This window comes from Conger conger, chromosome 2 (genome assembly GCF_963514075.1).
Source record: "Conger conger chromosome 2, fConCon1.1, whole genome shotgun sequence".
Taxonomy (NCBI): Eukaryota; Metazoa; Chordata; class Actinopteri; order Anguilliformes; family Congridae; genus Conger; species Conger conger.
In genome coordinates, this window is record NC_083761.1 from 18,579,784 (window position 1) to 18,651,872 (window position 72,089).

At 40.4% G+C, this 72,089-nt stretch overlaps 2 protein-coding genes across 3 annotated transcripts; one reads left to right on the plus strand and one right to left on the minus strand.

The window, feature by feature from the left end:
* Positions 1-5,003: 5,003 nt before the first annotated feature.
* si:ch211-221j21.3 (uncharacterized) lies at positions 5,004-15,344 on the minus strand. Of its 2 annotated transcripts, none has more exons than XM_061232417.1 (4): positions 14,941-15,344; positions 14,285-14,425; positions 13,963-14,025; positions 5,004-5,979 (listed from the first exon to the last, which is right to left on the minus strand). In XM_061232417.1, exons 1-4 carry the CDS (start codon positions 15,013-15,015, stop codon positions 5,875-5,877), a joined length of 384 nt encoding a protein of 127 aa, XP_061088401.1. In that variant the 5' UTR covers positions 15,016-15,344; the 3' UTR covers positions 5,004-5,874. The 2 variants fall into 2 exon arrangements, 1 of the variants encoding a protein (XP_061088401.1); XR_009708100.1 differs by lacking the exon at positions 5,004-5,979 and adding an exon at positions 11,385-12,347.
* Positions 15,345-15,424: 80 nt separating this feature from the next.
* On the plus strand, positions 15,425-33,298 carry glrx3 (glutaredoxin 3). The gene is made up of 12 exons (XM_061230380.1): positions 15,425-15,450; positions 16,167-16,343; positions 19,167-19,275; positions 23,242-23,316; positions 24,155-24,356; positions 28,186-28,358; positions 29,467-29,528; positions 29,627-29,684; positions 30,408-30,460; positions 30,976-31,015; positions 31,446-31,538; positions 32,990-33,298. Exons 1-12 carry the CDS (start codon positions 15,425-15,427, stop codon positions 33,038-33,040), a joined length of 1,119 nt encoding a protein of 372 aa, XP_061086364.1. The 3' UTR covers positions 33,041-33,298.
* The last annotated feature ends 38,791 nt before the right edge of the window (positions 33,299-72,089 follow it).

The following is a 72,089-nucleotide window of genomic DNA, read 5'->3' on the forward strand; positions in this document are numbered from 1 at the left end:
TTAACATGTAAAATATCCAGTGGAAATCGAGACCGAAAAGAGTAGGGTTGGGTCAACCCCTCCTCATTTCAACATTTCACACAAGTAATATACTGGGTTCATTGTTTACAAAGTTTGCCTCCGTAATTAAAGGTTTGCGGAAGCTCTGCACCTGCACACGGACCATAATGTTAGCTGATCTGGATGAAAATGGCAAACGCCTGCCTAGCCAAGGGGTAATTCTAAAAGCTTTCAAAGTGTTCAGTTTTCCACACTCAATATTAATCAATTCGACCTTTTCTGTTTCAGTGGTCGGCAACACCTGCTTAACTGTTTTCCCTTGCCATCGTCACTAGAAAACAGAGCAGCTACAGTATAACGCGTAACGGTCGGCTCAAATGCATTTGGCAATCAGAGAAAATCTCTTTCCTTTTCACAGACCCTTTGTACTGCACGCTCTCACCCATCACTGACTGTGGGGAGGACAAACGGAGGACTTCCTCTCTTGAAAAAAGCTTTTCTATGGTGACAGTGCCCCACCTACAGGAATCAGAAAGACGCTCCAACCGACGACCGGACAAAATGCAGCCCGGATCTGATGTAGCTATTATTATTGCAATTAACATTTCAACAAGAGGAATAAGGCCATGAATACATCAATAATATTTATTTATTTTAATCCACATCATAATTATTTTATTTAAGCCTATAGCCTAATTATCAGTATCACAACAATTACGAGAGAAGCGGGGATGTATACCATGTTTGTATTACCACCTTGTGTAAAACAATCTATATATATCCATCTGTCTATCTATCTATCTATCTATCTATCTATCTAATCTGTGTCTGTCTGTGCCATAGTCAAACTTATTGCTGAAAAGTTAGATCATGGCATTCAACTGTTTTACTACTCGTTGAACTCACTCTTCTGGTTTTATTAATATTTTTCATTCCAACCAAATGCTTGAAGTGTAAGTAACCGACAATTCACAACCTTGGTCGTACGATGTCTTACACCCGAAAAAAATGTTGAATTGGTAGTTTTCTTTACCATGCAATAATGGTTGAACTGTGAGTAAATTTCACAAAACAGCGCCAATTAAAGTGCGGATACTCCATGATCAAAAAGGAAATCACGTTTTACGTGTTTCTTTTGATTGGACAAAATTGACATCATCTGGAAGGACACTTTAGGATCTGATGCAACAGTGAAATAAACAGTGAATATGCGCCGTTCTACGAAGCGTCAAGCCCGGAACGGTCCGCAGCTACAAGTGGTATTTCAGCATTGGAAAAAATATATATATTTCGTTGTCATCAATTTATAGGCCAACGACTAAAACCATGAAAGGATACATGTGTGTCTATTCACAATGAGTATAGGTTTTCAAGCTATTTATGTCTCGCCTGAGACGGAAAAGGGGCACTTCGTGCCATGGCTAAGTAGCTTTATTTGTAAGCCAGATAGGGAAGGGATGACAAATACCACACTGGAAACCGCACCCTTGGCATGCCATCAAATGGAAAAAAAAGTTCTTTGATTTGGAATAAGACTATTGTTCAAAATATCCTATTTTTAATGACAGGTATACGATCGCAATTGTGTTTGGCTGTCCTCCATAGTCACGTACCAAAAGCATTTCCCTATTACATATTTAAGTCGCTTTTATTCTTTCTCATGAGTTGAGGCACAGCCATTTTAAAATGTAGTCCTACAATTTGCAAAATGACTAAAACATTTAATGAAAATAATCGAGAATATAAGGAATTTAACATTAATTTGAATTGTGGCGCGCACTTGGAATGGCCTACCTCCGAAATCTAAGAGCAGGGCTTCAGGCCACAGTTCACATATCATGGAGCTAGCAGACATAAAGTGTGTTTTATTTTCTTGGAAAGGGTCCGACTAAATATAACGTGATATGTGCATGAAAATTTTGTTTGGTCATGTAATATCAGCTAGAAATGTTAGAGTTGCAGCCTTTAATTCTAATTAGTATGACAACTAATACTGATGCCATGTACGTCAGTCTATATTCTTACAATATGGTCATGCCATGTGTCTGTCCTCTGGTCATCTTAAATGATGGAAAGTGTATTTGTCTTATGAGAACAAACTTGGTGAAAAGACTTCACCGAAGACTCTCTTACAAACCTCACTACTCCAGTTTGCAAGGAGCTGTGGTACTGCCAGATAATCCACTATAGTTCTGTTCTTAGGGTCACATTGGGGGTTGGTTAGGGGTACGCCTGGGCTGGAGCGTAAGGAGTCTGCAAAGTGTTCAGAGGAAAGCCTCCTCGAAGTGTGCCAAAAACCTGTCGATACATCTCTGAGAGTCAGATCGTTACACCTGAGAGAGGGGTGGAGAGTTCACCAGGTGGCACTGTGGTCAGCCTCTCCCAGCATGGGAGGGTCAGGATGTCTGAAATCAAAGCTGTTAATTGTGACGGTTGATGGTAGCACAACAGCTTTTGCACTCTATCGCCCCCACCCTTGTACACAATGGATAAGAGAACAGAAGCACAGTTAATAGTATAAATGACCGTCCAAAGTCAGGCGGCGTTGAGAGAATGAGCGTCAAGCACCACGGTGAGCGAGTTCGGCTTAAATAAATAAAAGGACCTTCGAGGCCTGGTGTCAGGGACCTCCCTGCAAAAACAAAACACAAGCAATGGACACACACTATGTACTAACTGTACATTGTACACGTCAAATATGTTTATCCACCTATATATCTTTCCCTGTTATCTATCTCCTCCATTATACAGCATTTACTAGTATCGGATTCAGAATTATTTGATACTAAACTAATGTAGTGATATGTATTAATGTATGGGGGTGGATGCAGGCAGGCATACTCCAGTGGTTACTTTGCTTTATGGAGATTAAACAACAACATTCGATATGAGTAACTTGCCACAACCTTCATCTCCATCCCTCCCAATACATTTACACCAGGAGACAATTTAAATGAATGGTTAGCGGTACGTATGGGCAAAAGGGAGAGAGATCGAGAGAGAGAGAGAGAGAGAGGAAGGGGGGAGAGAAATATTACTGCCTTCTTCCCATTTAAAATTGTTAGAGGAGAGTAAAAGCCCACAGAGCAGAGTGTTTCAGCAGTGGAAACTAATTCAGACGTGTGAAGACCCTTTTATTAACACGACGAATGAAAAGAACATTGCTGTGAAAACAACAAAGCAAAAGCTAAAAATAATCAGAACTATTCTTCCTCTGCATAATGGTGGGAGACTGGGGACCTTTTGTGGCAACAAAGTGGTAAAAAAAGGGGGAAACACGTTAAATTAAACAGCGGGCAGAAATTTCACGTCAGAGTGTGTAGCAGCTTTTCTCTTATTCGGAGCCTTGAGACGGGCAGCCTTTCACGGATATCGGTTGTGTGTGTGTGTGTGTGTGCGCGCGTGCGTGCGCGAGCACAGGCGTGTGCGCACACGTACACGCAAATATCAGACTTTGTTGATTAGTGTGGCGGTGCGTGAATGGCCGCTCATAGCTCAGAAAAACAAGCTGAGAACATGATTATCATAAATGAAACACCCTAGTGGTAGCTTGCCCTACTTTCTGCAGCAACACCGAGGGGGGGTTGGAGGAGGGAGAAAAATGCTGTGAACATCATGTGATTACTGTGTGCTGCCATATCGACTGCCTATACGTCGCTGTGGCAATTAATGGATTAGCCATGTCAGTCATCAAAGTCAATTCCCCCAACTTTTTGTGATGTTTATGTCTGACAGTGATATTTATGAGAACACGTATTTACACAAAATCACTTTTCCTTATGAGCGCTGGGAAGTGTATACAAAGACTGTATTGAGGAGAATTCTGTGCATCAGGACAGTAAATCAGAACAATAAAGATGCCAATATGATATTTTTTCGAGCATATTTTGACATTGAAGTTATGATAATTAATGGCAGAAGTTTGTATCATTTCAGATATACTCAGAGGAGACATCAGTGAAAGCAGTTTGCTTCATTACTTGCTTCATCAAAACCGAACGTACAAATCAGCAGTCAAAAAATGGCATATAGCTAATCCCCTGAAAGTCTAAATCGACATATAAAACATAATACACTTAATGTAAGTAAAGGGTGGTATAATTTTAAGTGTAAACAACAGTCTTCATGCAGTGAAATAATGAGGGAGAAACTTCACTAAGATACATTTGCACATACGCTTGCTTGCATATACATATGCTTGCTAGGTACTGTCAAAGGGAAGTGTTTTGGTAATTGGTTTAATAGAGGGTTTGAGGTGATACCAGCTGGGTACGAGCTCCAGAGAGTGATGTTTCCAGCCTTTCTAAAAGTGAAATGATAAATTGCAGTCTGTAGAGTGACATAGAGGTACATAGAGGTTAATGGCCAGATTTTAAAGACTTTTCATTTGAAATGGTTTCATTCTTCAAATCCCGGATTTAGAGGAACTGATCAGAATTCTGCATGTTCTTCCTCCGACTGCTATGAGAATAAAAAATATAAAAAACCCACTACGGACAAGATTATGAATAAAGCATTGATCATTTTGATTCTGTGATATGGAATCAGTCCCGGACATTGGGATATAATTACTATCATCCACACTATCATCCATTTTGCACACTGTTAGTAGATAGCTGCAACAGAGCTTTCCTATCAAGGCAATGGAAACTTCAAGTGGACAGATTCTGAATGAGATTCATTTGTCAGCTGGTGAATCAGATCATAGTTTCTTTCTACTATTATAGCACACAAACCAACATGTTTTATTCTCTCCCCAAGAAAATCTGTTGAACTGATATCAGATTTGACAAAGGACAAGTCCCCGCCAACTCACATTAATTCTAAGTGATTGATTGCTTAGAGGGCACCAAATTCTCTCTGCACAATGCTGGTAGGTGTTTTAAACTATAGCAGTCTTATTTGAACAGCCATATAAAAAGTTCATTTAAAAAATCCCAAACAGCAATTATGTATTCATCATAATTTCATTTTCACTTCTTTCTTTTCACTTCTTTTGAGCAATTCATTATTATTTACAGTATTATTTCAAATAAACCGAAAGTATTACCTTAAAGAACAAAAAGAAAGCAAATCATCTATAGCCTAATTCATAAATTACAACAAGTCAAACATTAAAAGCAAGTATACATAGCATACTCATAAGCAGAATATATATGATACATAGTTGGTATGGTTCTTCAATGATAATGTTTTGGAATGTAAACACATTTGCTGGTATACAATCAACACATACAAATCGATATATGGATTATATAATATTATTTTGTCCAATTTCCTGGCTCCACCAGAGGGTCACAGTGAGCTGTTATAATTTATGTTTATTGTGTGTTTTTTCACTAATTACTGAAGGGCCTTTGGTGTGTTGAGGTAAACAAATGAATACGACATAAAAAGGGAACCTAAATGCCTGAAGAATTAGTGCGATTGATTGTCATAACATTGCAACGTGTGGCTCATTTGCAGTGTCTCTCAAAACAGAGCCATCTGTGATATTACGTGGGATGGAGCGCTCCACGGCGGAAAGCGGCACTGTCTTAATTCCCTTCACCTTTAAGCCCCCAGAGAGACGACGGCGTTCCTCCCGTCTCCAAAATGGATGCGGTTTAACCCTTAAGCGAGACCGCCCCGGCCTCTCTGTAAACATCTCACACCGTATTTACAACCAAGGTGTTCGGATGCAACAAGCGCCGCTGAAGTCAACACCCGTAAGCATTTATAATTCATGACCGAGTCATTATTCTTTACGGTGGCCTGGGGATAAAGTAAAAGGCAAGCATTAACGGGCATCTCCCTCACCGCGCCTGACATGAAGGCATCTTCGGGGGTCTTCCGCTTTCATGTGCGCGGCAACACTTCCCCGCGCCTCCGCCATTAGCATCCGCGGTCGGGTGACTGACAGATCAACGCCGCCGTGGCACTCCCAGTGATGCCGGGGGTCTTCGGGGATGCCTTTGAGCTACCAGACAGCCCAGGGTACTGTCAAGACACGGCAAAGCCGAAAAGGGCCGATTTCGTTTAAGTAAATAACTTTAAAAACATTTGCATCCATCTTGCCCTCCCCCTCCTCCATTAGTGAAAAGAGGGTCTTACTGTGGTTTAGGGTGCCTTGGGTGACAAACGGCCATGTTAGCCAAGGCTGCGGTCCTTGAATTTATATCCTACAATACTAGACTACCCTCCAACCTGTCTAAACCCTGAGGTTTGGCTGAAAATGAGAGCAGACATTTTTATGTTATTGCATCAGGCCAATAACCTCTGCTTTCAGTACATTTTATAATAAAGTTAATAAAGTTGCTTTCAATATTGTGTTTTTTTTTCATTTCATTTTTGTATAGAAACCCATAACATTGAGATTATTTACTATGACTATGTTAATTGGTGTTAAATTGTATGGGTATGTGAATGCACTCAAACACAAACCATACATAAAACATCCACTGTTTAATATCACATGCTCAGAAGTGCCCAAAACTATATTTCCTGTTCCTATGTTCACACTGGCATACAACCAACATATCACCAACTCTACACATGTATACAGCACCAGTTATAAAACATAAGATGTTTCATGGTGTGAAGAGCCGGTTCCCTGACAAGAAACAGTACAAAATCCCTGGAAGTTTAATGTTTAACATGGACCATGGCACGAGAAGAGCATTTGATTATTTCTGGAAATATTATGAGTGCATTGAAACCTGATAACGCCAGTGTTCAAGGAGCACTTTGACACTAAAATGAAGAATTCCACACTAAAACACAGTCAGCAAACAGGCCACTCAAAACATAATGGGCCACTTATTTGACTGAAATTGCCTGTGCTTTTATTTGTATTTTTTAAAGATGACCTCCAAATGTACCAGTTCATAAGTTGCATGTACTTTCAATTCAGGTTCTCAAGTGTTGAAACACTTAAGTCAGCTTTACTAAATATCTTCTTCCACTAACAATACGTTGTATTATTTGACTGCAGAAGCAATGATTCAATAATAAAAGATTTTAAAAAATCAAAAATACTTGTTTAACTTAATTGTATAAACTTTGGAGGTAAATCATCAAAATCACTAAATGAACATCAACATATGACAAAAAATTTTAATAAAATGTTTTTCAACATTTTGCTATCACATTATCACCTCATTTGAACTAATAATTAATCATTATTATGAATTAATAATAAATACTAAGTTATTTCAAGTTAAATGTTCTAGACCTGCACTCTGGTTTCATTTCAACAGGAAGTGACGATGCTAGAGGTGTACTATATCCAACATAAAAATGACATGACACCACAGCTATTTTCTAAAGGGTATCGTATACAAGCCCATTCCATTTCTATTTTGTTCTTATTGCTAAAATTGATTTAAGTCCCCTTGCTCATTGACCGCCTGAAATGTAATTTCTTTACAATGGCTCAGGTTTCAGCAAAATTACTCCTTTACTTTGACTTAATGAATTCACACAGCTTGGTTGACTTCATTTCGGTGATCCATGAACTCACCCCTTCAGTATGGTGAAGATTAACACAAACACCCCTAAGTAATGGACACGTGTTTATTAAGCCCAGGCCAATGACTTCCCAAGAAAGATTATTTGGCAATGAAGGGGAGCAAGAGTAGACTCAGTTTGACAAAGATCATACCTCCATTTGCTTTGAGTAGTACCATTTATGTAACATATTACTTCAATTTAACTTACAAAGGAAAAATAACTCACACAGATTACAGGAACATGTCTATATGTAGTTAAATAATACAATGCTATATGGTAACTTACTTGTTGAAACACTGATTCGATATGAATCTCTCATTATCACTGGAACACTGTAAATTATTTAAAATGTTACCATTCAATTCTCACAAAAGTCACTTAGTTCAAAACTGGAAACATTTTAGATGGGGAGCAAAATTGGACCATTAAAGAGAGCATAAAGTCATGTCTTTGTGCATGATCTTTTGTTCTGTAACTTTGGAGAGTTCTGTTACTGAAGGGGGACTACTTTTGCAGAGGAAATATAAAAAGACTCCACGGGTATAAAGTTCCCATTGGGAACAATGATGAGAGTTTCACCTTGCGGTACATGGGTGTAACTTTAACTGGAATATTGTGGATCAAAGACTCATAAACAAAGTGAGTGGAAATGCTGTAAGAGTATATGCAATCCAGTAAAGGACACATTCATAAAAGAGAAAGGCCAAGGTTTAGGAAGCAGAGGAAACCACTGAATCTTGAAATGATAAAGAAAAAAGTTATTGGAAAAATATGTGCATAAAATCAAATATTCACTTATCAGCTTAAAGGATATCACATGCCAATTCCATCAATTCCATTATATACATTATATATGTGGTGATGCATATGGTTGATCACTATGTGCATGGTGAAGAAATTTTGTTTATTGCTCGAACAAACAATAAATGATGGGCACTTTGACCATGGTACGATTATCGGTGCCAGACGAGGTGGTTCCAGCACCGCAGAAGCAGCTGCTCTCCTATGATTTTTTAGCACTTAGTCTAGAGTTTACAGAAAATGGTGCTAGAGCAGACTTGTTCAAGCTAACAGAAAGGCCACAAATGCTCAAATAGCAGCTTTTTGTTTTTTACAACAGCGGTGTGAAGAAGCAGCGCACAGCACGCTGAACTTTAAAACGGCTACAACAGCGGATGACCGTGCCAGGTTCCACTCCTGTCAGCTAAGAACAGGAAGATGAGGCCCACGGTGAGCATGTGAGCAGTAAAACTGGACGATTGAAGATTGGGAAAATATGGTCTTGACTAATCTCAATTTTTGCTGCAGCATACGGATGGTGTAATTTTTATGGATCAATTCTGCCTTGTATCAATGGTGCATGCTTGTGGTGGTGATGTAATGGTGTGGGGAAGGTTTTCTTGGCACATATTAGGGCCCTTAATGCCAGATGGACATCAATCGAATGCCACAACATACCTAAGCATTGTTGCTGACCATGTGCATCCCTCTACAGCCACGGTTTACCATGTTTCAAATGGATACTTCCACCCGGATAATGTGACATGACACAAAGCACACATCATATCAAACTGCTCCCACAAACATGACAGTGACTTGTTTACTCCAATGGCCTGCAGTCCCAGATCTCAATTAAACAGAGCACCTTTGGGATGAGGTGGAATGGGAGATTCACAGCATGAATGCGTGACAGGAAATTTGCAGGAACTGTGTGATGCCATTGAGTCAGCATGGAAGCGGAATTCCGAAAGAATGTTCCAGCACCTTGATGAATGCTGCAGTGAAGAAATTAGGTTGTTGTTCAGTCAAAAAGGATATCCTATCTGTATAGACTGTCATCTTTGATTTGAAGGTATTTACATCCATATCCCAATTTCTGTATTATAAGGGGGCAAAGTTGGACAATTGGCTGCTCAGCTGTTTTTTTGGATAGCTGTGTCGTTGAATCATTAGTCAATGCACAAGAAAGCCAACAAAAGATCTTGAGTTTGTACTTTGGAGTTGTCTCTCAACATGATACATCAGCTCAAATGCAAATGAAATTCACGATGGAATTTGAGCATTCTTCTTAAAAGTCAGTAATTTCAAGATATAGCTGGATAAACGTGAGCACCTTCCTTCCGTGTGCCCCACCGTGCCCTCTCAGCGAGATCATAACGGCCCGCTTTCCTTCTCAAGAGAACAATGGCAACTTCCACCACACAAAAAAAATGTCCCAATGGACCACTGGGACATGTAACATACAAAAAAATATGTGTGGAAATATATAAAGGGTAAATGAAAACATCAAAATAAGCAGATGTGCACTTGTCATAAAAAACCCTGAGGAAATAAAAAATAAATAAAAAAAAGATACAAAATAATATCCAGAGAATCAAATGGCAGTTGTCAGGGCTGGTCAATATGGAGGCTCAGCACCTCTGTCACAACTGCTGTTCTCATTACTGTCTTTATGAAATATCCTTCCGAAGGACCTCTTAATCTTCAAATATGTTTGAAGACTCCCGCCCCCCACCCCCCCCCCTTTATTAGTTGCTGAGCTTCTCATACTTGTAGCATATTGCAGCAGGTTACAGGACTAAGCTTTATTGTCTTACATTATTGAAAATGTAGACCCTCAGAGCCATTTCCCCAAGGCCTGGCTTTGTCTGAGAATACCTTCTCATTTCTCTGTGTATACCGCGCAGCTCCGTAGGCGCACGGCAGAGCTCGCGCCGGTAATGCGCCTTAAATCCATCCTGGTTGACTTACTACGAACTTCAGCTTTTCGCGATTGCTTCTTTTTTTTCTTTTTTTTGCTACAGTCATTCCTGGAGAAGTTTAAAAAAGCAGAAACTATGACATCTATGATTAAAGGCGGCGTCGAAGGTATTCCAAAGCTGTCATGTCACAGCGGAGTTTTATGAGATCGCCTGAAAAGCGCGGCATTACCGCTACGGGGACGGCGTCTCTAAAAACAAAAAAGGAAAAGGCCTTGGATTTAGTAGGAAATGCTATACCGCCAATGAAACCTCAGACAATTTTTTAAAAATTCATGGTTGTCGAAATGAACCATGTTGCATTCTGTATGAAAAAATAAAACTTGTTTGCTTTTCTTATTAAAAGTTAAGGATTAAGTGCACGGAGTAGATTAAATCTGGACTTGTATGTATGGAAAGGGATGACAAAGAACAATTGAAACCACCAGGTCTGTTTCAACAAAGTATCAAGACTGCGCCTAGGGTAATACAGTGCATTAGAAAACAATGAAGGGTCTATGGCATTTTACCATCACCTTGATTTCTACTCAGTCTTTGGTTGTATATGAAAGCAAATTAATGTTGACAACACATCGGGAAGTTGATGCACAATGCCAATTCGCCTTGAAATTCACCCTCGGATTGCATTTATGATGGCCACCTGCAAGAACTGCACTATGGCCGTTGTGCAATGTTGCGTCTTCTTCAGACACAGCGTAGACTATTCAAACTTTGTATGTGAAAATGAACATAGAGAGAAAACGGTGAATTTCTAATGACCATATTCAAGTAAAATGAAAAACGCATTTTGTTTAAGACCAATTAAACCAAAAACACCCCGCTGTAATGTCTATAACTTTACGTGGTCAATGTTACATACGTCAGTGCATGTTTAAAATGAGGCGTTTTCACTGGAATAAATAGATCCCATCAACGTGCGATGATCCAGGATCACGTTTTAGTTTTTTATGTGATTAGAGGTTAGAGCAGACTCAGCAGTAGAATAATGCGTACAAGGCCTTTATGCACAAAAGGCATCACAAAGTTGATCATTTATCAGACCATAATGAATGGCACAGCGCCACCTAGTGCTAAAAGAGAGAAGGGGGACCTATGGGACAAAGTTACAAAGTAATGGAATCACAGCCACAACAATTTCATTTTACACCAAGGTAGTGTATTCCGTTTTGAGCAATACACAAACCACAATGCATATTTTTTTTATTATTACTCAAATGAGCTTTACAGAAAAGATGAATTCCATTGCATTACAAAGTTGTGTTGAAGTTAGTCCATTACAACCCTCTATATTCTGATTGTTACATTGGAAAATGTCAGAACTGACAAGCGCGGACAGAAATCGGTTGGTCATACACAAACGAGTGCATATTTCAAAATATTTGTTCAAAAAAATAATTCCACTGAGTTATAGGAGAGAATGCACATGACAATGCATGTTAAACATCTGTTAAATAATTCCCTTACACCAAGATTACTCCAGTTGAAATGAAATTGACAGAAATTGCTTAGAAAGGAACCAATTTAGACAGAATAGAAAAACAGCCTGAGAACCAATCCGGATTTTTAAAAATCTATTATTTTTGAATTGTCAAAGAATATCTAACAAAACACCTCATTAGCAAAAACAATCTCTCTAAATTATTTGCATACAAAAACTAGGGAACTTTCCTATAAAACAATGCATACCAAATAGTTTTAGATTCAAAAATGAATTTAAAAAATGATCATAAAAAAGACACACACACACACCTGGACGGAATTCATGGTATATCAAAATGCCACAAAAACATTTTAGGAAGTGATTCAACTACTCTCCAGACAATGTTAAGGAGAAAATACTACTTGTGTGCCATTAATAGGCAAAGTGCGTCAGAAATGATTCTATTGGAATAAGCCTAGTACCTTGGTTAAAAAAAATATAGATTTTCTTTTTGTTAATTATACATGTACATATGTACACATGCAAGGCACAGCAAAACCTGCACTAATCTAAGTGCATAAAATGTTACTCTACCCTCCATTACAGAAAGAAGGTTCAGAATCTTCAGAAATCACTGGTTGAATTGTTCAGCACCGCAGTATATGGTTTATGTGACCCTGAGAGAGATAGAGGGAGGAGAAAAATAAATAAATAAATAAAGACTCATACATTGCAACAATAGTCCTGATTTTAGATTTTCTTTGTAATTGAACCTTGGTAAAGTACTCAAGTGTAGCAAAACTAACTCAATTATAAAGTTTCAAATCAGAGGATATACTGTTAATTATAAAACCGATATTCAGTCCTGGATGTTGAATGGTCAATGCAGCATTCCAGCTGTGCTATAATTAAGCAATAACTCACAACAGGCAGTGTTATATATAACATATAACGTTACAGTCCATGTCCAGGGAGTCATAGGTCTAATGTTTCCAATAATCTTATGTCCACAGTTAGGCTAAGCAGTCCACACATCCGACAGCTTTAAAAAGCTAGCCTGACAGTTGTACAGTCCCACTGAAACGCACTGTTCCAGCCGAATAGAAGACCAGCTAACTTCGGTTAATATTTCCACTGTGCTAGCTGTGCGTGGTGGAAGAATGTTATTGTATTTATTACTAAATTACTGCATGTACTGAGCACTGGTCTTTTCTATTCAAATAGAAAAATGAAGGATGTGCCATTGGTTTGAAAGAAACATTTATGGTGTGCTGGTGTCTCGGTTTGTATTATCCCACATGTAAAGACAGGAGTGGCTTCTCCTCATTTTAATCATAGCCACAAAAACCAGTCAGGTCGTTCTCTGGAGGAATTCTGTGGTACCTTTTCTGACTGAAGACACTTCTACACTCAGCAAACTTGCTCTGGACAGGAATACTGGCAAATAAAATACACTCAAATATACACTCACTGAGCACTTTAGTGAGAACACTATACTAATATTGGGTAGGGCTTCCCTTTGCGCTCAAAACAGCCTCAATTCTTCATGGCATGGACTCCAGAAGAGGTAAAAAAAAAATAAAAAAAAACCTTCCTTTGAGATTCTGTTCTGTTAACACCTACCATCTGTATGCCTCAGCAGAAATAGAGATTCAGACCAGGCTACTTGTTTTCCAGTCTTCAACAGTCCAGTTTTGGTGAGCCTGTGCCCACTGCAGCCTCAGCTTTCTATTCTTGGCTGACAGAAGTGGAACCAGACATGGTCGTCTGCTGTTGCAGTCCAAGGTTCAACGTGTTGTGCATTCCGAGATGCATTTCTGCTCACCACAATTGTACAGAGTGGTTATCTGAGTTACTGTAGCCGTTCTGACAGCTCGAACCAATCTGGGCATTCAACGTTAACCTCTCATGATAAACAAGGCGTTTCCATCCGCAGGACTGCCGCTCAACTGATGTTTTTCTGTTTTTCGCACCAGTAAACTCAGAATGCTTGAGATCAACTGTTACAGAAATAATCAAACCAGCCTCTCGCACCAACAATAATGCCACGGTCAAAATCACTGCGAACACATTTTTTCCCCCCCATTCTGATGGTTGATGTGAACATTAATTGAAACTCCTGACCTATACCTGCACGATTTTATGCATTGCACTGCTGTCACATGATTGGCTGATTAGATAATGGCATAAATTTGTAGGTGTACCTAATAAAGTGAGTGTATATGATTATGAAAGTTCATGTAAAATAGCCTAGGTCATGGAAACTTAATTTAACCTGGAAAAGATACTAACCGATTCTCCTGCCATGCATCGTGGACACATTTGTGGATATACCCCAACTTGAGCAGCAAACACCTGTTGGTGAGAAGAACACGTTTAACAACCAAAGAACAATGTTGGCGGGGTCATTGGAGAAAATAGGCCAGTGCTTTTTATAGGGGCTTAAGGTGCGACAACAATAGACTCTGTACTTGTAAACAGCTCACTCTTATCACATTTTGCTAACCTATAAAAAAATATCAAACTAGGGCATCGTGGATGTAGTTACAAATCACTCAAGCCCATGTTGTAAACTCCAATATGAGCAGAAAGTTTACTGCAGTCGCATAGCTACCATATTCCGATCGTGGTGGTTTGGGAGAGAATTGCACTTTTGGAGGCCGTGCTGTTGATTCTCCCGTGTATCCATAGGGCTCCCCGCCTCCGCGCCACATTCAACCTCACCACAGCTTCCGAAACCGTTGCATAATCTTTTCTGAGAGGGGAAAAAAGATTGCATCAACAGCTGCGTTACTGCAGAATAAGGACCACGGAAAAAAGTCAGGGTTCACCATAGTCATATTGGAGCCTGCAAACCCAAGTAAAGTTACACGTGCATGCTTTAGCGATCAATAGCTAGTTAGCGAGTGTGGTTCATAAACGTTACGAGATTTATTTGAATTCCTTATAAGAGTAACGTTCCAAGAACGTTGCCTGCCAAGGTTGCGATGTACTTAACATTAACCAAGCCATCTGCTACATTCAATCGCTAGTCGTGAAGCGCGAATGTGATATTTGGTTGCCATAAATTAACTCGCCCTTTTAACGCTCGCTTGCACGCAAAGTAGTTATCGAACACTTAATATCCGCTATAGATAGCAGGTAGCTAACGTTAGCCAACTTAACAGTTCTTGGCTAGTAAGTTGCATTAGCGAAAGTAGAAGAAGCCTATGATATTGTTCAAATTGCAATCCTAGGTGACTAGCTACAGTTAACTGCTTCTTTACTTACGGCTTGATGAAAATGCCCACTGTCTTCAAGGTCTTCCTGTGGTCTTTTGTTTCGAACGGAAATTATACAATTCATTTTTAACTACTTTACACTTAAGTTATATTAGCTAACCCGATGTTACCCATCTAGTTAATTAGGCACAATGCCAAGTAAGTTAGCTAGCTAGCTAAATTACTTTGAAAAACCTGTGCCAATTAATGAAAACGATTTAGGCACAATACCAATGAAGCCACTTCTGATATCACAGCCTGCTGTGTCTCCGACTAGTCATGAAATATGTAGCTAGTTGCAATGAAATGCGTGATAACTAAAGTTTCGTGATAACTGCACAGAGCTCTATGCAGAAATGATGTCCGTGAATCTGAAATCTGTGACAGCGTTTCTGTGCTAGTTGCTAGCTAGCTATAAGTTTTTGACAGGAAACACATACTGCTGGCTGTAAGCATATCGACCAATTGGAGTGGAGAACACAAAAATACACCGGATGTATGAAACACATCTTTGTAAGGGGTAATGCTGGTTAAAAAAACTCAAACTAACTCGAACATAACTTATTCTAAGAAAATTTACTTAACAATAAATGCACTACAATTTGGGCAAAGGAACCTGAATAAATCAGAACTTGTTCCAAGAATGCATCTTGTGCCAAGAAGTACCATTAACCTACTGCTGCTCAAAAAAAGCACTGCCTATTTTCCTGGATATTTTAAAACTGTTTTTATATAAAAATACCCAAATAACTTCAACATATCATTGCAATTATAATGTTATACTGCATCTACTTTTCAGAATAATTCATATCCTTCGGTTTGTGATTTTGGACCACCCACTTCAGTTTGGAACACAGGTTGGACTTTCTAGCAGGACCCAAAGCATACCTCAAAATCCACACAGAAATGGTTCTGCAATGGGCATCTCAGGCGCCAGATCTCAATCCCTCCAAATATGTCCCTTATCCTTGTCAAGCATAACAGGACTCCGCAATGTTATCCTTGCCAGAGGTGGATGCACCACGTACTAAACCAGGGATTCCAATAATTATGAAATCTATTTTTTTATTAAATGAATGTTTAATTTTGGTTGGTTCCATTGAAACATTATTTACATATCACAAGAAGAAGTACAGTATTTTTCACGTTTGCATTTTGAGTCCGTCTCCATGATTATATATATTAATTATATATATTTTTATTTTGTAAATATACGTTTATTTTGTAAAGATTTAGGTGCATTGCCAGTGAGTGGTGCCAAAAATTCTTGAGCCCATTATCTATCGATTGTGCAGATAGTAATGTCTTGTTCTGTCTGCGCAGAATCCACTACTCAGGTCTTGCAAGCATGGCGAATTTTGTGGAGGTTTCCTCGTCGCAGCAATTTGAAGACTTACTAAAAAAAGCTGGAAAGTATGTACTTCTTAGTTCGCCATATGTATGTAGGTATCAGAGCGGGTAACTAGATTCACAAGGTCTGTGAAGGCGATTCACATCAGTTATAGCATATGTTTGAATCACATGGAAGCTAGCTAACTAGCTAGCTAGTCAGGTTACCATGTAAATCTTCAAATGAAATCCGAATGACAGCTAGCCGGCTAAGTTATGGGCGAACTGGTTTTCTTTCTAATTCTAAATCAAGCAAATAACAGGTTCCAGTAACTAAGTTATATCAATAAATGTAATATAATTCGTTTACTTAACGATTTTCAAGAATGCGATCGGATCTATGTTAAACCGCTGTTTGCTGATATGAGCTAACGTCGTATTTTGTGCGGTAGCCAGCCATAAACAGTGTTGTAGAAAGGCCTTTCTGAGTTTAGATCCGAGCTTGGAGGAAACTCTTCGCACATAAAGCTCCTTAAGCTCTTTGTTTCCTTAAATTCCGTTGTTATGTGAACCGTGCTGTTGTTCGTATCAGTCATTAGCCAGATGGCTAGCAAGTGGTCTTTGGTAATGGATTTGATCCATTTGTATGCACTCCTGCACTCAATATTTATTGCTTTTCTGTGCTCGGAGTTAACCCTCCTATTATGTTTTGGGCCAGTGTGACCCCATTCAGTGTTTGACATCTCTTAAAAACCAGTTAACCCTTTGTATATTGACACTGTATGATTTTTCTCATTTCTAATTGGTGGAATTAAATAGTAAACATGCAATAAGTATAATTCTATGCAAAGACCCTCTGTAACTGTATTAAGTGTAAGAAAATATTTTCTCAGATTTCTTTGTGAATGATTCTAGTAGCACTTTCCCATACAGTTGCCAAACTTTCCCTTTCTTTTCCTTAGACGTTTCTCACAGACTTTTCATATATTCATGGATAAAAGGCTAATAATTTGGGAGACAATAAAAGGCGAAACGCTGTGTGTCAAAATTTGACAAATGTAAACCGATCATATAATATTTACATAATAGGAGGGTTAAGTAAGTAAGCTAACAACGGCCATTTTGAAGGTTGCTCCCCGAAAATACATTTCATTGTGTTGACAAGTGTATATATTTTCAAACTTGCTATCTGTTATGGAATGGTGTTCCACACTTCTTCCAAGATTGACCAAAGGGTATGCAAGTTGCTGGGAATTTTTGCAAGACATATTACGTCATTGTGTGTATAGCTACATGTGTAGCTAAAATGATAGTTCACAGTTTGAAGTTTGGTAATATTTCAGTGTTACTGTATGTTTTTGATTGGCTTGTAACACAGCTTGTACAGTGACGCTATGTATGTTGTATGTATGTATCTATATATATGAGCAGGTTCATTCTACCGTGTTTATTCACAATGCAAAACGTACATATTTTCATACACTTCTTTCATTGAGTTCATTGGCTCCACATCAGATTGCGTACAGCATCAGACATATTTAAAACCCAAAAAAAGAAATAGCCTAACTTGTTTTCATTAATATACATTACATTACATTATTGGCATTTTGGCAGACGCTCTTATCCAGAGCGACGTACAGTTGATTAGACTAAGCAGGAGACAATCCTCCCCTGGAGCAATGCAGGGTTAAGGGCCTTGCTCAAGGGCCCAACGGCTGTGCGGATCTTATTGTGGCTGCACCGGGAATCAAACCACCGACCTTGTGTGTCCCAGTCATTTACCTTAACCACTACGCTACAGGCCGCCCCTATAATATAAGCATTGTACCGGCTTTACTTGTAATTTATCCAGATATGCACACGAAGACAATAAATATATGTTTTGCTGCCTTGAGATTCTGTGTCCTTGCAGCTGGATCACTCTTATTTAGCTCTGTAAATTTGAGTCCTGTACATTTCCACTTGCTTGATTGTGGCATCTACAGTATTACAAAAAAACCCCAAAATGAATAGATTGAGTTTAGCAATTTAATATCATAAAATGCTTTTTATAGTCAATACAGTTTTAATGTCCCCAAGAACATATTAGCATGACTATTCAATTGTAACCAAGTCTGTTTTCACCTGTTGACATTGAAATTTCAAACTCAATTCAGTTCAACAGCCATTAACTTGAAAACCTTTGTAAACCTTTGGACTTTATATGTTCTTAATTGAAGTATAGAACATATATTTTTTTTACAGTGACAGCACATATTCATAGTTTTCTACGGTCCTACCACCTGAGTGGTAAACCAACCTCATGATGACTCAAAAATACGACATTATCTGTGTTTAGATTTAAAAAAAGTTTTAATTAAATAAATCATTTTCAAATATGACACTGTTTTTCCATGTTTATAAGCAATTTAACATAAGTCATGCCAAATTATTTGATAAAGAATTTTATTGAGTATGTATTTATGTAGTGCGTGCATATATGCATTTATATATTAAATGACATGTCACTGACATTCCTACCAAAGCTGGTGTCAGAAACTATAATAATTAACTATAATATATAATAAATATAATAATTCTTTGTTTGACACATTTGTTTTGTATCTGTACGAAAACTGTAGGCTATAGAATGCAGCCCCCATCGGTTTTATGACCATTATGAAACATCCATGTACAAATTCACATTTCACTTTGTTCCAAATGCCTTTCCCCCCCCATCAACTGCACAACGGGACATTAAAGCTCTATGTGTAACTGATAATTAGAAAAATACTTGCTTGGCACATTTCAGTTTTTCAGGCAAGTATGTTGTAATTAGTCTGAACAAGTCCCCTCTCCTCAGTCTCTTTGGTTACATATCCATTATGTAATGCGGTGTGATGGATGTCTGGACTGCTTTCTCCTCAGGTCACTCTCGGTGGTACATTTCTATGCATCATGGGCCCAACAGTGTGGCCAGATGAACGATGTGATGGCAGAGCTGGCAGTGGACCAACCTCAGGTGACATTCATCAAGGTACGGCCTCTCCCAGTGCGTCTGCGCTGTCAGCTGTTGAGTCATAGAGATGTCCTCAACTCCGTGGGCAGAGTCACCACCGCAAATGGATCTTCTTTTTATGTTTTAGTGAAAACCATGACATTCAAATTTGTCTTAACTTTAAAGAAGCAGGACAAAGTCCCCGTTTCAGAGGCCCGTGTGTATGAGTGTGGTGGCGAGCGTGTACCTGCTTTTCGGGGGGATCTGAAATGGTTACTTCGACATGGCGAAGCACAAGGTTGAACCTGACCTTCAGCAGTTGGTATTTTTATTTTTTGTCGTTTAAAAGAAACACAGGTCACTGATTGATTGATCTGTATTTTTGTTTCTGCAAGGTCTGCTGTAACCCAGTATTGCAATTTTTCATTTTAATAGATTTTCTCTCCCCCCCCACCCCATCTACCCTTGAAGTCATAGCTGTAGTTGAGACTCATGAAAGGGGCCTCTTTTTCTGGCCCCAGAGGACACTGGCACTACAGGGCCATCGGCTCTTGCTGACCTTTTCGCTCCATCCTCTCATTGTGTCCTGATCAGTTAAGGCACAGGCAGAGAAGGACAATGGGATTGTTAATGGTCATCTACGCGTGTCCGTCAGCCATCCAGCTGATTTGTACAGACAGTCCTGTATTCAGTCAACATTGAACAATTTAACATACATTTGGCTCTCCTGTGTTTTCTAGGTAGGGTTGTTCTTTTCTTTCTTTACTCTCACGTACAATTGGATGTGTTCCGCAATCATTGCTGAACTTTTAATTTAGAAATTCCGAGACAAACTGAAACTCGCCTCTTCAGATTGCAACATAGATCCTCTGACCCCCTTTAGATAACGTTTCTTCTTTCTCTTTCTTTCTTCGGATTTCCTTTGGAATAGTGTCATAGCTGTGTAAAAGTTGTCTGTCGAGTGGTAGTTAGTTTCGATATAAGTTATTGTTTGTTAGGTTAACATTGCAGTTATTGCTTATTAATAGGCTTCTGTGTTTTCTTGGTGATATCACATTTTTCTATTCCTGAGTTACAACGATATTCTCCGCTTCTGAATGTTACTGTTCATAAGAGCACCTGCTAAGTGATTGTAATGATAATAACATAAAATACATTAAAATTGTATTTGTTAGTCCGAGTTAAGAACTGGATTGAATCCAGCCCAATGTGTTAATATAATTCTAGGTGTAGGAACAAGCCTTGAGGTGCTCAGTAGCATGTATAATGGGAGGTTAGTACAGTGTGTTCTGTCACATATTTATTGAAATAATCTTGATAAGCTAGTAAGCTATTTATTGCCATTGCCATAATGGAGATTTTGTGATTTAATGTTACATAAAATTTGGATTACATGGAGCAGTCTAAGCTGTGTTTGTTGTTTTATTTTTACATCAGCACTGTAGATGCACAAAATAGACATACTTAATCAACAGGATTTTCTCCTTGGCGCACAACACACAGTGCCATTTTATATGTTCTGCGTCGTAATGTTTAATTTAGCATTGCTTGTAGTGCGAGTAAAATGAGCTTTTGACGGAAAGGGCAGAATGTGGACGTCACTCTACATCTCTGTTGCTTTAGCGCGACCGTGGAGGCTTGTTGAAGTGCCTGTCAGTTTCCATGTGCAGGTCCATGGATCTTGTCAGAAGCACGAAACCGCCAGATGTGCTCCAGGCAGAAAATAAGCGCTGTTATCACGACATAACTGGGGTCAGTGATTTATGGATTTCAATATCCGGTAGCTAAATATGATTGAAAATTTACTGGGTCAGTAGTGCATCAAAATATTCGTCCTGAGCCTGGGGGTTATTTCATGAAAGTAGCTGTGGAATAAAAACCTGTGAACCTGCTTTGACATTGCGCTCGCTGTTTAGTAGGGCAAATACTCATGCAAAGATCTAAAATTGCTTCTCATAACACTGCTTACCGTTGCTGTTTATATTACCTATTTTTCTTAAAAAAGTGATACACACATACATCCACTGGAAAAGTAATAATACTAGATGACTTAAAATGGCTGTCTGCTCCCTTTAGAAAGTGAGTGCTTTATGTGATTTCAACAATTAGGTTGCCAGGCAGTGAGATTGTAAGGATGCAAAAAAAAAACAAAAAAAAACACTTCAGCATTTCAGGGGGGTAAAGCTCTAATTTAGAGAAATTGAGCTATGTACAGATGGCAGTTAAAACCAAGAACTCTAACTTCAACATGAACAATTATATTGGAGAGGCTTCCGTTGGCATAACCAACCAAGCCAGTCTTTCTTCCAGTATGAATATTTCCAATGCTGTAAGCTCGCCCTTTTCTCTGGCCGCGTTTCCTGTTCGTTTTTCACTTAGGCAACAGAGGCAGATACCTACAGAACCTGTCCGTGCAAGTCTGATGATTTTGAATGTTCATCAGCTTTGTCTGAGCTTAACCCCTTTTGCCATCCATCTTATGAATACCTTTCTTGATACCAAACACAGAATTTCATTTTTGACCTGCTTGACTGTTTCAACTAATATTACATTTCTCAATTTTCTGAAAATTCTTAGCCAGTTCTAAAACTTGACTTATGAAGGACCACGGTGCTGTGTTGATTTTCAGACTAGCCTTTTGTATCCTCATCCTGTTGAAGCTGCAGGCTGTACTGATTTTATAGTATGATGTCCCTTGGCATTGTAATAAGATTGTCTTATTCAGGCTTGCAGTGTGTACATTATGCTACTTTCACTTGACTTGATCTCACTTGCAACAAAAACTCAGTGTTTCATTCAAGTAAAAAAAAAAAAAAAGGAAAAAAAGAATAGTTTTATTGATTATATCAGCCGTATTCTCTTGGCCAGGTTCAGAATAATAATAGTTATTCTGTAAGTACTTGTTATTTCTCTTGAAATCCAATTGGAATTCAGCATTAGGATAAATTATCACCCATTTTACTTTTGTGCATAATTAGTTGTTTGGAAAAGTGCTGTAAGTATAGAAGGACCTCAGGTAAGTTACTGTGGAGTGTGTACTCCCAAACTGAGAGCCTAGGCTCCAGGGTGGTTCTAGGCAGTTTTCACTAAAAATGCACATTTGGTTTTGCTCAGCTATCTAATTATCGGTTGATAGCTGAGCTTAAGAAATGAACCGGTGACCTTTTGCTTCTTCTTTCTCGGATGCAATCTTTTTACCTGCTACAAGACTTCAGTGTCCTCAAGGAGCATAAATTATTCATGCAATTACAATGAGAAGTAGTTTTCGTTTTAGTCAACAAATTATAACTCCAACTTACTGCTCGACACCTCAACATCTATTAGAGCAAAATCCATAGTTCTGGAACTCTCTTTGCAAAATTATTTTCCTACGAAGTCTCCCGTGAAAAGCAACTTTATGTTGGCAGTTTTGAAATGTCGCCGGAATCTTTTCACAGTTGCGTATACACAAATAGTTTTGGGTAAATCATAGTGTGTATTTCAAGAGGAGTGGGTGCAAGGAACATCATTATGAGAATCATTGGACATTCGGGAATACCGTTCCTTAGAAGACACGCTGTTCCCGCTTATTTCCTCAGTCACCTATTTCCGTACCTGAGACCGGCTTTCTAAAAAAAAAAAAAAAAAAAAGAGTCAAACTTGAGAAAAGTGCGTGGCGTACAGCGCCGCACTTTATGAAAGGTGCTTCAAAGTTTCCCTAATTCGATCTCGGAGGACAGGAACAGTGCAGAACAAAAGAGCTGTCCGTCACAGCCTGAGCAGATGAGAGACGCGTCGCTCTCTGGTTTTCGCCTCGGCTTGTTAGAAATTTCAAAGTGCCTTCTCTCCCTCTCCCTCTCCCCCTGAAGTGCGTACCTCGTGGCGGGGTAAATAACGTGTCGAGGAAACACGGTTTTCCTCGCGTACGGATGCGGCGAGTGTTTAATGGTTCAGAAGTGGAACAAAAGGAAACTAACGCTGGTTTGCCCCCCTTACCCCCTTACCCCCTCCCCCCCCCCCCCCCAGCTGGAGGCAGAGGGTGTGCCCGAGGTGTCGGAGAAGTACGAAATCAGCTCTGTACCCACCTTCCTCTTCTTCAAGGTAAGCCTCGGAGTATTGCACACAAACGCACGCACACGCACCTAAGTAGGGACTGCCGTTTCATTAATTAGCGCTGTAGGCAACTGGTCACGAATGGATGCTGTGCGATGCTCACTGATGTTGCTGATGGGCAAGCACACAGTAGTCACATTTAATGAATTGATAATGATAATTATAATTGGTTTTTAATCTAATATTTAAAGCTGTGGATATGTTTGTTCTTTTCATGGTGAGAGCGTGAGCATACAGCATATCTAGGGTGGTGAAAACAGTGGCTAGTTTAATTGTCTAATGAAAAAAGCAGTAGTCAGTTCTGTCTGTGATGACAGTGCTGAGAAAGTAATAAAGCAGTAGTCGGTTCTGTCTGTGATAACAGTGCTGAGAAAGTAATACATCAGCGGTCAGTTCTGTGTCTGTGATGATTGAGAAAGTAATAAAGCAGCAGTCAGTTCTGTCTGTGATGACAGTGCTGAGAAAGTAATAAAGCAGCAGTCAGTTCTGTGTCTGTGATGAAAATGCACTCAGAGAGTAATAAATCAGCTGTCAGTTCTGTGTCTGTGATGAAAGTGCATTGAGAGGAAGGTGAAGGGGAAGTCAGTCCCGTGTGTGATGATGATGGCAGTAAGGGACGGTGAGTTTTTGGGAGACCAGCTGAAAGGGGAGAACAGTGCATCCTGCCACCTGGCCTTCACACCCATGTCCTCACTAGTTCCCACTGAAATAAAAGTCCCCAACGAAAATAAACAAAACCAAAACAAGACCACGAGAATGAAAGTACACAACAATAGATTTTCGTTTATACACATACACACGTTTCCTCTCCTGTCCGTCTGTCTAGGGCAGTGAGAAAGTGGACCGGCTGGACGGAGCTCACGCCCCGGAGCTGACCAAGAAGGTCCAGAAGCTGGCGCCCAGCGCAGCCGGGCCGGCCGGAGGGGCAGAGCCTCCTAAAGAGGACCTGAACGCCCGACTGAAGAAGCTGATCAACGCCGCGCCCTGCATGGTCTTCATGAAGGGGTCGCCGCAGGAGCCCCGCTGCGGTAAACACGCTCGGGGGGCGGGAAGAGTGTGTGTGTGGGTGTGTGAGAGTGTGTGTGAGAGTGTGAGAGTGTGAGAGTGTGAGAGTGTGCGAGTGTACGAGTGTGCGAGTGAGCGTGTGAATGAGTGAGTGAGAGAGTGTGTGCGTGTGTGTGTGTGCGTACGTGTGTGTGTGTGTGTGGAGGCTTTTGGGGAGGCGTTCTATCCCCAGCTCAGCACAGCAGGGAGCTAATCTCACTGACAAGCACTCCTGTGCTGGGGTCCCACTAAGTGCAGAGGGGCTAATGCTCAATAATAACACCCCCCATACACATTTGAAAGGCTCCGATTGGGGGGGGGGGGGGGGGTGGATTTGTTGTGTAAAGAGATTTGTAACATTAATTTATCAATGGAAACATTCAATTGAATGCAAGAAAGCAGCCAGCCCCCCCCCCACCTTCTCCCCTTGGGAGGTGGAAGCAGTCTGGGGAAGTCTGGTTTCTGTGATTTGGGGTGTGGCTGATTTTTGCCAGGATCACAGGCACCAGTGATACGGCAGAATCGGGGCAGAATTGATGTATTTCTTTTCACAAGCAAGGAAAATGTGGTGTTCTGTGTAGCGGCCCACAGACGTGGGGTGGCTGTAGAGTACTTAGTGACTTTCTGAGTGAGTGAGGGTGTTTCTGCGCTGCCACTTAAGTGCTTCTGTTGCCATAGTAGTAAAGCATTAGTTCACTCTTTAAAAAAATAAAAATAAAGTGTATATCCTTTATTTGTCTTTTGGCCATACGACAGCAGTCTGCTTAGCACAGGCTATGTTGTCGAATTCAGAACCCCGTACGGTGGTCTTAAAGTAGATTACAATGGCCCAGTTCACGTGGAAGCCTATTTCAGCAATGTTCACATGCAGCTGTGGGAAATCAGAGCTTCTTTTGTTTAGGAAGCCTAATTATGTAATATTTTCCATATAATTTACATTGAGCATAACGCGTAGTGCACCCTTATTGCGGTGCCTAATTGCCAATATATTCCTTTTATGCCTCTACTCAGCTAGTGCTGTGATTTAACATAGCTACTGCTTTGCCACCAATTTTGAACATGTAACCATCTAACCTAGTGGGATTAGATTTTTCTGAAAACACCGAGTTCTGTTGTGTAATGACGCATTATCTGGTGGAGCCTGACTGTGTTAGCATTAGCGGGGAGCTCCGTCGACTCTAAATTAAAAGGTTGGGAACGAGGCGGCGGAATCAAACAGTGGTGTGCAAACACGCTTTTATTTGGGACGCTTGCATAATAAGATATCTTTCCCTTGAAAAAAAAAAAGAAAAAAGTACGGCTTTAATTTTGCTTGTCCTCAAGCAGGGCGTCTGTAGATGGTGCTCCCGAAGCTTTAAAAAAAAAAAAGAAGAAAAAAAAAGAAAAAAACTAAACAAAACCCACACCAATCAATCTCTCTTGTCTGGTAGTTGTTGCCTAGAGCCAGAGAAGGCAGCTGGACTACATGTTTGCTTGGTGTAATAGAAACAAGTTAATATATCGCCAACTGAATAACCATTAGTGAGAGGCCTCTAGCTGTTTTATAATGAATTCCCAGATGAATGGGGAAATATCAGAATGAGTATTTTACTGCAGGCTGTACGTGAAGTTAACACTTCACCTCACTGTACCGAAGCGAGCGAAGGCTCACTGGCGTCTCAAAGCCACATGCTGCAAATATAAACAAAGCACGTCATTTTTACATCATGTATACAGGTTCTCCGAGGCCGATTTAATGATGAGTCTCTGAAGCAATGCTTGCGAGGTTTGGGCTCCAGCACACTGCTCACGGTCAAATTGAACATAAAAAAAAGAAGAAAAATCAATTCTTTGTTTTCACTATTGAATGTCGGTTGGCGAGGTATCTGCTTTGGCTCATTAGAATAGGGCTTGTGGCCTGAAACCCTTAAGGGGTGGAGGGAGTGGAGGTCACAGTTGTTGTGGGGTTTAGCTATTAGCATTATGCAATACGAAGATAGGTGTGAGAAAATAATATATCAAATCATCTAACTGCTGGAGGCTCAAGATTCACACTGCTTACCTGTATAATAAAGTGCTCATTATTTCCCCTGTTGACTGGCAGCTAGTGAATTGCATTGTGTGTAATTGGCCTTGGCGACCTGTAATCAATAGCAGTGTCAAATGAGTCAATATTCCATCTAATATGAGCCGTATGCAGGAGGTGAAGTCACCGTTTTCAGGGAGAAAGTAATGATCGATGCTGCAATATACAGTGAGGAGCACTTTGTTCAATTAAAGAGTCGATCCTTAATTTTTCAGCTTTGGTTGATTTGAGGTTGATATGGTGACTGGTGGTCACAAAAGTAAATTTTCACTGTCCAAATATCAGATTACGAAGAACGAAGATTAAAATAGGATCACATCAAGTGCTTGTTTTTCTTAGAGGATAATCCAGCGGTAGCCTATTTTGGAGAAACAAAACTGCCTAGACAACCAAAAATGTCACCTGACATCGTAGTATTAAGCGATATATCAAACCTTGATGCTTTTTGGGTTTTAGATGGTGGCTCTTTTGTGGTTGACATGCAAGGTCTGGTGCGTCATCGCATTTGAACACCACCCAGAGAAAATGACATGTAGAGGAGCGGTTACAGAACGCAAACCGCCTGAACCAGTTTTGCTATGAGAATACCATCATTTTCTAATATGACAAAAATTAAGGTTTGACATAATCTGTCATTGGATGATAGTTTCAGACAATGTGCACAGTGCAGTCCGTAAGTATTTGGGCAGCGGTACAGTTTCTGCGTACCAGAACATTGGATTTCAAATGAAGCAATGAATATGAGGCTAAGGTGTCACCTTTTGCATACAGATCAGGTGACATTTTAGGGGACCAAAAGTAATTGGACAGCTGGGTTCTGATTAGTCAGGTATAAGAGCTTTCAGTATCTTGACTTGATTCTAGGTTTCCGATTGCCTTTGTTACTGGCATTTGTCAACATGAGGACCAGAGTTGTGCAAGTGACAGTCAAGGAAGCTGTTAGGAAAAAACAAAAAAAATAGAGACATAGCAATAGGCTTTCTGAAACACGCTGTTTGGAACACAGTTCCAAAACTCAAGAGTTCCAAACGCAGTCCTCAAATTAAAGATGACAGTCTGCAATGTAACCATATATGCAGAGTTTCATTTCAAATCCAAAGTGCTGGAGTACGTGTCTTGACCTGGTGCATTGATCGCAGCCCCAATCTTCTCAGGGCTGTCCTTGACAGACGGTGATAACAAATAATCAACCGGTGTACAAATTGTGTGTGCTCATTATCTTTCAGATTAATAAGTAATTAATAATAAAAAAGCATGCATGCACACTCATAGAATGTAAGAAATGATGGGCATTGCTGAAAAACAAAATAGGACTTCTCTTGTTCTGTCAGTACCCTTTCACTTTTTTCCAGTTAAATTAATTCAATACTTTCTTTTTCTTTCTTTCTTGCTTTCTTTCTTTCACTTTTTATTTTGTTACCTTTTGTTCTTTCTTTCTTGCTTTCATTTTCTCTTTCTTGTTCTTTCTTTCTCTTTCTTTCTTTCTACTCAATTCAGATCAACCCCAAACAACCTCAGTCATCTTCAACTGTCATCATTAACGTGTTATATCGTGTTCTGGCGAACCAACACACATTTTTACTTACACAATAATTATTATTTAAAACGCTTTCTTGGTTCCCTCCAAAATTGCGGGCCCTGCTCTGGTCTATGGCATGCGTCGTGTGAAATGCGCCGAGCGCCCTGTTCTGGTCTATGGCATGCGTCGTGTGAAATGCGCTGAGCGCCCTGTCCCATTGCTCTCGCAGGCTTCAGCAGGCAAATCGTGCAGATCCTGAAGGAGCGCAGCATCAAGTACAGCAGCTTCGACATCCTGTCTGACGAGGCGGTGCGGCAGGGCCTGAAGACCTACTCCAACTGGCCCACGTACCCCCAGGTTTACGTCAACGGCGAGCTGCTGGGGGGGCTGGACATCATCAAGGTGCGTAGCGTAGCCTAGCACGGGCGGGCGTGGGTGGGCGGGCTCTGGGAGCGCATTATGCGCCGGCTGCCGGTTAATTCCTTCCCCCGGTCGTTTCCTCCCCGCTCCCCTTTTGTGGCGCTTCGGCAGAAAAGGCATCTCCCACTTAAAAGGCACCAGGACCCCCCGCTGGGGGGAGGTGGGCTGGATTAGCCAGGGGCGTCCCGGTGGCTAGAGCCCGCTAACGTACGCTAACGCGCGCGCCTCGCCTGCGTTTGATAGCGGCCCCCAGGCGCTGGGGCGCTTTTGGGCTGCCCCTCCCTCATTAGGCAAACGGTCCACCTGCACACCGCAGAGAGGAGTCCCTGCTGAGTACCCACCCCCCAGCTCCATCACCTCACCGTGCGCGCGTGTGTATGCGTGTTTGACTAAATGTGTGTGTGTACCTGCGGGTGTGCGCCGGTGTGTGTGTCTGTGAGTGTGCATGTGTGCATGCCTGTGCCTGCATGTGTGGGAGTGCGTGTGCATGTGAGTGGCTGTGTGTCTGTGTGTGCGCATATGTGGGTGTGTGTTTGTTTGTGTCTTTCTGTGTACACGCATGTGTGCGTGCATTTGCATTTGTTTGTGTGTGTGCATGTGTGTATCTGTGCATGTGTGTATCTGTGTGTGCATGTGTGTGTGTCTTTGTGCACCCTTGTGTATGTCTGTGTGCATGTCGATGTTTGTGTGTCTATGTTTGTGTATCTGTGTGCATGTGTGTGTGTCTTGATGTGCGCATGTTTGCCCTTGTGAGTGTCTGTGTGCGTGTCTATGTTTGCGTATCTATGTTTGCGTGTCTATGTTTGTGTGTCTGTGTGTGCGTGTGTCTATGGGTCTGTGTCTGTGTCTGTGTGTGCGTGTCTATGTGTCTGTGTGTGCGTGTCTATGTGTCTATGTGTCTGTGTGTCTGTGTGTGCGTGTCTATGTGTCTATGTGTGCGTGTCTATGTGTCTGTGTGTGCCTGTGTGTGCTTGCGTACGCCTGTGAGTGCACACCCGCTTGCATGTGGAAGAACACGGCTGTTACAGAAAAACTCCATTACCCAGGAGCTAGAGACCCCGTTCCCACACTGCCTCTGCATGTGTCACAGGAAATGGCCGAGTCCGGAGAGCTGGAGACCGCCTGCCCGACGGCGGTGACGCTAGAGGAAAGGTAGGACCGGAGCTTCGCCCGTTAGCCGCGCACAACCTCCAAAAACCTTCCGCCGCACCCAGACGTCGGCCTCAATCCCCTGTCCCCTGTCCCCACAGGCTGAAGTCCCTCATCAACAGAAGTCCCGTGGTGCTTTTCATGAAGGGCAGCAAGGAGGTGAGCTCTCCCACGAACGCACACGAGCGCGTTAAACAGGACGGGCGAACGTATCCGGCCGAGTTTTTATTTTCCTTCCGGAAAAGCCCGTAGGAGAGGAAGGGGGAAAGGTGCATGCATACGTTTAAAAGGCTGTGCGAAATTGACACTAATCTGAAATCGATGAGGAACCATAACATGAATCGGAGGCAGCCGAGGTTCCTCCTCTGTAACGGAGCGAAGAGACCCTTCACCTCCTTCTCCTTTCTCATCGATTTTCGCCGCGTGCAGATGAAAGGAGATCCTCAGCGCCGGTTTAAAGCCAGTCCCGGGTGAATCCCAACTCTCTTCTCTCCTTTTTCCCAGATTCAGAACTCTTCACAACAGTTTTTTTTTTTCTTCCCAGCCGTGGCTTGAAAGGCTGTTTTAAAGTGTTTCTATTTGATGGCGGTTGGAAATATAAAATGCTAAATGAAAGCTTGGTTCGATGTTATTCCTCAGACCGAGGCAGATGAGTTTCTGTCTCCCGCTTCTGAGCGCTTATCTTTTGTCGTCTCCAGAAGTGTTCACACGCGGCGAATGTTTCAAATAGCTCGGCTTTTGTTCCAAAGACGAGGAAATATCTCTCTCTGATTCTGCGCTCTAAAGCGGAATTGTACGATTGTACGACTTCCATCGTTGTCATCGTGAGATAAGGTTCGCCGCCGTTCTTTGATGCTAACGACCGTCTTTGTGAATATTTAGGTGGCCAAATGTGGATTCAGCAGGCAAATAATTGAAGTGATGAACAGCGCTGGGTAAGATTTCACAAGTTCAATTCAGGCGTTACTTTTTCTGAACGGAAAGATCTGATCGTGTGCATTGCATGTGTGTGAGTGGGAGACGGTGTGTGGTTCGAGAGTGTCTTTGTATTAGCTCAATGATCATATCGTTTTGACAAAAGAAATTCAGATTCACAAAGGTAGATAAATACGTGTCGCTGGAATTGTGTCTGATTCCTTACAAGTTGTCTGTGTTCTGTTTCTCTTCAGTTATGCAACTAACAAAGGCAGAATTCAACTTTATAATGAGTGGAGATGTGGAGATCAGTTATCCAAACTGTAACCTGCCCCAGTATAGCCTGACTGGCAGAACATCCAAATGATAGTCCTGTGGATAATAGCATTCAGATTCTAGCCTAAATGCCATTCCAATTATGGCTGGCTTTTGTTTTAAATGTCTTCTGAATTTGCCGAGGGGATATGCCTGCAATACTGTCTGTGCTGTCAATGACTGTCATCTGACTACATTTTTTTTCTCATATTCATTTCAGCGTGGATTATGACACGTTTGATATTCTTGCAGATGAAGAGGTAGGTCATGACCCGGAAATATGTTCGAGAGTTCTGCACAGCATGATTATGTTGACAGAGGAATGATTATGCTTTTATATATGCAAGCGACATCCCTAAGTAACAATGTGTTGTGAATGAAACATCAGTTGTAAATACCTAATGGTTTTGAAGCAAGCTATTGGACTATTCATGATTATTCATGCAACATTTGACAAATGTGTGCTGATTTTGTGTACAAGGCACGGGTGTCCGATCTTTCCAAAAAGGGCCGGTGTAGGTGTTGTTTGTTTTTAGCCCAGCGCTACAATACCCGATTCAACTAATTAACTGCTAACAATCAACTTATTAATAAATATTCAATTACCTTTTAAGTAGAAACAGGTTTCCTAGTGCTAAGCTGCAAAAAAATGTCATGCATATTTCTACCTTTCTTTACACAATTTTGTAGGTTCGGCAAGGACTGAAAACCTATTCCAACTGGCCAACATATCCTCAGCTGTATGTGAAAGGTGAACTCATTGGTGGCCTGGATATTGTAAAGGTGAGAGTTGTTCACATAAAACCGTTGTGGCGCAACACCCGATCTCTACAGTGGCGTTGTCTTTTTTCTTGTTTTTTTTACTTGCAATGAACACGTGTGCACTACCTTTGCTTGTCCACCAGATGGCAGCTAAGCTCCATCACTGACTTCTGTGCCTCCAGATGCCGGAGATAGGGCAATCATCTAAACCAACAGTTTTCTTGCCAGATCCAGGGACCCCCCCAGTATCCAACATATTTAGGGGACCACCATCATAATTTAAAAAGAAAAATATTTAAAAAACAACTTTTATAAAGAACTTGGACCAGGGATGTTGGTTTAAATGGTGTGAAAGCTAGTTGCTAGTTTTCAGAACTAGTGGACTGGTGATAACTATTAAAGTAGAAGTGGTGTGGGAAATCACTAATCACTAAGATAAAGTGGTCTCCCCAAAGATTTGCTTACTAGAGAGTTGTGCATAGCGACTAAACGTGGCATCATGGGAACATAGTTGAAAAACATGGTGTTTCAAAGTAGTAATGACTACCCAATAACTAGCATGTATTCTTTTTGAACTATCATGTGTTACCAAAATTCTGGCACGAAATGGAGTATGGATTTATATTTGTTCACAATATAGAAGTAGTTGTTTGGGAATTGCCTTTGCTGTGAGGCAGTTCTCTATAGAGCCCTCCACAGCAAGAAACATGCGGATCTGGCAGTTCTTTATCAGCCTGTGGCAAGACAACCCTTGAGTTACTTTTATCTTTAAATTCCCTTTAATGAAATTACTCAATAGACCACACTGGCAATGTTTCTGTTCTTAATGAAATTGAATCTAGGTTTTTTTAAAGTTTAAACATTTAATTATCAAGGTGATTTAAAGGGGTTTAACGCTTGTTATATTGGAAAACTCAATGTTGCTGTTTCCCGGTGTCTCTTTAGGGTTGATTACTAGCAATCTAATGGCAACGGATTGCACTTAACCATGAATGGGGAAATCCACCTTGCTGACTTCACTTTGTGCAACAATACCTGACTTTGCTTCTACGAAAACTTGTTTTAAGATAGTTAATTGTCCTGAAGCATGTTTTTCATCCCATCGATCTGTGCGGGCAGGCAGTAACAACTGACAAAAAAAAGTTCCGGTTTTGACCGATACCGCTTTTAATTTGTATTTGAACTTGTTGCAAGTATACGTCTCTGGTGACATTATTTATTTGTGTTTGTCATGTAGCATAAGGCTAATAATGTGATGTGATGTATTCTAACGGTTGCTAGGTCCTCGTTATACGTTCTACTTTTGAAAGAGTAATTTACTGTTTAATCCCGTAGCCGTATATGTAATTCACTTTGCCAATGTAAGAGCCGTTAGGCGGTCTCAAAATTTTCTTGCAACATATTTCTCCTCACAGGTTTTGAATAGTTAGTCCTTAGTCCTTGAGTGTGCTGTGCTTGATTTGTATTTACAGGAGCTAAAAGAGAGCGGGGACCTCCAGACCGTCTTGAAAGGCGAAAACTAGTGCCAACGGCAATGCTGACCTGACGCCCCGGGAACAATTCGCGCCGTATAAACGATAAGGATCCTTCCCGTTTTACCCATTAGGCTGGGAAAGGAAGAAGCAATCTGTCTTACATCCGCCAATTTCTGTTTTTCTTTTTTTACTCGTTTTCTTTCCCTTCCAGACACACACGTAGGGTATGTGGCTCAGCACAGGAGGGTGTTTTTAAAACGCAGGCTGCACTTGCTCTATTCAAAATAAATCTGTCCATGTAATATTCTCAAGGTGTGGCGTGTCATAATTGTGTGCGTGGTGATACGAGTTAAGCAGCATAAATACAAATAGTCGCGGTTGGCCGCGTTTATTTGTGCCAGAAGTTGCGAGTATTTTTAGCGCAGGAGAGTGACAGGTATGTGACTTGAAGGCATTGTGTGAGAATGCGGCGGAGGTGTGTTAATGGGCACTTAAAAATAAATAATGCAGAGATATTCAATGTAAGCACTTGCCTTGACTGGCCACTTGCCAATTGGCGCTGTTGTGCCATTAGCCATTAACAAGCTCCTTTTCAGACTGCACCGGGCTCACCTGTGGCTCCTCCGCTAATTACAGCACTGGGACGGATCAGCAGCGCTAACGCGAACGTCCAGTGGGGCCGTCCACTCCTTCACTCCTCTGTTCTGTCACTCTTCTCTCCTCTTCGCACAACGATGCTCTCTCTCACAACTGCAGGCGGCGAGGCTGTTTGAAATCGCCAGAAGCAAGGAGTTACTGCGCGAATGAGCTCGTTCTGTGTCTATTTTTGTAGCTCGTGTTCGAGAGCCCTTCTCAGCGGACAATGAAGTTTTTATTTTTGGAGACAAACCTTTGACGTCAACCTGGATTTATGGAGGTAGAATACAAAATTAAAAACGGTTGGAGCACAGGGCTGACTAATGGTGTGGCTTAAAATGTCTTGGGGAGTAATGTTCCCATTTTAATTGAGGGGGACAGCTGACAGCTGTTTTCCCAGTGGTGCAGTGTACCCATACCTAATGGCTGTTGGTCAGGTGAGATAATGGGGAAAGAAGGCTTTACAATATTCCTAGAATGGCAGGCATCGCTCACCCTTCATTCTTGCCAATATATATTTTCCCAGTTTCTTGTTCAATATATAATACCGGTTTCAGTATAAGTTTGGGACCATGTAGCATAGTGGTTTAGGTTTATGACTGGGACCCCCCAGGGTTGGTGGTTCAATCCCCGGTGTGGCCGCACAGCTGTTGGGCAAGGCACGTAACCCCACGTTTCTCCGGGGGGGATTGTCTCCTGCTTAGTGTAATCACTTGAACATCGCTTTGGATAAAAACATCAGCTAAATAACATTACATTACATTATTGGCATTTGGCAGATGCTCTTATCCAGAGCGACGTACAGTTGATTAGACTAAGCAGGAGACAAGGGCCCAACAGCTGTGCGGATCTTATTGTGGCTACACCGGGATTAGAACCACCGACCTTGTGTGTCCCAGTCATTTACCTTAACCACTATGCTACAGGCCGCCCTGTAACATGTAATGTAATGGGAGCCACACTTCATTCTCTCCACTATTTTTATTTTTCATGTGTAGTTCTGCTTGACTCTTTGTCGGACATAGTAAATGGCCTGCATTTATATAACGCTTTTATCTAAAGGGCTGATGCCTCTCATTCACCCATTCTCTCTCACACACACACACTCACCGTGATAGGCTACCATGAAAGGTATCATTCAGCTCGTTGGGAGCAATTGGGGGTTAGGTGTCTTGCTCAAGGAGACTTCAACCGGCAATCTTCCGACTGCCAAGCGACTTCTCTTACCCCCTGAACTAATGTCGCCCCTATCTTTTATAAACTGTGTAGAACTGTTTGTGATTTTTGGGGTTTTTTTGGGGGGAGTTTCTTGCCAAAGTCCGGCATGATATGTGTGGTCATAGGGAGGGATAATCACTAGGCTATATCAGTCTTTTTTATTTTTATTTTATTGCTGCATAATTTATTAATTTTGGTAAATCCATGTCTGTGCTACAACCACGCACTACCTAATTTCCCCCTCCGGAAAGTAGGTCTATTCATTTTGGTTTTGGCATAGCATCCTGTATCCACAACTGAGAAAGGTAATGAAAAGCCTTATTGTAATAATCTGAAATGTCCCACTATAGTGGGGATGGCGGAGATTGATGGATTGTAAAATTGACTAATGAATGAAAGAATATGAAGAACATAAGCCACTCTACAGTGATTAGGCCTACACAATGTCTGGTGGCTCTCCTTGGTTAGTTACTCGTTTATTTGAGGAATAATAGGTTGCTATACAGTATTCAACTATCATAAAGAGAGACATTAATTTAGAAATGCATTGTATGCATTAAAATACGCCGTGCTTAGACAGTGTATCGGAAGTACCCCCTGGTCACATTCCAAGCGCCCGTAAATTGTATTGAAGCACCATTTTAGGAACCAGCAACCACAGCATTGAAATGGCACAAAACCTCTTTTTAGGAAGTCTAAAGTGGTTCACAGAATAGCTTTCTCTTTTATAACGGAGCCGTAGTGCCGTAGTTATCACTGAATCGCTTTACATGTCATTACTGTTATTATTGACTTGAAACAAGACATGACACTGCAGCAAAGGGCAGGCCTCGCTCGTCTTGTGGTCTAGACTCTAGTCCGTTCTGGATTATAAACAAACGTAACTATACTTTCAGAGACTGAAGGCAAAGTTAAAGGAATAATGTATACTACAAAAAATGTATTTCTTACTAATGAGACCTCTGACAAATAAGTAAATACAAAACCCTAATGAAAATAGCATGCGCTTCTCTTATTTATTCAGGGTTGATACAACACTGTAGCCTTATCCAGAATGCCTCAGGCATTTTATTTTAAACCATTAAAGGCTGAGATCAACTAAACATTTTTCAACTTCTAGACTTAATCCCCTGGAGTTTAGTAGGATGCATTGCATTCGTTTTTGAACGTCTCTACGTTTCATTTCAATACGCATCATAAAGCTTGTAACACGTATGTCCTATAGAAAGCAAAAGCCGCTTTGTCTTTCGGCGGAGAAATGCAGTATTCTCTGTAACCTTGCTGTGTCTTTGCTCAAAGCATGTTTTGTGGGCTTCATTAAAACTGTTTCTAGGATGAAGTGTGATTTCATACTCCTCCGCCTGGGAGCCGATAAAAGACGACGGCTACACCGAGATGGAAAGGGTTTGGCGAGCGTTCGAGATGAACTGCCTGCTTTCTGTTGTGTTGCTCCAACCTTTATCTTCCTGAAATGTTTAACCTTGAATAGGCCCAGACAGCGCGGGTCACAGCTCCATGGCTATCCAAGCAGAAACCGCGCGGCAGTAGGTAGAATAAATAAATAAATAAAAACGATGGCCTTTTCGGGAGATCAATAATGTCATCTTCCTCCTACGAAGAGGGGAATAAAAGCCCATAATATCATTACTTGGACTGTCATTGCAGTTTTCGGTAGCAATCGAGGAATAAAACGCTTGTCATTATTGGAGTTTTAATTGCATTATGTAAATGATACACGTTTTAGACACGTTGCATGGTTACCAACACGCAACATACGTGGAACCCCCAAAAAACGAATTAAAGCGATATCACGGCCAAAGGCTACAGGTTACCTTCAGCATACGTCTGCAGTCTACCCTCGTGTATGCTTTTTTGTTTAGGTTTAATTTGCAAAATCTTAACGTAACTTTCTTGTAATGAAAAGGTTGGAATACTGTCATGCAGACTAGATAGATAGGCATAGAGGTATTCCCATGCAGTCACAAAAGTCATGTTCATATATAGATACAGACAACGTTGTAGTCAGAAGGCATACACCATCCTGACGACCAGAGGACAAACTATGGATGAAAAACTGATGGGACAGAAGAATTCATAAAGAATACTGAAAACATAAGTTTTGAATGTTTTAGAAAAGTGAAGAAACAGGTGGGCTCAGAAGACCAAATTATCCAAGGAAGACAACTGCAGCTAAGAATCCTAAGAGCTGTGAAGATAAAAGAATGGTCAGTAACATCATCAGAATTTGGAGTTTTATGAACATATGAGACCAAAATAAACCTAGAAGAAATAAAAAAAAGTGTAGATAAGCAAGCCTACAAGTACAAGTTTTTGTAAGGGAGAATGGCAGCGATAAAGAGAATTCTGAAGTGTATAGACTGATTTTGTCTGGCTGTGCATAAAAAAATCCTACAACCTCATTGGTCAGCCCTTCATCCTACAGTAATCCAAAACACACTGCCTACACAACCAAAACATTCATCAATGGAAAAAAAAACATTTTTTGACTGGCCAAGTCAGTCACCTGATTTAAATATAATCAGTATGGATTTCACCAGCTGAAGAGGAGAATTAAAACAGAAAAGCACCCCAAAAAAGATAGCAGAAAGCAGCTCCAGTGAAGGCCTAGAAAGGCATTGCCAAATGGTGTGTGATGTAAATAGTCATAGAATTGATGCAGTTACTGCATTTAAGGGCTATGCTACCAAATATTAGACTTAATAGCTTTGGTGTACTTTACAGTTCATCCACTAACTTAATTTTATACAGCTGGAAATATGGGGATTAACACAAAAACAGCCGTTAAAACATAAACGGCTGTAGATTGATTGTCTCTACTTTTGTCTTATATTCATCTTTGGATCTCAAATCAAAATGTCTTAAGTCTACTCTATTTTTCCTATGCTATTGGAGAAAACCATATTTGTGACTAAATACAGTGCATGAGATATCTGATATTTCTTGCACTGTAGGAACTAGCATGGTTTGCTTAGTATAAAAGCAATGGGGTCCATCTTCATTCTGATCTTCCCAGGTAGCAATGGGAAATGAGGAAAGGCTATTACAAAAGAAAGTGTTGAGTGCTAATGGCATCTGCCTACATCTACTGCCTTTCACAGCAGCATAAGTGTAGGTAATAGGAGTTAAACAGCTTTGAAATTACAGGACCCAAAAATATGTAGTGCTCATTAATTTGTTCCATTATATACTGAGAGGAAAGGTACTTTAGGTGCTATTGGTAGATTTAAGGGGGAAAAACAGATCTGAAGAGGCTATGTGTAGGCTACTTCCACAACTTACAAAATAGGCTTTTATAATAATAATAATTATAATAATTATAATAATAATAATAATAATTATTATTATTATTTGTAATTATAATATTAATAATACTACTACTGATAATAAAAACAATCTGTATTATTTAGTAAGCCAGCTTTTCCACATACTATTTAACTAGGAGGGATGGTGAGTCTGATGAGTTGTATAAACACTTCACGTTATATCCTTACCACCACAATGTCAAACAAGTTAAACAGTTTCATATTCCACAAAATTAAGGTAATATTTCTTTACAAAAAAATATGTTTCTAACTCCCATGTAAATTGCCTTGTAAAGTAACTTTCATGAACACTGGCAAACTTTGGATCAGGTGACATGTTCACTTGAAGAATGGTTGTTGCCAAACTTCTTGACAAGACTACGTTCTAACAGCATCCTATTTTCAACCTGACCACTGTAGCTTTCAGAATTGGAGTTATGCACTTCTTATTTTGTGATCATAATCACTTGAAAACCTGAGAGATTAATGTGCACTTTAAAGTCAAAATCCCCCAGAACACTTTTGCCTTTTTGTACAGATGGATGGCTCTGGAATTGATTGGATTTCCTTTATCATTGCTTCAATGCTCCTGCAGAAAACCAAAGTCGCTTGCACTCAGCCAATCATGTCAACCTCAAAGCTTCCAAATGCTGTAGCACTGCTTATGCTTCAACACGGACAGGCATGATGGCTTTAGTGTTATAGTAAAATTGTAATTAAAAATGCTTTATTGGCATGCAATGCATAAGAATAACAATAATAATAATGATACAGGAAAAAAAGAAAATTACAGAAAGAAGAAATATAAATGAATTATGAATAAAATAAATATATTATTGGTATAGCTATAGTCTATCTCTCAAAATTTCTCTCTCTCTCCCTTTCTCTCTTTTTCTCTCTCTCTCTCTCTCCCTCCCTCTCTCCCAGTTTTAAAGCTCCAGCTTGACTATGCAAAACTACCACCAGGGGGCTCCAAAGACTGGGTAATACTCATTTTAATGCCGTAATACAACACATGGGGGCAGAATCTGAAAAGAGTTACTTGGTGAAAGTCTACGTCACAATGCAGCTGGAGTGTTATGTAAAAAAACAGCAAACAAATTACCATGTGTTCAATTAAATATTCAGTTTTAAATGCAAATTTTAAAAGCTATGATAAAATGTCAGGGTGAGTCAATCACAGACATCACAAAAATGCTAAGTTTATGCATGCACTAATTGTGCTACATCAACAAAACAACTTGGATTTAGATTGCTTCACTGTATATTTTGGAATTCTGTTGTGAAAGAAATCTGAGTAATGCTTCAGTCTTTTCTTTACATATGTTACTAGAACGATATTCATGTAATTAAAAGGTACAGTCTGTTAATATTGGGGTTTAAGATGGTAATGACAGAATATAGCATTTTCTACCTCTTAAAATAGTAAAATAGATCAGGTGGATGGTTCATGCTATTGTTTTGTTTTGTTGTGAGTCATGCTTATAAAGAGAGAGAGAGATAAATATGAATAATTGTGTGCTCTGGCCAACTAGTACAGCAACCATTGTGTCGCCCAAGGCTACTCAACTCCACTAATAACCAGTGAAATCAGGTGGTGTAACGCATGTTAGGAGCAAATACCTGCAGACATTGCGGCCCGCGTGGAGTTGAGTAGCGCTGGTGTAACCTATAAGCCCTCAACTCTCCAGGTCACCCCCTTGTTATTGAGCTAAAACCAGAGCTGTGTGCCTTCCCCAGGCAGATTTATCTGTTGGAAATGTGTCTGAACAGAGACTCCAGGGTGCATCATTTGGTTAAGGCACCATGTTGAGATGCAGGGGTGAGTCCCATGAGTGGTTGCTCCAGAGCTCAAAATGGAGGAGGCCGAAAATATCCCCTTCAACTAATTGGTAAAAATGGTAAATGGTTGGCATTTATATAGTGCTGTACAATTGATGCTTCTCACTCACCCATTCATACAGACACTCACACACCACCAGCGATTGGCTGCCATGCAAGGCACCAACCAGACCAGTTTTTGGTCTTGACCTGTTTTCAATCATTTTCCTAGATTAACAAGTTTGCCAATGATAGGACTAATCAATTGGCAGGTAAAGCTTCTTTCTTCACGGCATATTAGGGAGATTAAAGGATTACATTTCAGACACTTCTTCGCTACAAAGTCTGCACAATGTAATTAAATTTATAGGGTTGTATTTACACCATACACAAAACAATCTCCTGTGTTGCAATAAAGGCTGTCTAACCTGAGCTTGATTGTTTAAATGACTACATTTGCGTATTGATAGAAACATCTTTGCCATGAATATTCTCGCAGTATGAGTGCGGAAAACAAAGAGTAGCTACAAGTATCAACAATCTTGAGTAACATCAATTGAAATGTGGGCAAATAAAGAGTTTTATTTCGGTTTTACCTAATTGAGTAAAGGGGCTACACCTGATAGTACCATCACTTTGTGACTTAATCACACTGTTAATCAAGGAAAATCATTGAAAACAGGTCAAGACCAATAATTAGTTTTAGGGGGTATTTTCTGCCTCGTCGATTTTGAGCTCAGGAGCCACCAGTGAGTCCCATGGTCTTGGATCAACACGGTCTTGGAGTGCCAGTGCTGACTGGAGCCAGTAGCACTATAGTAAGACACACAATAGGCCATTGTATCAACCAATCCACACGAGGATTCATTTGGTTAGGAATGCACATTTCATTACTATCTAAAGCAGTGCTACTCAACTCCTCGTCCTGCGGGCTGCACTGTCTGCAGTTATTTGCTCCGATTGTGTGCCACACCACCTGATTTCACTCATTATTTTACCTGCTTGGTTCAGGTGATAAGCTAATTAGTGAAATCAGGTGGTGTAGCAGACGGTTGAAGCAAATGCCTGCAGACACTGCGAGTTGAGCAGCACTGCTCTCGATAGCAATGAAATGTGGATTCCTAACCAAATGAATCCTCTTATACATTGGTTGATGGGCAATTGCATGTCATACTATGGTACTACTGGCTAGTAGTGCTGATCTACAGGCCCCCGCTACTTGATTGGGCACCTGTAGACTGCTGCAAAATGTCTGCCTCTGACTCCACCCTATGCAAGCTTAGCTGTAGCCTGCATTGTGAGAAGAATCAGCTGGTGACACTGCGTTTTGGAGGAGAAACGCGGTGTCTACACCCTCCCCATTCAGCGGTGAGGGTTCCCGCGTGAATGCGGCCGCGGTCGCAGACAGTTGAGCATCTCAAATTAGGATGGGAATTGGATGCTCGGGCCCATGTCGGTGCCAAATCTTAAAGTTTCTGAGCAGAAATGCTTTCAAAGCCTGGTGACTTTCCATTACATTACATTAACGGCATTTGGCAGATACTCTTATCCGGAGCGACGTTCAGTTGATTAGGCTAAGCAGGAGACAATCCTCCCCTGGAGCAATGCAGGGCTAAAGGCTCTTATTGTGGCTACACCGAGGATCGAACCACTGACCTTGCGGGTCTTAACCCCTTTCCTGGCAGAGATGAGTATATACGTTTTTACCGAATGTGTTTTATTCAGTCACGGATGAGTAAACACATCTAAACACTTTTATTTTCAAAATAAAATTTCAAAAACAAAAATGGGAAAAAAATGAAATACAAGTTATTTTTCATAATCAGCATAAAAAATACTATATTAAATATAATAAAAAACAAATCATCTGAAAATGACAGGTTTTTTCCAAAATAATTGGCAGGGAAGGGGTTAAAGACTTAAGAATGAACATACAGTAAAAGTGGAAATTATGTAAAAACTTGTACCTGTTTTAAAAAGAATGCACAATCATATACTGTACTTTTGAATATAGTATGAAGAAATAGTCCTAAAGAAATAAAGAAAAGATATGCAGATACTACAGTGAGGTGCGTTTGCTGTGCTTGATATCTGCTTGTTTCAGTGCCTGGTTCAGTCTCACCATAGCGTTAAGATAAAAAAGAAAGAGAGTAGTACTAATTACCCCACATCAGTCAACATGCAGGTAAGGTAACGATTCCAGCCCTCTAAGGCCTTTTTTCCACACCCACTCTTACATTTTTGTGGAGCTGTCCTGACTTAATATACCCTAATTATTTGCAATTCTTGCTCTGCCTATTCGTGTCCATGGCACACAAAGAAAAATATAATGACATGCCTGGAGCTTCAAAAATCATTATTTTCCACACGTCCAGCAGTTTTTCCACTGGGAATGTGAGCAGCGAGGGAGATCTGAAAAGCATAAAACGCAAAATGATTGCAAGTGATATGTCGAGTGGGGTTCCCTCTTACTTGGCCCCATGTTTCCATTTGCACTGTCCAGTGCCTGATTTCAAGAAATAATAATACTAACAGGTGCTACACATCTTGAGGGAAATGTGCAAATTTACCAAAATGTGATTACTTCTGACTTGATAATAATTTGTATTTTGTGAAGTTGTTTTAGTATTTATTAATAGGTTGGTAGGCTGTGGTAGGATATACGGTAAAAAACGACCTAAAACTATGTGTTCTCTGGAGATGCGCAATTCTTAGGTGGGAATGCTTCTCACACACTGTCCCAGTTCTTCTTATATATTCAGAGAACTAAACTGGCACAGCAACACATTTTTAATTGACTTCCCTTTAATTCACTATACAATGACATTTCAGCCCACAAAATGGATGTGAGGTGGGGTTTATGAGGCCGCACTTGTTCATGAAAGGTATGAAAATTGCTGTCGGATTCTGTATAATTACACAGCAGCCAGGTGGATTATAAAGTGGGCCTAGGCTTGACACTGTTCTTACCTCTTCAGAACCTGTCGTAATCCTGTCCCCATTTTCCAAGCCCCCTCAGACTAATTTCCTCCCCACCTCCTGCTTCTTACCACACAGCTAACTTTAATCTCATTCGGCTGAAACAGGGTGAGAATGTGTTTGCACTCTCATTAGCATTTTTTTAAATTCAGCTATGTATTCCAACAAACACCTTTTAAAGTAACACGCTTTACACATACAGTCCTCTGTGAAATGCATACCTATGCAGTAACTAGCTTATGCTGACACCCACATGCAAGTCTTAGAAGGGTTATGGGTTATCTGTAGCATTTTTTGTCTATAATATAATTAGAAGTGCCCCGGGCGAGCTCTTCTCCAGCCTAAGGGTGTGACTGTTTCTTGGTTTCATTAAAAATCAGTGTGAATTTAAAAACTGCTTCTGCAGTGTGGTACTACATAGTGTTTTCTTGGTTTAGGTAAAAAGAAAAAGAGACAAAGAATTGTGTTTGAAAGCTTGGTAAGACAAAGGCTGGTACGGAATATAATACGGTGTGTTTTATGACCAGACACAGAATCTCATTGTCTCATAAAAGCTGTGTGTAGTATTTTAGAAGTCGTATAACACAGTCCACTGCATGTGCTGTAGGTATTCCTTAGTTTACAGGTTCAAATCTGAGGTTGGCCACTGCAGTCATATGCGTGCCTCAGTAAGTGGTTAGGTTTATGTATGATATTTAAAAAAAGAAGTTTATAACCTTTAAAAAAAGACTTATGTTAGTTGCTCTGGATAGGGGTAACTGAAGAAAAGTGGTTGTAATAATAATATTAATATTACAGCAGGGCAGATCTGGGCAGCCTTAGGCTCACCACCTTCAAAGGGTGTTGTTTTGATTTTTATACCTTCAAATTGCACCTGGGCTGCTTAAAGTCACTTGACTCCACAGTGCCAACACGCTCTGCCAGTCCCACTGTTTTAGCTCCTCGTAAGAAAAAAAAAAGGCCAGCTGTGAAGATGGAAATGACGGCTCCTGACTGGTTAACTCCGCTGTTGTCGCCGGGCCTGGCTGATGACTGACAGATGGTCCAGCCGTGAGTGCGGTCGGGAGTACCCGTCAATCCAGATGGCGTCGTCTTATGATGAGTGATGTCACAGAACATCATAAAGATAGAAACTCCTGCGCCACACCTGGCCCAGCGCAAGTGAAACTGCACGCAAGCGGTGTGTGACTGCTCCGAAATAAACCACACGTCTTTCAAAGAAACTTGCCCCCCCCCACACACGCACACCTTCCATATGCGACTTTCACCATGTGTCATCTCCGGCGTGTAGCAGCAAGCATAAGCTCTCAAAGGTGCGAGGACCACCTACGTGGATGGTGATAGGCTATTGAAGGAGACGGATTTTGTTGATATGGAGCTCCCTCTCTGTCAATTCTCCCCCGTTGATTTTCGCACATGAAAGCGCGACTGAATGTTGCTGCTTGTGACCTTGCGTCGTCTGTTTTCAAGCCAAATTCACGGGACACGGGAGTTGTGCCACGGCATTGAACAGTTTCTGAGCGGAATTGATCCTTGTGTTCACAGTTCTGCATTTTTGTTTGGGGAAACTAATTCTTTACCTGCGGCTATTCGGGCCCTTGTGGGAGTGTTTTCTCAAGCAGGATGGCATACAGTCTCCTGCCAGCACACAGCCATTTTGAAACCCTTTCTCTCTCTACCCCTACAGGTAGAGCGTGACCAGTCAGAAACAGAGCATTTAAACTGGACAGAAATTGACATAATAATAATGAATAATTTGTTATTTAACTGGCACTTTTCACTTTTATCCAATGTGACTGGCAGTTGGCTAGACTAAGCAGACTGCCGCCCAGACCCTGACATAACTTCCATATCGGCTATGACTAACTGAGTTGAGCAGTTTACTGAGGTAGTTCTATTCAGACCACAGTCTTTTGGCTCATTATATTTAGTCCACAGAAACTAATGATTGGACAAACATACACGGTAGCTGCACCAATGCAGTGGTTGTGGAGCCTCACATTATCATCAAAACAACATAGACTGAATACAGTGGCTCCTTTATTAGGTACACCAGCTTGTTGACACAAAGCTTATAGTTCCTCTCTGTACAGCCAATCCTGTGGTTGCAACTCAATATATGACGCTTGCAGGCGTGACAAAGAGGTTTAGTTGCTGATGACTAATGACTAAACATTAGGATTGGATAAATGTATGATCTAAGTGGCTTTGACTGTGGTTGTTGACTATGGTTGTTGGTGTCAGCATCTCAGCTGCCCTCCTGGGATTTTAATTTGCTGCAGTCTCTAGAGCAGGTGTTGACAATGAGAGCCATATCTGTTTTGGTTTTCATGCCAAGGTCTGGCCTTATTTCTGTAATTAGCCCAAATATTCATGCTACCTGGCATTATAAGCGCATTAATGACAGCCAAAGACTGTTCTCGTGTCCATATTTCAGACTTTCTACTTTGATTTAATCTTCATTTGAACTACGTGTCGGTGTATACAGTCAATTAGCTCATTTAGCCAGGGTAATTGGTGGAAATGAAACCATGCATACACCCAGGCCCTCCAGGACTGGAAATGCCTACCCCCGCAGTTTACAGGGAATGGTACGGTAAACAGAAAACACCCAGTGAGCTGCAGTTCCTTGGGCAAAAAACTGTGTGTTAATGAGAGAGGTCAGAGGAGAACAGGCAGACCCATTCAAGCTAACCGAAAGGGCATAAATGCTAACAGCTGCTTACAACAGTGTTGCGCGGAGGTCTCTGAACACTGAGTTCTGGTCTCTGAACACGCATGTCGATGTTTGAAGCGGGTGGGCTGCAGCAGCAGAAGACCATACCAGGGCTCCACTCCTCTCAGTTATGAACAAAAAGATGAGATTACAATTGGCACATGATCACCAAAACAGGAAAAATGTACATCTTCTGGTCTGACGAATCTCAATTTCTGCTGCGACATGCAGATGGTAGGGTCTCAATTAGCCTTTAAATTGATCCGTCCTGCCCTGTGTGAACGGTGCAGGCTGGTGATGGTGGTATAATGGTGTGGGGAATGGTTTCTTGACACACATTAGTTCTTAATACCGACTGAGGACCTAAGCATTGTTGCTGACCATCCGTTTTTGGGCTCAATCTACCTTTTTTCAAATTGATACTCTTAGCAGGATAATGTGCTGTGTCATCTCAAACGTGATCCATGAACATGACGATGACTTCAGTTTACTGCAATGGCCAATAGAGGGCCTTTGTGATGCAGTGAAATAGGAGGTTCACAGCATGAATGTGTTGCCAAAGAATCTGCAGGGAATATGTGATACTACTGAGTCAGCATATACCTAAATCCCTAAGGAATGTTTCCAGCACCTTGCTGAATTCAGGCCGCAAACAATTCAGGATGTTCTGGCAGCGAAATGGGTCCTACCTAATAAAGTTGCCACTGAGTGTATATTAAGTAATTAATTAATTAAATAGTTTATTTCTTACTGCTGGCTTATGCTGAGCAATAGAGTCCTTTTACAACACGCCTACAAATATAAAGAGTAGCAAGTAGCAACATATAATAATAAGATATGCATCATGTTATTCTTTCTGAAAATTTCAATGCTTTGGTTTGTATTTCTCCTTTGCATTCATGTTCAAACCTGTACTTCAGAAATAGGCAATTAAAAGAACTTTAGTAATTGCTCATTTAATGGGCAATATAACTGGATAATTACCTAGAATTAGTGACCCGTACAGTTCATTTGAATATCTTTTGTTGTTATTGAATTTCTTAGGCTGTTAAAGATAGACACAGAGTTTGATTTCTCATTCTTCCTCCAACTGAGACAGACATCATGGCAATATGACATCCAAAATGAGCTGCTAATCCCACTCATATAGATTAGCATCAGAAAATGGAAATATTTCTCTGATGGTTTTCTAATGAAATGATAAGCTTTGAGTTGAAGGTTGCACACTTCCGGAACCCTCCATTTACTTTGATTGTCATCTGTCTGCTCTTTACCTTTTATCTCACTTATTTTCCCTCTTTATCACTTTTATCTCCCGTCTGATGTTGCTAGCCCACATTTCCCTGCAGGAGAGGCGCACATAGACATAATTCTGCTGAAGAGATATTAAATGTAGCAAATTAAAAATACAATAATTTTGTATCTCTGAAACTTATGGGTTCTACTCCCTTAAAAATGGGAGAAAATCCCACTTTTACCGAGTACTGTAATTACTTTTGTTTTCTACTGAGGTGAAAATGTGTTTTTAGATCCTCTGAAGGTAATTTTAATAATGTTTATATGTGTGTTTTATCATAATGTAAGTTCAAATACACATTCCACTATCATATATGCATACATAGAAATGGGATAATGGAATGTGTATGTAGCTTGGAAACTAATCTGATGTAGGTTTACCTTGATAAATCTATAAAACATATACTGTAAAATGAATGTAGAAAATGGATATGCATTGTCAGAATAATTCAATGAAATCCTGAAACAGTTAGATAACATTTTTGCAGGCTTAATGGTGGGATAATGATTATATATTCAAAGCATGCTCTTCTCATTCATTGTATTTTTTGTATTTTTCCAAACAAGAAATAACTCAGGTGGTAAAAGTTTATTCATTTTAAACTCTGTAACCCTAGTTTTCCTATATTTACGCCAATCCAATGTGGGACCAGTGTGTATGCAGATTTTTACTGCCACCAGTTACCTTGGCTCAATCAGTTAATGAGTCATATACACCAACACGTACAGGCATAAGAGCAATCATCAGCTGCTGTTCATATCACAGACTGAAGCTAAAATGTTAGATTGTGTAAAATGCCACCACCCTCCAAAACTTTTGCAACCAGATACATGTTCTTTTCACACTGTAGTCCACCAGCTGAGATACACACATTGCACCAGAGGACTACCTTGTGCAGCCTGTAGCCTAGTGGCTAAGGCACATGACTGGGACCTGGAAGGTTCGTGGTTGAAGTCCCGTTGTAGCCACGATAAGATCTGCACAGCTGTTGGGCCCTTGAGCAAGGCCCTTAACCCTGTATTGCTCCACGGGGGTTGTCCTCTGGAAGTCGCTTTGGATAAAAGTTCTAAATAACAAGTTCTATATTATACATATACCTCGCTGGAGTGCACCTGACCAACCGATCAATGCTATTGTGCAGCTAGGTGAACAATAACATTCTGCCTGAATTCTCCCTCTGTGATGCTGTGGCCAGTTAAGTGTTGAGTTGAGATCCCCTGCCACAGTTAGCACTGACCAGGATTTTAATTCAGATCATGGGGCAGTTTGTTGCACTGAGGACCAGCACCTCAGCTAGATACAGGTATGTACTGTACCAACCAGAAGCCGCAACTGATGCCTTACTTATGCGACATACAGATTACTTTGTTGGTAATGCACTTTTTGCATTGTCTCTTCATTTCTTTATCTGTTTTCTTTATTTCACTTGTGCTTTGCAGTCACACATTCAATGTCTCGCACTGAAATAGATGTGGGAATCTGCTTACGGCTGATATGCATTGTAAGCAGTCAGTTGTTAGCAGATTGTCAAATCTGTTTGAATGTTGGATTACCATATATTTCAGGATCATGGTTTTTGTTAGTTAGCTTTTGTGACAGTATTCTGAAACTGTGGTGGCCTGAGGAGGCCTCATTATATATTCATACAATATTTGTATCTGTTCGGAAAGTTTGTCAAGATCACCCTAAAGTGAAAAAATCAATAAAAAATCCAGCCCAACGGTCTATCTTGAATTACACGTTAAGTCTTTTGTTTTTTAATGTTACTGAATAATAGCATACTAACTAAACGCAACTAAACACTTTTCTAAGGTTTTTATTTCCACACCATCAACCACTTTTAAGGAATACCCAGGTGAAGGTATGGGTCAAAGTTATGGGTACATTCCTTTGCTTGTGTATGGATTAGAAAACAGACAGAAAGATATTGTGAGTGTCACTTCACCATCCATTTTGTGTGAGAAGAATTGAAGTAGAGGCATAACATAGAAAATACATTTCAGCAACATTGGCTCCCCATGAACAACAGGTCTGGCAAGTTATTGCTTTTACACACATACCTACACAGCTGCCATGTCTGGGAATGCAGACCTTTGCAGTGCATTATCACAAAAAGCAGCTTACATGGGCTGTATATGTTTTTCCTTCCTTTTGTCATGCGAGTACATGTAGCAGAATGTTTGTGGAATGCGGCATAGTTGGCTTAACAGCTACTGTATGTTTGGATCCCTGGAAGCAAATATTACTTCACCTTGATGATTTCAATAATATACACTCAGTTACTAGGTATTTATTTGACTTATTTTTTTAGACTTAAGTCTAAAAATTAAGTCTTCTGCTGCTGTAGCCTATCCACTTAAAGGTTTGATGTGTTGTGTGTTCAGAGATCCTCTTCTGCATACCAATGTTGTAATCCATGGTTATTTGCGTTACTGTCACCTTGCTGTCAGCTTCGACCAGTCTCCTCCTTCTCCATTGACCTCTCTTATCAACAAGGCATTTCTGTCTGCAGAACTGCCGCTCACTGGATGTTTTTTTGTTTTTCACACCATTCTGAGTAAACTCTAGAGACTGTTGTGCGTGAAAATCCCAGGAGGTCAGCAGTTACACAAATACTCAAACCAGCCCATCTGGCACCAACAATCATGCCACGGTCGAAATCACAGAGATGACATTTTCAGTATGTTTTCTTGGGGCAGGGTGACTTTTACTTCACATGGTACTCCAACTTGACAAAATAAATAAAGAAAACACCCTCCCCCGTCATTTGTTAGGCATTTTCACATCGCCGGTTGCACGATTTTGAATGATATCGCTTGAAAATGAATTTAATGGCATTAAAGCTGCCTCATTTTCCACAAGAAGATCCTTCTTCCCCATGAGAAATGGGAAGAGTAATAGCAGAGAAAGCAAGGGATGTCACAATTTAATTGGAAAGAGCGCAAATGACGGATTCTATATTCATAACTCTCTCGTTATAAAACCGGATCAATCAAGCGGGGCTGTGTGGCCCACCCTTTTGAACAGCGATCAGCCATCGCCTGTATGTCTTTCAAATGGCAGTGCCTGCAATAAATGCTACTCATTCATTACACTGACAGAGCAATCACTCCCTACTGAAATATCTGAAGAACACTGGAGGAAAAACTGCAAAAACGGGACCTGGCCTCAGCTCATGAAATACTTGGTCATTAGTGCGTAGCGGCTGGCAGCTGAATCTTTACGGCTGTGAGAGGTGGGATTTGGATTATTATTTACTGGTTTAGCAGACGCCCTTGTCCGGAATGACTTATGCAACCAAGCTTCCATTTTACTTATTATCAATTTATACAGCTGAATACTTACTAAAACAATTGTTCAGCTTCTCGTGTGCCCTGTTCCAAGGGCACAACCCAGACTTGCGACCTTTTGGTTACAAGCCAAATGTCAACAGAAACTCGCGTTCATATCGCTTCACTGCTGATGTGCTCTGGCATGTTCTTTTGTCAACACGATGGCAAGAGCCCGTCTGTATTGGTGTTCCGAAATATTCAGGCTGTGCTGGGGAAATAAGTCAGCCAAATAACTATCAATAAAGATCCAAACACGATCCTGCGAACAGCAATGCATTACGAACGACATGTTTTGCCTCCGTCTCCCATGACTCCCCTTACCAGGATGCTGTGTCATGTCTGAAGGTGAGTAAAACTATTACACGCCTGGGTTAGCCTACTAACAGAATAATTCCCACCATTTTGTTTCAGGGCAAAGAGCATCAAATAGTTAATTAGTTCATTTGTTCATCTTTGGGTGTGTAGCCTTGTGGATAACAGCAGGAGCAGAAAATAAACCCCACAGTGCTGGATCTGAGGAAATGTAGCTTGACTGACTGATTTAGACATAGAGGAACATATGGCAATCTATACTGAACTACAGATCTTGGCTTTCCTCGTGAGACCTGGAGTCAAAGGCTTCTCTTTGTTTTGTGAACCAGAAAATTTCAAAGTTTTGTCTGAAGATTTTACTTTCTTGCTGAATGAAGGAGGTGTGGTAAAAACACTAGGACTTTCTAAAACACTCAACAAGAAAAGTGCTTCACAGGGTTTACTGGATAAAAAAAAAGCCAGTAGCCTAAATATGTACAGCTTAAGCTTACACTTTACACTATTAATAAAATGTGTCATATTCTTTTCCTTTGGTTAGATTTCCACTGTTTTATCTGAATAGAACATAAAAATAGAATGTTCTCTTCCTAAGCAAACAAAAGTGTAATAATCCATAGCATCCATTGTTTTTCTCATACATTTGTCCATAATTAATATCAATTTAAGCCTTTTTGGGTGAAGTTACTTAAATTTTTGATAGGGAAATATGAGATTGCTGCTGAATCGGTAACTGCTAAAGATAGCTCGTAGTTTATATAACATTTTAAAATTTTGTATGTTATATCTTTGAGAAATGTTTTCTTACCCTGCCAAACCAAAATAAGTCAGTTTCTCCAGCTCCTGAATAGATGTTAAATACACAAGTAGCTCAAGCTTAACCCATTAATAGTTAGTACGTTTGAAATGAGCAGCTTCAGAGACATTGAATAGTCATGAATTTGCTTTTGATGTGTCAAAGCACTTTCAGTCTTGTCTTCACAGCAGGTACTGCATAGGTCAAGAAGTCTTGAAACCAAGATAGATTTTGAGAGTTCTGAGACACACTCACCTTAACCACCTGGAAGCAGAACACAGCAGCGATAACTACACTCGGGGCATGCCAGTTTAGACCAATTAGATTCTCAGAAGGCAGATTCAGAGAAGTCAACCCTTCAAACCTGTTCCTGTGTTCATGTTCAGCCCTCATTCTCCAAGTTCATGTGAGTTGTTTGAAAATATCGGTTATGTTGTGAAAAGTGGTTTATACTTCTGAACTACTCTGCATTTGCCAAACCTATAGTGGAGAACTGTTAGCCTAGCACATAAGGTGAACTTTTAATTAATATTCAGTACCATTGAGTAATGCTCGACAAGCAGTAGTAATATGTAATTTGCATCATGTGGAGTGCCTACGATAAAAACCACAAAGTCAGTTTCAGAACATGGGGACACATTTCTTTTCTTATGGACAGGATCATTGTAATTTTTGTTTTTTTGGTTAGTCTTTTCCCCACTCCTAATATAAACATGAACAAATATTCCTTACATCCTTTGTCAATACACATATAAAGGTATTTTTTATATTTATTTATTTATGCACACTCAGGTATTTGTTGAGGGAACCATATTGCAGTAACAGTAACAATTAGCAAAGAATTTGCAACCCATTTGTTCCTACATGATTCAGTATGATTATGGCCAGTTTCACAGACACACATTAAGCTTACCCCTCGGCGAAATTGAGTTTTTTAATGACAATGTCTACTCAAAATACACATTTTCAAGGATTAGGTTTAATCTGTATCTGTGAAATTTGCCCTATATGTTTTGTATACAGTGGTGAAAGATTTGTTCATGGTAACAAATTATGCAATTATGTTATGTTAACTGGTAAGATATCTCATAATCAACAAAATAAATGCGAAAGTATTGCTTAATTTAAATTAATGTAACCATATGTTAAAATGTGTTATCTTATATGTGTTATATGTTTACTTTCAAGTAACTTTTCATACTTTCTCTCATAGTTAATACTAATTGGAAGCTTCAGCTAAATGAGAATGTTCTAGCCGATTTTGGTACATTAAACCATGTTTAGCAGTTTTCTGTTCAGTATTTTAAAATGTACCAAAATATTGAGCATAATGATACAAAATATGCAAAGGCTGTGCCGCAATCAAACACAAACAAAGATTTTCAGACACAGTTACACTAATTGCATTTTCTTCAGAAGCTATTTAAATCGATTTCGTGCCAGCCTTAGTATTCAGCTGAGAAACAAATAAAAAAGAAAACCCATGAAATAAAATATTTTAATTAGTTTCTCCCCAAATGATTTTATTATATATTCTGGGAGATGAAATGACCTATATTTATTAACAGAATCTGATTCTCATTTTTGTCCAACAGCTTAAATATCTTCAGTTGCTTCATTATCTGAACAGCCTTTCAAGCACTCACAAAACATAATACAAAGAGTCATATTCCATATCACCAACAATGGATATAACTATGCACAATGTACAATGTACAGACATTAATTTGCACATATTCATATAGAAATAAATACCATGACAATCTGTAAAAATCAAAACTTGAAATACACACATACACACACGCTATAAGAATAGAGATATATGCTATACACGCTATATGAGTAGAGATGAAATATTATTATAAAAATCAGTATTGGAAACAATACCAATGACTCCTAGCGATATATGTCCTGCCAAGAAGGAGCTGCCCTATTGAGTGCCAAAATGTCCTGCTAATGCCAACAATCTTTCCATATTTTTCATATGATGACCCACATCTATTAATCTCTTAAAATATGCACTTTCATATTTTCATGTGGGATGAAAGAATAAAGTACATTTCAGAGAATAAGGAAAAGTTTGATCTTATGTGTTTAGTTGTGCATGATACTCTTATATACTGTGTGTGTGAAAGTATTGAGACAGTCACCCAATTTGTTATTTTGGCTCAGTAGTCCCGCACATTGCGTTTTTTAAATTAAGAAAAGCTTAAAGCTTTAAGGTTTGAGGACATGTACATCCTCATTGGGTGATCCATGTAGGATTACGGCCCTCTTTAAAGTCGTTATATTTGGTATTTGGTTGCGAATCCTTTGCTTTCTATGACTGAAGTCATTGACACCGAGACATCACCAGATGCTGGGTATCTTCCCTAGTAATGTTCTGCCGGGCCTGTGCTGTGGCCTTCTTCAGTTCTTTCACTTTTGCCTTCTGCCTTGTCTTCAGCAAGTGAAATGTATGTTCAAATGGATTTAGGTTGGATGATTGAGTTGGCCAGAGGCATTTGGTTGGATCTGAACTGAGAAGATGTCTCTGTACTCTTCAGGATTCCTCCTGCTGCTGTCAACAGTCATATCATCAATAAAGACAAGTGAGCCAGTTCCAGTACTGGCCATACATGCCATATAAGCAGCTAGCTCTACTAGTTTCCCAGATGAGTTGGTACCTTGGACCAACACTTTTCTCTTTCCATCACTTTGTTTCAGGTTAACTCCATGGTTTTTAGAGTCTGACCTGTCGATTCTGTTTCTGAAGTTTACCAGTGGTTTGCATGTTGTGATGAACCCTCAGAGGTACGATGTGGGGAGTGTTTTTCATCATTTTGACAGCTGAAAAGAGTTTTTCTTCACAATTTAAATGATTCAGTCAGCCACTTTGTGATTTAGTCAGTTGTTACCTATCGCTGAGCTTTACCAGTGCAATCCTGCTTCCTTATAATGTACCAAACTTTTGATTTTTGATCCCACTTTTTGATTTTGACATACCCAATGTTTTGGCTCTGATCAATTCTGATTCAGATTTTCCAGCCTCATGGTGGCGTGCTTTACTAGCATTGACACAAATCTGATCCTGCAAATTCTAAACCCAGAATCAACTTTAGAATGTTTTCAGATTATTTGTGTATGAGCTAATAATGCAAAAACACCCAGCTGGCCAAGAAACAGCTGAGCAGCCAATTGTCCCATTACCTTTGCTCCCCATTTTAGGGATATTATGCAGGGCTTTAATTCCTACACATATCAGCCAATATCGATGTACATAAATAGCCTCAAATTAAAGCTGGCAGTGTGCACTTTGACCTCATTGATTGTTTCCAAATGTGCTGGAGTACAGAGCCAAAACAAACAAAAATTGGGCCACTGTCCAAATACATACACATTGCACTGTATATCTAAGCAATTATGACTACGGGGCACCAGCATCCATGGCCCTCTCCTCTGTCCATGGCTTTCTCAGTTGCCTGAGCCGCCACAAAAATGGTATCAAAAGCTCTCCTCTCTGAATTTGATAGTTTTTACAATTTACATTTCAATCCAAAATGCAAAGCTCCATATCCAACCCATGCCAGCTGTTGTTTAGCTCCTTTTTCAGCTTCTCAACTCTTCTCCTTCACCCTCACCTGACCTGTCTGCAGATGACTTTGCCAACCACTTCAAATGTGACCGGAAGATTTGTCTACCAGCGACATCAATATGTGGTTCTAGTGATAGATTTACTCTTCGATTTGCTGCAGTGTTAATGTTGATTCTAACCTTTTTTTTACACATACCCTAAGCCACAACTTACAGAGACTTAAACACGGGGGAAGCAAAGCTGGACCGAGAATCTTCTTTTTTCGAAAGTTTGTTCATCTTGTAATTATTTTTTGGTCTGTTATCTTCAACAACGGTATTATAAAGGTCGCTTTTGTTAATGCCGCCTGCGGATTATCAGGCTAGGTCATTTGAATTCACAGAACGACGAGACGTCTTCTCCGTAAAACTTCAAAGGAATGAATCGGGTCGGGGGCGGGGTGTACGCGGGGCCATTCCAGTCTCACGAAATGAGAATTGGGAATTCTTGCGCGATGTGCCATGAGGAGGATTCTCCGTACTATTCTAAATTATTCCCCGGGTGAGGAGAGGTTTTTCCGAGGCTGGCTACTGGTCCAGTCCATCCTCAGCCTCACCTCCAGACCGCCATTTTAATGGCAACCCCGTGTAAACCCACGACCCTGCTCTCATTCCCCAATAATCTCTGTGCACATGAACCTCTCGCCTCATTCCCAAGGGATGGTCCGTCATGTCTCGCACAGGGTCAGCTCCATCCATCTCTCTCCGCGGCTTTCCCAGGAGAGAGGCTAATTATAATGCTGGGCTAACTCTGTGAAATCCGCACCGCTGAGAGGCCTCGGAGAGCTGTCCTGCTCCCTGTAATACGACCCGGACACTCAGAGCTCCCACATCGCCAATTTTAGGTCAGACGAGAAACGCACCCTCTTTCTCCAAAAAAAAAAGAGCAGGAACTGAGGGGACGGCAGGCGTCTCTGTGTGTGTGTGTGTCCTTCTGTTTTAATGCATGCACCTAGTTAACTTTGGCCTTGCGAATAAGGCTATTTTTGAAAGCGCAAGTTTGGTCTCTGTTCTTTGTAAAACTGAGCCGCATAAGAAGCTCTCCTCAAGTGGGAAGCTGTATTTCAGAGATAGGGAACATATTTACTAATGTATACATTGCCATTCCTTTCAACTTCATTGAATAGAAACTCATAGCTGGCTCAGTATACTTGCTCAGTATACTTGAAGCATACAGTAATTATAGACACTTTATTTTGATAATGGACAAATCGGGTTGAACCTGCTTGAATGACAGACAGTCCCAATTAGAAAACAGCGCCTTGACAGAGTTTGATGTTGCGTTTAGGGGACATTGGCCTGACCTGTCTGATGCAACGGACCGGCACTCTGTCGCGAGAGGTAGAGGTCAGGCTCCGTTCTCCTCTGCTCTCCTCTGCAAACAAGGCCCGTGTTTAATTAGAACAGCGAGTCGTGAATGCCAATGCCGGTGACCGGGTTCACGGAGGGAGGGAGTGCGGGCGATCGCCTGGGCGTTTGGCAGCCTCCGCTCATCCGTGCGCGGGGCAAAGATCGTGGTGTGTCTGGGCTTCGTCCTTCAGCCCTATAACGGTGATTGATTCCCGTTTTGGTCGGACGGCGAGCGGGTCGGGGTGTAGTGTTCTGTCCACAGAGCAAAAGGGCAAGAGAAACAAAGTGAAATAAATGGAAAAGGAAATGAAAAATGAATGTGTCTTCAAAAAAAAAGAATTTGAGGAAAATGCAGTTGGCGGAGCGGCCTTGTTATGTGAATAGCGTTGTAACAGAACAACGTAAAAAAAAACAACAGACTGACTCCCCTTCCTTGCACTTCCAGTCGTTTCCCGGTGATGCATTACCTTCTTAACTAATATGGCCAAAGTTCTTCGAAAATACTATCTACTGCTTTTTGATGTCACTCATTAGGGTTTGGGAAAAGTTATTCATGCAGATCAATAATGCCCATCTGACCAAAGCCAAAGTTATGCTATGTTATGACAATCAGCGGTAGGAAAATACCCTTGCAACTCCAAGGTAAAATATGCATGGAAGGCTATACAGATATACCACAGATTTTTGTATGATGGTTATTATGCCTTTGTAAAGGTAAATTAATGATCTGCCAAAAAAGGATGTTGGTTTTCAAAACTGTGGTTATGTGATAAGTGGTATGACAAAACACAGAATATATTTGCTTTGTTAAAGACAAAGCCCCCTTTTAAAATAATTTAAAAACCCAAGCACCTGAGAATGTTAAAGATGGCAGAATGTCACAGAAAGGACATGACTATAAAATAACTGTGGCTGAATGGCAGAAACAATGAAACAGCTCTCAAAACCTTTTCCCTTTATAAAACTATGTTTCAGTTTTCAGACTCATGACATTTATTCATTTCTGAATACTGAAAGGCACAACCCATTAAGCTGGTGTAGGCAGTGGAGAGGCAACGATTTGATAACTTTCACCGCTTAGTATAACACACCATCTTCAGTCAAAAGTGGGTCCATAATGGAGCTGAATATAAATCAGTGAAGGGCAACAGTTTTATTGCTAGGTCTCACAAAATGGTTTTTCAAATAGACGAGCGTTTTTTCAAAGAGAAAAAATGTGCATGCATGTACTGTGAATGTTTTGGCATATAATCAATGTAAAGGCACATATATATATCTACAATGTGCTTTTTGTTTCTTTTTAGGTCAGATCAAACTGGACATGTGGAGAATATTTGGAAATGCTGCGGCAATGGATTAGAAATGATCAAACCATATACCGTATACAGTACAGTACACATGAATGTAAGTCCTAGCTTTTTAATGAATGCCAATAAATCATTAAGATCCGAGCTCCGGGAATAGTATACTTTTTGAGCAGACAAACTGTACTGTTGTGTACCTGTTGTTTTCTCACTAAATTCATAAACACCGGAAGCTTGCTAGACTCTCCTTGCTGTGCTAACTTTGCTTTTGAGACAGTGCTGTAATATTCTTTTGGCTGACAGGAAGGAACACAGCTTGAGGTCGAGAGTGTGAGCTACATTCGAAGACTAGGAAGGCTGCAGCTCTGTTATTTTCATACCGGCTTCCTTAAATGTAAATCCTCAGAAAGTGACTCATCCTTTTAAAGAGTGACGCCTCTGGATTCAGCTCCCATGTCTGTAGGCCATGGCAGTAAGGAAGAGCCACTTTCTTAACAGGGTGCTTGTGTAGCATTTACGACATGCGTATAACATGCATATAATGCACCATGAATGATCCACCTGATAATGATGATAACAATGAATACAATTAGCAAAAATGCCAAAAAAAAAAGTAATAACAATAACAATACACTTAAGAATCATAATAAGCATATACATGAATACTATCCACAGAACACAATTTGTACTGTATAACATATCTCATAATACTTTAACAAAATCATGTGCCTAGTGAAGGGCGGCCTGTAGCGGAGTGGTTATGGTAAATGACTGGGACACGCAAGGTTGGTGGTTCGATTCCCAGTGTAGTGTTGTCTCCTGCGTAGTCTAATCAAGTGTACGTCGCTCTGGATAAGAGCGTCTGCCAAATGCCTGTAATGTAATGTAATGGAATGTGAATCCCCGCCCCATGTCTCCCAGCTATACTCTTAGTGCAAAGCTGGTTAGTGAAAACTGGAAGAGAGAAAACTCTGCTGCCATAAAAGCCATAAAACCAAATTCCCTTTGACAAAGTCAAATCAACACCAACAACACATTCCTTTCAGTGAGTTAAAGGGGTGTGCATAAATGATGTCCCAATCAATTTGCCCGCTATTATGAAAGGTCGTGAGCATTAATCAAACACGGCTCTGCATTCCCAATCACTTGTGAGGTGTCTTCTGTGACAACACTGTAAAAAAAGATATGGATATGACTACTGATGTGCTTGTCTGGATTTCCATAAGCTACGCTAATGTAATGCAATTTTATGGCTCCTCCTGACATCTTTGTGATGATTTAAAATTTACAACCATAAAAACACATTTGCTTCTTATATTACTCACCTTAATATTCCATTTGCAAGTAGGCCCTATCACTCTCTCACTTTAAGTGCATCTGGTAGATAGAATGTATGTTTATATAACTCAGCACTGTTGATAATGCTATAATTCAGAGAGTGTATAACAGACATGTAGCTGGTGCTGGTACTGTGAATGTGACTGACACCATTAATTATTTTGCACTGTGATCCCCTTGTTTTCTAATGTTGTTTTCATTTAGTAAAATGTTCAATTAACTCATTTATTTATTTGTGTGTCTGTATGTTTGTTGGCCTATAACCATCCTAATCTAGAATGTCCAATTAACTATTTGTGGTCCAGCTCATGTACAATCCCTGCTGTACAATCCAGCTATGCCAGCTTGAAAATTGAGCTAGTCGAGCTGGTCATAGGCAGGTCTAGCTGGGTATGAGCTGGACAACCAGCATGGCCAAGCTGGTCATAAAGCTGGTCTAGCTGGGTATTAGCTGGTCAAGCAGCTAGTGCTGGTAACTTGTCTAATTTCAAAATATAGCTTGGAGCTGGTCTGAACTGGTCAACCAGCTACCAGCTGTTTCAAAACCTTCTTGAGCTGTTTGTTTCAACAGGGATACCCACTACTGTTTTGAGAGAGTGAAGACATTTATAGCTCCCCACCAAAACATGTAGTGTCGCCTGTCTTCTTCATTTCACACCGCAGCCCACAGCTAATCTTTATCATTGAGTTCAGTCAGAAGAAGACACCTCGTATGCAGCTTCGGCATGCAGTCCACGGGCGGCCGATCAATCAGTGGAGGTTGCGAAAGAGCAATAGAACGAGGACCCCTAATTGATTGAATTGTCCCATACCCTCGGCATCGCAATCACCAATTACGGGTTGACCTGTGGGGCTACTGGCCACATTCAGCACTGGTACAGATTTCAATCAGGCCACGAGATTCTTCTAAGCACAACATGCTACCTTAACCAGATGAACTACCCAGCAGTCCATCAGGTGGCTCAACAGCATATTTCAAGAAGCAAAATCCCAAAGTGAGGCCAAAGGGCTTTGTTGACCTTAGTTACAAAATTTCAAAGATGATAGATAAATAGATGATGGATATTTCGACAGATGGTAGATGAATGGATATTTCAAATGAATGCATGTCTTTTAAACTAGGGTCAACTAAGCACTTAACATTACCGCACGACTTCTATACAATTTACATTTGTCTCAGCAATGACCACAAAGATGATAGCGACGACATAAAATCATCTATCAATCTAGTATAAACCAAAAGTCGCAACCGACCATCAAACGTGATATATGTAGGACCGCTGGTGGCAATGTTGATACATCGGCAAACTATAAACTGGCCTTTAGGGACCCGCGCTTGTCGTGGAGTAATTAGGTCCATTGAGATGAATTTGTTTCAAGCTGACCTTCACCACTGATGACTGCCACACAATATCTGACACCCAGTGTGTGGGAGGGAGATTCACCATGATTGGCACATAAAGTGTCTTCACCCACAAAGAATAGCGCAAAATAAGCGATCGCAGACCTAGGAACCCATCACTGCAGACACATACCGTAGATAACAGTACTTTGTACAATATTGTACAAAAAAAGGAACAATAACTTGAATTCTGTGGCTTAAGGATGGCTAAATCACTACACAGTATGTTTATGACAGCAGTTGGCCCTGATGGAGACCAAAGCAAAAGTAAATATATTTAGACATGGGCATTGTAGGTCCTCAGTATTATAATAGAATGTTCTGGTACATTGAGGGTTTTTTTTAACAGCCATGTATTTATTTATGGAACATTTTAGACATTGTAGGGTGGCAGTGTCCTTTTATGAACATTCTGCTATAGTCTGTTGATGTGTATGACTTAGGGACTAAAATTTCTGAATATATGATACTTCTGTGGGACATCAGGCAAAACCAGACTCATACAAAAGCAGGCAATCAGTTGGAGGGTGAGACTCGGTTTCCTACTCTAGCCGACAACTCACTAGCGCAACCCCTGTTTTATTCATTCTGACATATTTCAAACTATAGCGTGGTTAAAAATTCATCAGAGTAGGAAGAGCTTCTCACGCGGATAGGAACAATGGCGCAGAAATGTCTGCAGAAGATTAAAAGATGATGTATGTTGCCATGGGAGAGGTCCTCAAAAGACATTTGGTGACACACCTGGAGATATATGTCTACAATTGTACTTGGACCTTTTGCCACACTCCAGTCCAACACCCACTAATCCCCTTAGGCTCTATATTTATTTGAAAACAAGGAAATATCAGTTTTGTACTTCACCTGTGCACAGAAGAAACTGCTTCTCCTGCCATTCACAGGCCCGGCTGAGAGGACAGCAGAGTGTAACCCTGGTGACAGCAGCCCAGCCAATTACATGCTTTCTGGACAGTCTATTTATTTATTTATTTCAGGAAGATGAATATGGCCAACACAGATGATTGCACAAACCTGTACATCGCAGTAGCCTAATAGTACAGAGTAAAACATTTTTGGAAGTCTGTCATGATTCGCACGACTGCAACAAGATGCAATTTCCTCCAACTAATTTTAAACTGCTTTGCTTCCCCAGGTACTTTTGGCAAAATAGTAACTAAAGCATAAGGCTGGGGAGCAGCTGTTTTCCAGTTATAGGCAAAGTGAGAAATGCCACAAAACACTTAATTTGCATTATCCTTCAAGGGAGAGATGGATAAAAAAGGAAGGCCAAGGTTTTGAAGGAAGAGACCATACATAAACAAGGATTACTTATTAACACATGAATTTATTGACCTTTTTCCACAAGAAAGCCTTCTCCTTTTCACAAACAAAAGGAAACAATATGGGTTGTGGGGAACAGACAGTGCACAAGCTCTTAAAATGATTTATCTATATGGACTGCGTGTCAGGAGAGATAAATGGAAGTTTAAATTCAGCAGAAACACCACATGAAGCCGGCGCTGTTTCTTGCCTGCACTGTGCCCTTTTTTTTGGAACTGAGACTGCTCTTCTTTGGTATACTTTACCTGCCACTGCCTACACTACATTCCTCAAAATACTCTATTTATGAAATACTCAATGATTATTATTAACCCTTGTGTAGTTTTTACATTCTGTATACTCCCCTTGCCCTAAGGGTCAAAATTGTCCCGCCTTCACTAAACCCCTAAATAAAGCAGCTTAATTGAATTTCTATTTTTCAAATCTATCTTGCATGAAGAAACAACCTGTTCACTCATCACAAACTTTGTCATCAAATTTAAAGTTGAAAAAATATAATTTAGGGTTTCCTCTGCTGTTAAACGTAGTGGCGGGTCATTTTTGACCGTTAAGATGTAATGTTTCTGTATTTGTCCTGTGTGTATTTATGTTTATTCTTGTTATTTATACATTTTTCATACATCCTTGGTTATTGTTTTCCATTACAGGTCTCATTTGTCATCCCCTGTTATGTCTGGGTCAGAATGTCTACCAGCCTAGTCACTCCCCTGTCTGCGTGTCCCACTATTCGAGTGTTTACAGTAGTTTCGGGTTTTCAAAAATTTCTTCCAAACGCGCGATTTTTACTCCCTGATTTTTCTTGGTAGTTAGATGTTGTAAAGCACTATTCTTACTAACTACTACTAATCTAGGTCTTGTACAGTACTAATCCGATTAAGACACTCACTGTCTGTCTAACTAACTAACTAACAATCACTCTTATTGGGTAGTTTAGAAATATTCACATAACTAATTCACTAACGCAATCTCTTAGTATTTCTGCACTGTTCTGTAACTCCGCCTCCCTATGCTATCCCTAATTAATCGCTTAGTTTCAGCAAAGTGTTCGCACCTGTCTCTGACTATCACTACGTCTTCAATCTATGCAAATGTCTACTCCGTAATCCGGAGCCGTATGTTTTACATGTTTTGTTACGTGCATCCAGTCCGCGTTTTCATCTCCCTCCCGTTATTATGTTATTACCCTATTATGTTCCCCACCTGTTGTCTATTTGTTTAGCTCACCTTTTTCCCAGCCCCGCCTAGATTGTCACCTTCCCTCATGTATTTAAACCTCAGTCTCTGTTTGAACCAGTGTCAGAACGTTGATCGTTTTAGTGCCAAATTCCTCGTAAGCCTAATTCTTGAGATTCCAGAAAGACACCCCTTCGCCTTTGATTTCCGAGCCTGCCTTACCTTCTTGTTTTGTTTGCCATTCTGATTTTCTGGTTTTTGATATTCTGCTTTGTTTACTGACTACGATTTTTGCCTACGCCCTTTTGTACTTTCGCCTTTTCATTTTCTGGATTTTTGACCTTCTTGCCTGTTTTTTCGACCATTCTTTTGCCCTCTGTTTTTGTCTTTGTATTGGATCTCCTGGCTACGATTACGGACTAATAAACTACGATTTTGGATTATCCTGTGGTCTGCGTCTGGGTCCTCAGCGCTGTACATAACATAAGACAACACAAAGGTTAAGCATCCATACAGTATACATTTACTAAAGGTACCTACACAGTGCAACAGAAGATTTACGGTCTGTTTAAAGTGTCAAAGAGCAAAGAGAGAAATATTTTTTGCAATATGATTGCTTACATTTGATATTTATATGAAAAGCAAGAAAATAGCATTTTCATATAGCTTTTAGCTTGGTACATAAAGCGGTTTTTGAATGGATGTTATGAGGTGATCAGATATTGCACTTTACAATGCTTGTCACAGAACATTAAGTATGTTTTTAGAGGTCTCACCCACTCAAATGAACCGTGATAATGGGCCGTTAGATAAACCATCTTGTCCTTGCAATAGATTGGCCTTAAAATCACAGGGGTGCTTTTTTGTTAGTATCTAAGTCAATATGATAAAGTCACACTATGGTACAACAGCCAGCCAAAAACATAAATGTAACGGCATTATATTGCCTGTTGTCAGAATGAATGTGTAAGAAAGGTATATTCAAGTGAAAGATCAGGAAACACTTGTCAACACTTGTCAAACACATGTCAATATGGAACTCAATAGTGCTGGATTAACATGAAATATATCATCTATTTACATGAACATTGCATCAATATTATTTATTATTAATATTATTTCATATCTTACATGTGACAATTCATGGAAGTAATTTGTGGAATATTCTGGAAGGGTGCCATGGGCAAGGGGGTTAAAGAGACAAACATGGGTTTTTTTGGTTTTTTTACAAGGAATAAACATGGGTTTATTTTATGACTTAACATTTGGTAGAAGGTATGACCTGAACATGGTTTACCTGGATATAGCAACCATCTCTACAGTGTAATTCAGTTGTTTAAACAGTGATGATAGCCGATTTCTCACATGTATTCTTTGGGGTGTAAAAAGGGTGATATTCTCCCACCTCTCTGTCAAGGTTCATCTCCTCCCAATGGCTTGTCTCACGGAGGCGTGGGTTTGAGAAATGTCTGATGTCTGAAAGGGGTTAAGCCCACATATGGAGTCCTCCAAATGCCTCTCAAAGCCCGTGTTTTTTCACTCTGCAATGAAATATCCAGTGTAAACCTAGTAAGCCACTCAGCGAGGATCTGAAAGTGAAATATGACTGAAGCCACATTATATCAATGCATTTTCTCTCTGGCTACCAGAACTGGTGCAGCTGTCACTGCTACTACAGCTGTTCCTGCAACCACTAGTGCTGTTCAGAGCTACCACTGCTACTAAGAACTACTATTTCTAATTGTTTTCATTTGTAGTTGTAATAATCAAAACACATTTTATGAATGTCTTTAATCATGAAATATAACAAAAGGAGCTGTTGCAATGTTTGTTACACACGCACACGGACACACATCGTGATTTTCTCTTGGTGTGCATCCCTCTAACGCAGTCCTTTGAGTGTTCCTTTGTTATAAAGCACAGTTTGACAGCAAATAATATTTGGGAACACTTTAGGTACTCTATGCCAGAAGTAATATCACAGACAAAAATGTGTTTGACAATAACAACTACTGCAGGGACTGAAATTAAACATTACTTTTCATATAAAAAAGGCTTGGCAAATATGCCCTTCATATCCACTCTGTTCTTCAAGCTTATATATACCTCTCTCTTCCTTTAGCAGACTTAAACCCTGTTATCATGTAATTATTTCCTCTTACAGAACAAATTGACTAAAGATTCAAGGTGACTAAAGCCAATGTTTCAATGACTGGGTTGACTGAGCCAGCGACCGCTGCAGTCTTGTGTCATCCATTTTTGATTTGAAATAAGTGTCATTAGATAATACTTTTTGTTTCAGCTAATCATGCGGACGATTGCATTTCACCGGGTAACCAAATTACAAAGTCAAGAAGAAAGATAAACATTAAACCACAGATTTAAAGAAGTTAATATTTAATGCATTTTACCTTCAATTAGCAAATGTAAATATGCACAGCGGCTCAATGACAAGACCTTTGGTTTCGCTAGAAGATCACGGTCGTGTTAAGGTCAGGAACAAAATATGTTGGCATGTATTTATTAATCCCATACCAAATCACTGCATTTTTACAAAGACTGGATTCTGAGTTTTGTCTTCACACAGAGCTGCAGAGTACCTTTGCAGACACTAATGCAGAAGAAGGAAGCACCAAATACAGGCAGACACAATATTGATGAAGGCATTCATTCAGTAACAATTCTGTGATTGGTCCACATGTATTTTCAACCCCATAAGGTTATTTACGCATTGATACAGTGCTACTTTTTTGTTTGCATTTTGGTAAAAATTGTTTTTGGGAAAACGTCCAGGTCTGAGAAATTTAGAAATCAGTTTAGAAATTTACCACCAGAGACACATTTTCACTGACCCCAGTTGAGTTGGCCATTCTAATGTGGTTCAATATTGTGCTTTGAACACGCATGTGTTGAAACACTGTATGTTTAAAGAAGCATCTTTACAGTGAAAATTGTTTCTGTTTGGCCTACACCCCCGGATGTCACATTCCTTAAATAAACACAAGTACTTGCCAAATTTGCATTTTTTTTCTCTTGCTTACTTGCTAAGGAATACATGTGGATGCTTTCGTTTTCATATTATTAGGTTTCAGTGGAGGTCAGAACGATGCTGATAATGTGCATTTATTTTACAGGGCAAAATGCCTGCGATAAGGGAACAGTGCTTTGCATAATTATAACATTTTAACACACTTCCTGCTGTTTTACATGATCAACAGACCTACTTCCTTACTAATATCTAGCACTTGTGCTTGGCCAGCACCCTGTCGACCAAGGTCAATTTGATTTGTGAGTGCCTCTGGCTAAGCCTAGGGTACAACCGACCTCCACCTGAGGCAGAAAACATGACTTATGTGTACGGTGGACGGTCGGCATTTCATTCATACAGTTGGCTCCAGAATTATTGGCACCCTTAATAAAAAATAAAAAATGGAGAGAAAAGGATGCATATAATTAACGGCATGGATAATGATCCATGTTATGTTCAAACATGCAGGAATACTATATAGTTTTATTTCAATACATCACGTTTCAATTTTTTGTATTATCCATACATTGTGACACACCCACACACACACCTTTCCAATGACCAGAGGAAGCACCTCAGTGTAAACTGTAGAAATGCCAGTGAGATTTACACTCAAATATGAAGAGACAAGAGAATCCTTCAGATATTCTCTTGTCATTCATACTAAAAGTCAGGGGATATCAAATAAAGTATTCTTACTTTTCCACTAGTTTATGATGTTTCTTAAAGTAACAGAATTCTTAAAAGCCAAGGACTGTTCTTGGTACACTGATTTGACACAGAAAGCTTTTTGTCTTTGAAAAGATTATGATTCCTCTTTACAAAAAAGTGCCTATAAACATGTCACAGCTGACAATTCTGCTCAGCCAAAACAGCTATGTATAGAGGCAATTTAAATATGACAAGAAGCCATTTCACATTGCAGCACAGCTGAACTATTCCCGTGTAAACTGCCTTTTTTCACGAGTACCCAGAATCCTCACTCACTCTGACGGTGTCCGAATCAAAGACTAGCATGTCACAAATGTTAAGTTCCTGAAGAGTATGCTCCTGAATGCTCTTGCCAAAAAACACAGAAATAAGTACAAACCCAGGGATTTTAAGTGCACTACATTTAGAGAAAGGTTCACCTACTTGACCTTCTCATCCAGTGTAGTCATCAATCACACACAGTAGTACGTAAGTGTGCTGATTTGGACACAGCTTGGGTTTTTGCTTTGCAGCTGTGAGATCTTAAGGAGGTAAAAGGTCATGTGACTGCAGTAAGGGCACTCAGACCCAGACGCCGAGCCGGGTGTCTAATTAAGACTCTTCAGACAGGAAGCCACGGACCGTCGGACAGAATCTGCAGCAGATTGAAAGGTCATCGCTGATCATAAAGAAGCCACGGCTCTGCAGAGGTCAGGCAGCAGAGAGTGTGAAGGGATTTCCTGATGTTCTCTAGCAACAGAGCATATTCCAATAAAAGAAACATTGGCAGTAGACAATAAATAACAGCAGTGGTTTATTTTCCCAGTAACAGCCATAGAACTAGCTGCAGAAAATGTGCGTAGGTAGATTCCCACTTTGGCAATCGTAGTTATAGAAACAAGTTTCTGAACACCACAGATGTTTTTTGGGGGGAACCACTGGATTTAGGTAATTTTTTTTTCTTGATGGAAAAAAAAAACTGTACGTGCTAGTCAAAGCTGTCAGGTGTTGATTGAATTTATGCACACATCAATGTGTTTATAAGGGTTGGCATATCCAACCAAAAAAGCGCAAAGAAATGCTGCTTTCCCTGGGAGTTATTTTAAACACATTTTCTTCCCCTGCTCCCCTGCACACTTTTAAAAGTTAAAGTAGTGTGAGTAGTGAGGAGGCGTACTCTGTTGTATCCCGTGACATGGCATGGCAGGAATAGATAACCAGCGGTAGCAGACTCATAGTCAATAAGGACACTATGAGAGCTCTTCTGAGAAAAATCATGACATGAGCTGACAGGTTGCTGAGTCTCAATGCCACTACGGACAAAGAGTTCAGCCATAGACTTTTCTGTGAAAAGACATACTATCTCTGCTGGTGATGCAAAGGAGGATAAGTGTGAAAAGAGGGAAACCCACAGAGCTTGTAGTTCCAGGAAACTACTGTACTCCAAGCTCCAAGCTCAGGTCTGTTGGGGAGGATCGGGCTTACAAGAACAAAGAACATTCCGGGAATTGAGGACATAATTCTCCATGATGGATATCAGTGGAACAGACCTTGCTTCTCAGACGTTTGATGACTCCTCTGATGCTTCCATAGCTAACAAAATAAGCAAATAAATAAATAAAAACAAACACTGAATTTAGAATTTCTTGTGGCGTGTCCCCCATAATAATTCAACTGCGATGGAATTATCAAAGTTTTCCCTGGCAGTGGGATGGATTTGGCTTGTTTATAGGAGAATCTGCGGACACAACTAGTTGCAATTATAAACACCATTGCATTTAGGTCTTAGGAAAAAATAATATTTCATCTCAAATCGTCCCAAAACCCACAAAGCCTTCAGATGAAGTGTGGAAATGAACACTTTTTCTAAATGTTTTTTTAACTGAAAAGAATGAATACCAGCGAGTACAACAGTATTTTCTTAACAAATGAATGCCTACGGTGCCTCAAATGTATCCTTAACTGAAGCACATCATTAAAAAGTGTTCAGTGTGAACCATCATTTTCACTTTGAAGTTTGATAAACACATTTTATGCCTCTTGCAGCTTTTGTGAAGATCCCGTCCACAGAGCACATGGCTAATGCCCGTTCCATTCAGGCTTTGATCACTAGGGTGGGATGAAAGTTGCCCAGCTGCTGCTGATGCAAATTGCCATCAGCAAAAGAATGGATGATTAGTCCAGAGTCTATTTTCAAGAGGCAAAAAAATTCAAATTGAAAAGTTCCCTTTGTACAAATTGTAATGAGACCACTGCACCTCAACATTAGCATAAAGCTTTCCTGCAAACTCTGCACGATAGGGAGAACTCGCTAAAAAGCCGGTGTGAACCTGCAGTTTTTCAAACTTATTTGCATATACCAGACTTTAGTGCCATTACTTGTACTTGAAAGGTATTGTGTGTGTGGTTGCGTGTGTTCATGCATACAAGTGCATATGTGGGTGCATGTATTTATGTGTACATTCACAACAACCCCCGCACACTTTTATTGGCAGAATGATGGCACAAATTAATTGCATTGTCATTTAACGCTTTTACCCAAAGCGACTTACAGTTGATTAGACTGAGCAGGAGACAATTCTCCCCTGGAGAAATGCAGGGTTAAGGGCCTTGCTCAAGGGCACAACGGCTGTGCGGATCTTATTGTGGCTACACCAGGGACCAGCCATGGATAATGATTAAATAAATAATGGGGTACTGATGCTTCATGAACCCCAAACAGCAGTGTGTTATCAGAAATGTACTGATTATAGATTATAGGCAATCATAAATACATTTTTTCGATGGAGAGCAAGGACTTTTGACATTACATTACATTACTGGCATTTGGCAGACACTCTTATCCAGAGCGACGTACAGTTGATTCAACTAAGCAGGAGACAATCTTCCCCTGAAGCAATGCAGGCAATGCGGATCTTATTGTGGCTATGAACCAACGACCTTGCATGTCCCAGTTATGTACCTTAGCCTCTAGGCTACAGTCCGCCCAATACTTGACTGGTTTCTTCAAGTCGGTGATTAACAGCACACGGAAACTTTAACTACTATGGGGTTCAAGAAGCATCACTTTCTTGCTCATTAAACTCTTGGTCTCATAATGGTCCTGAGATAGAGTCATCCCATCACACAATTGATGTAAAGTGTTGTTAGTGTCTTAACACAAGAAAAACCAGCACAGACGCTATTAGGCATTTAAACTTAAATTAAAATTACTTAATTAAACTTACTCCAACACTGTAAATGCAAAACCCTCCTCCTTCCACAACTTTTAAATATTTGGACTTGTGTGTTTTTGAAAATTGGCTCAGTAAAGAAATACAGCCCTTTTGTGCTATTTTCTTCACAGACAGACAGACAATAGACGGCACGCCGGTACCCAGGTGTGAATGTGTCCCTCTCCTCCCATATTCTATTCAGCAACTGAATGACCAATGCTTTGATATGAATTGCCCAATCATGTGTTATCACATCATATAATCACACAAAATTCAGTGGATGAAGACCTTGAATAATGAATAATTATGAATGCTGTAGTTTTAGAAATGATAAGATTATAATTCCGCAGAGGCCTTTCTCTGAAATTTGACGACTTTGACTAGACTGAATAGACATGGCAACTGTGTGAGATTTAACCAATTTTAGTGGGGTCCCTGCTCACACAAACCTGTGCATTCTCAGTGGAATTGATGAGTAAGAGGAGAGAGACAGTGTGCATGTAAAAATCACACTCATACTGAACTTGTAATGAGTGAAGAAATCACTTAAAAAAATATTTAGCACTTAGTATGTCTTTAACTACATATTCTGTTTTGTGGTTTGTCTCATTTCATACATTGTAGCACGTTTCTCAGTGTGCCTGTAATATACCATGACACATTTTCCCCTTAGCCTACATAACAAAACCACAATAAGTTTGACACTGAAAAATCCTTACATCTGTGTCTATTCCCAAGCACAGTCCCAGAGGAAGGACAGTCTCCTGGCTCAGGTGGATGACCTTTGACCCGGCAGTGCAGCGGCCTGCCGATGCTCCTCTCCCGCTCCGGGCTGCCCCGGGAAGTGTTGCTGTCAGGGCGGATGCGACTTAAGGTCACACGCCCCGCGGCCCTTTGACTTGGACCGGGGAACTTAGCATTCCGCTGCCATTATCGCGGGTGTCAATCTGCTGTTCTCCTGCCAAAGCCTCACTAAAAAGGGCAGTTGCAGATATTGATGTACCTCTTAACAAGGCTGAGGTGAAAGCAAGCATACGTGTGAGGATTACGAAACGGAGGCAAGCCCACTGGGAAAAAGGCACTGGGAAAATCTCTGCGGCGTTCAGAAACTTGCTTCTATAACTGAGATTGTGTGGGGCGAGGGGGGCTGTCTGTGTAGAGGAGGCATGCTGATGACCTGGTAGTCTTGGATGTTTCCGGTCCAATCAGAAAACAGATATAAGCCCTTCCTCTTTGCTGTGAGGCTCCAGAGCTACTGAGCACATTCTTTTCATTTCAATTAATTTAAGGGGCTGTGCACATAAACTGTCCAAACTTAGAGCAGTCTCACAGCTCAACCTATCCGTACAGATATGTATTGGGTCCCCTATGCATCCTATCATTTTGATGACCTGGTAGTCTTGGATATTTCAGGTTCAATGCGAAAACCAATCAAAACCCTTCAGGACCTTCAGGTGCAACTGAGCACATTCCTGTTCATTTAAGGGACTGCGCACACAAACTGTCCAAGGTTAGAGCAGTCTCACAGCTCAACCCATCCGTACATTAATCGGGCCGCCAATCACATTTTCACAAACTAAGTGAGCAAAAAGCCATCCTCTGTAGTTACCAAATGCACATTCAAGCCATATAAGCTACAGCAAAATAACGTAAATGTTGCTCTGCCGGCTAGAAAAATGCAACGGGGGCAAAAGAAGAAAAGAGACGCAGGAGAGGGGAGAGTCGTGAGGGGGTACGGAATCCAGGATGAGACGGCGGGGCTTTGACAGGCACTGGCGCGGCATCTGTCTCAGGGTTCCTGCGGAGAGCAGGGGAGGCTGTGGATGTAATCTCCGGGCTCTGACGTAGGTCAGACAGGTGTGCGCTGTCGGAGAGGGACCAAGCTGAGCTGACTGGCTGCGGGACAAAAGCGGCTCCTGGAGAACTGGCCCCAGGCAGCATACAGCGGCCAGCAGGACCTCTCAGCAAGTTTCATTTAGAGTTCCTATTTAAGGAAACCTCACTTAATACACGTTTACTTCATCTTCATCGTCGTAGGTGGAGCTTTCAGCATTGTGAGCACGATTCCAGTTCATGGAATTTGTATTTGATCATTTAGCGTTTATTTTATTTATTTTGTCCTCGAGTAGGGTATGAATAGAACACTTGTACTGTGTTTCTTGGCATCTTTCATGTCAGCTGCTTTGAAATGTATATACGCGTTTGGGATTATGATGG

Coding starts and splice junctions, on each gene's coding strand:
- si:ch211-221j21.3 (XM_061232417.1), bottom strand. CDS start 15,015: ATGAATTGTATAATTTCCGTTCGAAACAAAAGACCACAGGAAGACCTT. Junction 14,426..14,940: donor GTGGGCATTTTCATCAAGCC/GTAAGTAAAGAA, acceptor TTCCCCTCTCAG/AAAAGATTATGCAACGGTTT. Junction 14,026..14,284: donor ACCACCACGATCGGAATATG/GTAGCTATGCGA, acceptor TCTCACCAACAG/GTGTTTGCTGCTCAAGTTGG.
- glrx3 (XM_061230380.1), top strand. CDS start 15,425: ATGTATGAAACACATCTTTGTAAGGG. Junction 16,344..19,166: donor TTACTAAAAAAAGCTGGAAA/GTATGTACTTCT, acceptor CTTTCTCCTCAG/GTCACTCTCGGTGGTACATT. Junction 19,276..23,241: donor CTCAGGTGACATTCATCAAG/GTACGGCCTCTC, acceptor CCCCCCCCCCAG/CTGGAGGCAGAGGGTGTGCC.